Here is a 72,089-nt window from a genome sequence, read left to right as displayed (position 1 = left end):
GCTTAAAACCAAGATTTATCCCGCTGCACTCACATTAAAAGAAAAAATAAGATGAAAACAATAATGTAACAAAACAATTATATAGCAGGAAGCTTTGTAGGTTTTAGAGATTGTGAAAACTCAGAAAGTAAAACAGTGCTGTAATAACCAGTTATGGAAAAATAGGCCATTTACATTTGTGTATAATTAAATAGTAGGCTATGCAATTTCACTTTTTAAAGTAAACTGCCTTTTCCTTTTTTATAGGGCAACGTAGCCATAATTGCTGCATTAAAGCTTTAATGAAAGAAAAAAGCAGCAGATCAAGATGACATGTAACGTCTACATTTGTATCGTGGCGCTTTGCTTGTTTAGTAATGGGAAGCTACTGAGATTAAAATTGCAGAATTCTTCATAGTTTGTTCTAAAATTGCTATAGGAAGATCATTCAGGGTCTAAAAGATACACAATTTATTTTTCCACCTTCAATCTACAAGAATTTAATGGCTTTCATAACTAGTACATAGTTAGAGATATGTTTTATATTAAAGAGAGAGCTACTTCGGATCATAAAAATTATCAAAAGTGAATAGATCATCAGAATTTAAACCTTAAGGGACTTCCTTAGTACATTAGAATATTGTCCCGCATATTATATTACAGCTAGTGCTTAACTTGGTGCAGTATATGGAGTTTTCTTATTCAAAATATCAACAGGTTGGTTTGTAACATATTTCCTTTATATTTTGCAGTTTCTTTATCACCTCCATTAACATTAGGAACTAGTGCAAAAGGCAGTCAATTCACATAGAAGAAGGTAATGTTCTGGTAAGCTGTTAATTGGCATGTGAGCTGATTTATTTTATTTTACATATTTTTAAAGCAATACTCTCCTGTGAGCATCTTTCTCATAAGTTTGAAATATTCTTCAGATGTTATTCCCCATATAAGTTGGCTATGTTTTCTGTAAACCATCCCTGGCAAATAATGTAGGCAGAGATTGGAAACCTTTATTATATGTTACAGTACTGAGCACAGGGTATAAAAACATGCTAAAAACATACCAGGCAAAAGAGACAGCAGAATACCAAGGGTATTAGTGCCAATGGCAGGAGAGAGAAAAAGGAGTCTTAAGAGAGGGTTTTTTTTACAGTTACATAAAATCGACTTGATCTTATTCTTCCTTTTGTAAAGAGAAGAATGCAAAAGCAACTACTTGTAAAAGAGAACCTAAGAATGGACATTATAAAGGCCTAGAATTCTGGCTTTTTGGGTTTCACTTTAAGAAAGTGATTCAATTGCTCCAGGGTTTTGTTTTGGTGTTGGTTTCTCACAGGACTGATGAAAGGCATCTTTATCTATGTGCAGTTCTTCTGGTATGAAAAACTTTAAATACATAGCCTCCTGGAGTGACTGGCTTCCTCACAGCAATCAGAATATGGCATTGGCATCCGGGCTGGAAGCGTGGGTAAGCAGAGCTCCCAAAGGGCCGTGACACCCAGGAAACAGAGCAAGTGCCAGGCAGAGCAGCCTGGGTTGGGATGGGAATGTCACCATCTCACAAAGAGCATCTGCAGCGACTTTTTGTGAGAATACTACCTGAAAAGGAGGCAAGGGGAGGGGAAAGGAAAAAGAAGGGTTTTTAGAATACATGTGGGAGAAGGGATCCTCTTCTACCCCTAAGTCCTTCGGGTGAAAGAAGTGAGCATGTTACCTGTGCTTGGCTGCTTCCTTCATCCCGTGCAGACTCGATGTGAGAGGACTGGCCCCGTACCCTCCCCAACCAGTAATTCATGTCTCTTCATGGCTGGCAGTTGTTGCAGCACTTAAGATGGGCACATAAGGCATTTTGTTTTAGGCGAACTGAATTAAGATGTTTTCTTTAATCTACATCTTTACATGTGATTTGAACAAGCAGAGAAAATAGCAGAGAGAGCTTGAAACTGGCAGATTTTTTGGCGGTGGGGGGGCACTGGGTAGATGGGGGCAGGAGGTAAGCTTGCAAAGGAAGAAAAACTGCAGATTCCAACTAGCTTGAAACTGGCAGATTTTTTTGGGGAGAACTGGATAGTTGGGGTGCAGGAGGTAAGCTTGCAAAGGAAGGAAAACTAAACAAATAAAGCAAATTATTCAGAATTCGAAATGGTAGGGGCAGGAGAGGAAAATGGAAGGTATAATAATCCAGGACTGTCTTTTCTTTGACTACCTGAGACCTTGGACACAACTACCAATATATGTTGAAATTTGACTGACAGATCTGGTAAGACAGGCATCATAAAATGGATCATCTCTACATTCGTGGTGAGAAAAACTTTTTGAAAAGATAAAAAAATCTTTAAAGAACATCAAATGAAAGCAAGGGAACATAAAATAATTTTTTTGCCAATGTAAGAACTTGTAGAAGTTATGCATCTAATATATTTTTACATTTTTTGAAGGAAGAAAAATAATTTATCTTAAGTCTATTTTGTGATCGGCCTAAATTCTTTATTATTCCTAATGGTAGGGCATAGTTTTCCATATGGTAGTGAAATGCCCATGTGACTTTCTTGAAGAACAAATATAAATAAACTAGGTAGAGAATTTGGTGCTTTGCAGTTTTGTCTTTCATATACATGGTGAATATTATCTTTTTCTTGGATTCTTTAATACTATCTTGGTTTAATTCGCTCATTCTTAAAGGACCACTCAAAATCTCTGACGTTTTTCACATCTTTGAGAATTGTTCAGTATATGAGCCATGCACATAACTCAATCAACTTCCATTTGAACTTCTTTATGCTACCAGTATATATATTTTTTTCTGTCACGCTTTGGAGAAGTACACACTGCATGGAGTAGGTATTTGAGAAATATATCTGAATGAATTATTTTTAACTCAAGAGTAGAATGTTTTTGCTGCTTTTCAGGGTTTTAATGATGAACATATTAAATTGATAAGCATTTTTAAGACATATTTCCAAGTCAGTTTGAGGGTTTAGTACTTAAAAGGCAAAGTTATTTGGCTAGAATTTTCTTCTAGGAGAGGAGCATACTCTACGTGCATACAAAAAGTATAGTATGCCATCCTGATAGCATTTCTTGTGAATCGTGTGTTCATCCGAACAGTGAACATTTTCTCTGTTTCTGTGTCAGTTGTCACTAATCAGTTATACATCTGATGTGCAGATCCATCAGGGAATGGAATTTAAGTCATTTTGGCTTTAGCACATATGATATGCTTGTACAGGAGTTTACCAAAGCCCCTTTTGATACATTTTCAGAAGGGGGACGTGCATATGTTATGGTACCTCTACAGCAGCAGTGACTGAACTAGCTGACAAGTGACAGGAGGGTTTTTTCCCTCTTTGGTATTTCATGAAAGTGTGCACAAATCATAACAAGTTGCCTCTCTTTCAATAAGACAGGGAACATTTCCCTTAAAGCACACATGGCTATATGGTGTGTTTGTGTACATGAAAATTCATGCTTCTATCAATTTTAATTTTGCCATTTTTGTTGTTTTTAAATTTCAGGTTTGAAGTTTTTTGAAGAGGCTTAAATAATCGCTTTCAATTTTGTCTTGACTGATTTTTAAATAACTCTAACAAACTCTTAATGGAAAAGTAAAGTTCTTCACCACTGAGAAGAAAAGCTTGGTAAATAGTAAATACCTACTGTATGCCAGAGAGTCCTATGTTAGATGATACACAGCAGGCCATGACTTACAATAATCTGTCTGAATTTTGATTCATGCTTTAAAGCAGTATTAATAGCAGCAACAATAAAAATAAAAACCCTTGCTTTGCTGTTTCTTCATTGGGTGCAGGGTACTAAGCTCTGTGTTATAGGAAATTTTGTGATACCTATCACAGGAGCATCTCCAGTTTATTGCAATTAAAGCAGACTGGTGGAATGGAGAGGAAGTAGGTTTTGAAATCAGCAAGATCTGGGTTCAAATCCAGGCTTTAGCACTTATGAGCTGTGTTTTTGCCCTGGGTCTCAGGATCCTCTAAAATAAGGATCCTGTTGTGAGAGACCAATGCTTAAATCACCTACTATATTATTTGATACACAAGAGCTGCTTAATAAACTTTATTCTTTTGAGCTCACTGCTCCTTTCTGACCTCAGACTAGCAAGGGACTCCATATAATTCTAAGTAAGTGCCAATCTGTTTTTTAAGGTAAAGTAAGATCTTTAGCAGATAGGTTCCTGGATTCATAGAAGTTGACATCAGATAAGTGCCAGTAAAATGATCTGCTCCAAATAACTAATTAACTACTGTATTTGTTATACAGTCATGCACTGTATAATGAAGTATCAGTCAATAATGGATTGTATTTAAGAAGGTGGTCATGTAAGATTATAATAGAGCCAAAAAACCCCCACTGCCTGGTGATATCATATCTGTCATAACATCGTAGTGCTGTGTGTTACCTTTTCTGTCTTTAAATATGTTTAGATACACAAATACTTGCCACTGTGTTACATTTGTCTGCAGTGTTCAATATAGGAGTGTGCTGTACACGTTTGTAGCCCAGAAGCAATAGGCTAGACCATATAGCCTAGGTGTGTAGTAGGCTGTATTGTCTAGGTTTGTGTAAGTACAATTTATGATGTTCGCACAAAGACAATCGCCTAATGACATATTTCTCAGAACCTATCCTCATCATTATGGCATGTGTAATTATATGTGTATATATATTCATATATATACACACACTATACATATACACACACATACATATATATATATATATTCCTTTGTTTCTGGTCAACAAATGTAATTTGTTTTTTGAGACAGAGTTTTGCTCTTTTGCCTAGTCTGGAGTTCAGTTGCACAATCTCGGCTCACTGCAACCTCCACCTCCTAGGTTCAAGCAATTCTCCTGCCTCAGCCTCCTGAGTACCTGGAATTATAGGCGCCTGCCACCATACCCAGCTAAATTTTGTATTTTGAGTAGAGACAAGGTTTTTCCATGTTGGTCAGGCTTGTCTCGAACTCCTGATCTCATGATCCACCTGCCTTGGCCTCCCAAAGTGCTGGTATTACAGGCATGAGCATTGAGGCTGGCCACACAAATGTTTTCTTTAGAGTTACTGAACCTTTCTATAATTTTCTGAGACAGTTAGATGCACACAAACACCAAATGATATCTTTCAACTACCTGTGGATTTCTCCTTGAATGAAGGGACAATCTTTAAAAACATGGACTTTAGGGTACCAAAGGAGGAAAACAAAGAGAGAATTAACATGAGTTCATTCTCACGTAATTAATCTGTTACTAATTTCATGGTTGTGACTTCGGATGGAGTGTAGAAATGGCACGTGTCTGTGACAAGATCTTGCAGATACCACTGCATGACAAGGGGACATTAGAGGTTGAGCTATTATTTCTGAAGAAAAGCCTGCTTGTACCTGTGTCAGGACCACATAGCATGTGATAATGATTTCCTGTCCGATTAACACCAGAGCAGCATTACTGGGCCTACCAAAGGCGCTTGTGTAGACGGTACAGGAAGGTCCCTCCTGTGAAATCATTTGCGGTGTCTGTTCCCCCATTCGTATTTTTTTCTCTCTCTCCCTTCATACCTTCTCTGCTGCTCACCTCACTCTTCCCTCTGAGCACGATGAGTGTGAATCTGAGCTTTTGAGGTCCTGAGGAAGAGTGTTCTTCTTTTTTCTTTAGATATGAAGTGGCTTCTTTTTCTGTTTATGTCTTCATGTGAACATTCTGGATGGTAAGAATGACAGATTATTGGCTCAGTCACAATTTGCCTTACACATAACCTCACTGCCAATTTTATTAAAAAAAAAAAGATGTCTTCCTTCATGGAAGAAATAAGCATAACTTTGTTGTGGTTTAAAAAAAAACACCCCAAAAAACTGTTTCCTGAAACAAAATCTTTCATAAAAGAAGATACACCTGATTACTATTTGAGGCCCAGATACTGGACACAGGAGCCTTATTTAACCTACTTCTTACTCTATCCCCTCATGCTGTAACCATCATTTCAGATTATTTCAGGTTGAGCTCTAATCTAATGAAAGGTTAGAGCTCTTCTGAGGCTGGTAGTAGAGAGAGCTCTTTTGAGTCAAAGTAATATTAATAACCACCATCATCTTACTTGGTGCTTTTTAATTTCATCTTCCAGGCTGAGTTATGTTAGAGGATGTTACTGGAGGGATAATACTGCACACTTAATGTGTTCATAACATTATTTCAACCTCAAAAGATTTAATTAACACAAACTTGTTCCGCCTTTCTTTTCCCAATGATTCTGAAAGACAATAATTAATAATTTGCTAAGACCTCAGAGAAGAGCACAGTAGAAAAATAAAAAAAAAAATTAGGTGATTTGATCTGATTCTTGTGCCTATTTAATGTAAATCTATTGAGAAGATTTTTTTTTTAAATCACAAAGTACAGTTGAATAAAGAAGAAATGTCAATTAAATGTCTGTATTATTTTTAAAGTTTTAGGAGGAAAACCAAATAACTAGCTTATCCATGATAAATAGGAGATAGGCAGAATAATAGTTATTTTGTGGTATATGTGTCTTCTTCAGAGGTTAATTTGATTTAGATAGAAAGATGTTATTAACATTCTTTAATAGATTTTAGATTCTGTAGGGTAAATTTTACTTTATTGTGTACTTAATAAGACTTTTTCAATGGTGATAGTGTGTTAATCTAAAAGGCTGTAGTATTTTAAGTGTGACTGCTTCACAATATGATTTAGGGTTTTATTCTAATTCTCTTACATCCATGCAGAAACTTGAGCTAAAAATTTCATTTTCAAAGATTTGAAGATATTTTTTCTATTCTAAAAAGATAATCTTTTGAAGATAATAATAAAAAATATTAAAAAGTATTATTCTGATTTATATTGCATTAAATAGCGTATTTGATATTACAGACTTTGTAGAGTTTGTGTTTTTTGTGTGTGTGCAGTTTTAGGCCCTGCTTTGTCAGGACACTAGGAATAGTGTTAGAGGGTATTTAGGATGAAAGAGGCATTTAGCTTTAGAAGGCAGTCATTGTACATATCTTGCAAATTACCACACTTTTCATCTTGGGTGTGCATTGAGAAGTTAATATGCTTCTGTCACTCATACAAATAATGTTAAAACCATTTTGTCACTGGAGATTTTTATGGCTTATTTATAAAATGCAATGGGTTATTTCAGAGGACACACCATGCAGTATGGGCCAACATGCATTAGAAGGATACACAGAAGATCTATGAAAACATAGTATTCTGCTCAAGGCTATAAAGAGTGTCAGATATACAGTACTTAACTCTGGTGGGTGGTGTGTCTCTTTAAGACACTAAAGCCTTTAAGAGGTTTGAGGGTTATGATGTCATTAATTAGTAACTGTATGCTAATCAATACAATAGGTACATACTGTAATGGCTTATAAGCATGATAGCTTTTTAATGACTCATGTATAAATGTTAATTGATTTAAAACAAAGGGAAGCTTCTGTCTATTGGATCAATAGTTTATGGCTTACGACTACCTTTTAGTTTGAGATTACTAAAGAATGCTCCTTCACCCCTTCCATTCTCTGGATTGTCTTTCTATGTTTTTTTAATCAGGAATGCTTGTAAAGAAAATACGTTAAACCAATTATTGGTACTGGAATCCAATAACACTTGTAAAACCCCAAAGGCTTCTACAAGATGTCACACTGGGGCTTCATGGTAGATATGTACAATATGGAATATACAAGAGTCTGTGGAAAGTTCTGTGTTTAATTCTTTTATACTATTGCATTTGTATGCAAAAGGCGTGTCATATAAATATGAACCCCTTGATTTATTGTCAAGGTTTTTATGTTTGGATTTTTTATACTTAATGCACATAAAGAGATAAATAATGAATATGTTACCCACCAACATAAATGACCTAAAAGATAACAGCATGTTATTTAGTCTAACATCTAAATTAAGAATCAAATACATTTAGAACAGATTTAATACCAAAAAAAAAAAAGAATTGGCAGATGAAATTTTACCTAGGAGACTCCTAATGGCAAACACAGGACTTGCTTATAGCAGATACTATGAAGACTTAGGAGTTGATTATTGTAATACAGTTTCGTGCTTAATAGAAAAGGGGTATGCAGTTAAGTCTTTATCATTCCATACGGCAGTTCTCGCATCTCCTCCTTCAACTGCCATGCTAGCATTTTTTTTTTCTGTTTTATTGCTCCATTCTTGGAGGTCTGCTTTGGAATGGTGCCAGTTATCTTTTTTTCATTTAGGCAAATTTTACATGAAAATACTGATTTTATATTTCAAGAAACTGGTAGCTTTGGAATAGTATCCTCGTCAGCTTTTATATGAATGTGTATGAAGTTTAAAAAGCCAAATGGCATTATAAGAGGTCTTGTGAAAAACAGCAGTCCCTTGCCTAGCAGACCTTGGACTCTTCCACAATTCTCCCTCCTCAGGGAAGCACTTTTAGTGCTTCTAGTTGACTTTCTGTTTTCCTGATGTTGTTTCTTTTGTTATTTGAAATAACTTGTTTATACTACAGGCTGCTCATTTTTCAGTTTTAGATATTATCCACGGATTTCTTTATATAGAGGATAGAACTTTGACACCTTTCTACCTTCACCTTCTCAATAACCTTCTTAGAAAGTTTCTTTAATTGCAAGCTTCTTAGAGAGTTTAGTGTTTATATTTCTCTCTTTATTGTTAATCCTTACCCAGACTTTGTATAAATCTTCTCTTAGTATGTTAAAGCACTTCAGATAATCTGCCCAAGAATAGTAGGGAAAGTGAGACAAGAAATCTCTCTCTCTCTCTCTCTCTCTCTCTCTGTCTCTTTGTGTGTGTGTGTGTGTGTGTCTGGTTGGGGAGGCAGGGGTATAAATTTTACGAAACACACAGAAAAGAACTAGTGAAGGAGACTGAGAAGGAGCAGTCAAAGGTATTGGAGGAAGACAAGTAGAAAATGGAAGTCAAAGAAGAGAGAGTCAAGAAAGAGATGGTGAATAAATATCAAAAGCCATAGAGAAATCAACCAAGCTGAAGACTAAAAACATCCATTAGCCAAGACTGCCAGAGAATTGGGATCAGATGCTTCAATGTCATAAGAGACAATAGGGAATTTTTGGTTATTTGTTTGGGAAACTTGGCTCTTAGGTAAATGAGACACAAGGCAGTTTAAAAATAGCTAGATGTCAATGAAAGACTGCATTCAAAACAATTTTTTGAGATGAAACAGACTTTTGAATACTTCTAGATGAAGGTATAAATTAGAAAAACTGAAGGTGATGAGCAGCCTCTTCCAACCCTGCTTCTTTGAATAAGTGTATTGTAGTTTAATGACATTTTCTCTATTTATATTGTACCATGTAATGTTTAAGTGACTGTAAAACAGTTACCTTACCTTGTCTTCTCTCCTTCTCTCTCTCTCTTTCTCTCTCACCGCCCCCCCAGCACACACTGAAAGCTAGGAATTCAGAGGTTTTGAGGGGGATATGCCCACTTTACAGATTGAAGCCAGGATTCAAACATGGCTCCTACTCCTAGTTCAGAGCTCTCACTGCCATCCTGCAGCTGGCCTCTGAATCACTTTTTATCTCTCTTCTTTTGCCTCTTGGTTGATCTTTTCTGTTAAGAATTTCCTTTATTCTTACTTTTTTTTGGCAAGGCTTATCTGTCCGTCTGCCTGCTGCTTTTATTTCCTTCAAATCCACAGCTATATCATGTGTTGACTAACTTCATCACACCATAAAGCTGCTGTTACTATTAAATCATACACAGATCCAGACATTTTTCAATGGAAAGAGATTCCCTCCAGTTTAGTAACCTATTTTGAGGACGTATTTTTGTATGACTGTCACTAGAAACACCATTATCTTAAACAACATGTGGACTTAAAGCCCTACATCAGGTTAGATGACAAAACCATTTTATGTAATTGGTTTTTAACATGGGTACTGATGCTATGTTGTGCTAAGCTCAATCTGCAAATCTCACTAGGAATATATTTGCTTCTCATTTCACTTTTTAAAAATGACTTTGGTCAATCAGAGCACCAAAGCTCAATTTACAAACTAAGTAGTGGAAATCAGTGATGGTTTTCAGTCATATAATTATTAGTGAAAATATCTGGTGATGTGTAGGTTTCCAGGGTACAGGATGATACATTCTTTAACCACTCATTCACTCAGTCAGCCCACCAAAATTTCCAGAGAGTTTAATATGTGCCAAGAACTATGCCAAATGTATCTCTGCCTTCAAAGAGGGTCTCAGTCTTATAAGGGAAACAAAGGAAGCAGGAAGTTGGATTTTAGGAAAGCTTGGGAATTCACAAAAGGGCTTTGAGCAAGAGAGCCACATAATTCAACCAGTCTTTTAGAAACCCCAATCAGGAGGATGGATTAGAAGGAAGTAAGGGTGGGGTCATGAGACCAGAAAGCCAGGTGAGAAATTGCTCGAGCTGAAGCTAACATTATAAGGATGGGTGAATAGGAGGAAAGGTGAGAGCGACATTAAGAAAGAATCACCTAAGCTTGATGACAAATTTGGAAGAGAGAGAGAAGCCTTGTGAAATACGATGGCTTCTTAGTAATGTCTCTTGTGAATTCCCTGAATGAATATGCTGGGATATACACTATGGTAATCTGAACAGCTGTTTTGTATACATAAAAGTATACACATACACACACACACACACACACACACACACACGATTCATGAATTTCTGAATGACAATGACAGTGTCCAGTTCACTAAAATATCTTAAATCCAATATATATAAAATTCCCAAATTACTGTTGTGTTATTTAATGATTTTTTTTTTTTTTTTTTTGAGACGGAGTTTTGCTCTTGTTGCCAGGCTCTAGTGCAGTGGCACGATCTCGGCTCACTGCAACATTTGCCTCCTGGGTTCAAGCGATTCTCCTGCTTCAGCCTCCTGAGTAGCTGGGATTGCGGGCGTATGCCACCAAGCCCAGCTTATTTTTTGTATTTGTAGTAGAGGTGGGGATTCATCATGTTGGCCAGGCTGATCTCGAAATCCTGACTTCAGGTGATCCACCTGCCTAGGTCTCCCAAAGTGCAGGGATTACAGGCGTGAGCCACCTATCTAATGATATCTTTATTAGATAGCCCGGCCTACCTAATGATATCTTTAGCACTGCTGGGTACCTAGATTAAACAAATCCTAAGCCTACATCTGTATTAATGGCTGATGATTAACTGTATGCAAATGCTGATGTAATTCTGAAGTAAATTTTCTTGCTGTTCTGTGAAGAAACAATGCTTTGAATGCTCAGGGATGCTCTGCCCCATGTTTTGGAAATGCATGTAAAGATACATTTATATATATGTTGGGCATGTTCTTTCTTTTTCCAGGTATAATATTTGATCTTAGAAATTTGAAGTTTTTCATAAGTTATGACAATATGAATTTTTTAAACTCCTCAAAAATTGAAAAAACATCATTTTCTAAACTCTAAGCCATTGATCTTGGCATCCTGAACCAGAAAATTATATTTGGTTTCTGCATCTTTGAGAATAGAATGACTTTTTAAATTTCTTGAAGAAAAAAGTATTTCTTTTTTTGTGTTGCAAACTTAATAAATGCTCATTACAAGCAAGGGAGAATTGAATGAGAAATATATAAAACGGAAAATGAAAAGTGCCTTACAATCTACCATAATCTCAGCACTAGAAACAATAGTTAAAGTTTAAGGTGTATCTTCCAGATATAGAAATATTTATACATTTAATGGTACTAAATTATACATAGTCTTTTATAATCTGCCTTTCTTAACAGTGTGTCATGGATATCTTTCTAATTAAATATATAGAGAGCTATTTTTTCATTATGTTTTTGTTTTATGTACATATAATTTATTTAGCCAGTCCCTTACTATTTTTTCCCCTAAATTTTCAACTGACAAATAATGTTCCTATGAATATCCTTTTATATATCTTTGTATATTTTTCCATTTTTTCCCTTTGATAAATTTCTGAAACAGAATCATTTAGTTAAGATTGTACATATTTTAAATTTTAATTGGTATTTTCAAATTAACACCTAGAAGTTTTACTATCAGCCAAATTTCAGAGTAAATCTTTTCACATTCTGTTACTTACCTAATAAACTTTTGATTTTTTTCTCTATCAGAGAGGGAAAAATAACTTCTTGTGACTGTGTTAATCTGAAATTCTTTTGCTTTTAATATAATGCTATGTTTCTTATGTTTCTTAACCTTTTACATTTTCTCTTTCATAAATTACTTGTTAAAGTTTCTTCGCTAATTTTTAAATTATCTATTATTTGTTTATTGATTATAAAAAGCTCTTTGTATAGTAAAGTCAAACTTTTCCTTATGATTTATGATTTGGAGGTTTGCTAAGACCCCCTTTCCCAAGATGATAAGTAGAGTAATTTTTAATTAAAAACAAAAAACTAGGGATAAAAGGTCAAGCGAAAAATAAAAAATAATTAGGGATTTATGGACAAAAACATACACAATTAGAACAGGTTGTAGAATGGTCTCTAGAAAAGGAGAAACTTGTTCAATTTCAAAACAAAATAGAAATGAGAACTAGAATATAAATTGGATGAGGGGAGTGACCTTTGTCTCGTTCACTGCTGTGTCCGCCCATAGCAACACTTGGAACACAGAAGTTGCTCAATAACATTTTTGTAATTAATGAATGAATGCATACATCTAAGCTTATATAAAGGAATACATGAAAATTTGAATTATTAGAACTCTCAAACTCAGTATTAATCAGTATTACAGTTAAGATAGCAACATCACCATTACAGAGGCAACTCTCCTTATCACTGTGAAACTGGTAATTGAAGGTTTCAAATTCCTTTTGAGGCATTGATTGAATTGATTGAAGATTCCCAGTCTTCCTGTTTGTAAGGACATTAAATCTGTTCCTTTTATAAATTTAGTCTTAGAATAGTATAACTCCTAAGGAGATTTAGAGAATTGGAAAAGAATCAGCAGTATGCTATGGATTTATGGAAAAACTGGGCTGGTCATTAGAATATTTATTATTTAGCGATTTATTCTCAAATGAATGACAAAATTGTCTTCCTTTGAGATTCTTGAACAAGTTTCAATATCTGACAAAAATGCAAAGTGCACTGGAAAAAGTATAGAAGTTTATCTAAAGAATTAACTTATTTTTAGAAAAGGCAGGTGAAAGAATAACACTGTTTTAGTTTCAACCTATTGTTCAGTCATCCAAAGATTATTATACATATTTATGCCTAAATTCTGAGTTCCAACTTATGGAAAAATACAGTAACATTCATTTTTTCTGTTTTTCTGTTATTTTGTTTCTGACTTTTCTTCAATGACAGAAAATGGCTTTTTATAGGCTGTGTTCTCTAGCATGTTTTCCCTGAAAAAATATCTTTTTTTATTAGTATAATAGCTAATTTTAATTCTGTGTTAGAGAAACCCCTTTTTCTTTATATGGTTTTTATATAGTAATGTTTATTTTCTATACAAACTCACTAGGATGTTTTATCTGTTTTATATCCCATTGAATTCTCCCTGAAACTGCACTAGTTTACAATAATTTTATTACTTTATTAATTAAACGTTTTCCAACAAGCTAGCTATGGCATTTCTTATCATCAAGGGTTCCATTAGTTTTTAATGGTGTGAGACAAAATTACCATTTACCCACATGCAATTTAAGAAGCATCATTAACACAGGAAAAGCACCAGGTGGGATTTCTAATAGTTACTGTTTCTCATTTTTGTTTTTATTTAAAAGGAATCACTGGTTTTGAGTTTTTTTTGTTGCTATATTGCCAAATCTTCACTTGGATTTTATGATCGAGATAATTTAAAATAATGTTCTTCATTTCCTTAGGCACTATTCAACAATATTTTACTTATGTGCACACAGCTTCAGTCTAGCACTTTTTTTCTACACAGTCGGGTGAGTGTTGTCTGCACAGACAACAGAACAAAGAGGGATCTTCATGAACTCCATCAGATAGTTCGGCCAAAGGTTTGGCAGTGCCAGTGGTTTGGCCATGAACTATCTCTGTTTTCAGAGAAGCACGAACACCAGGACTAAAAAGATCCAGGGGTCCTAGAAACCCAAAGAAACTCTAGGACTCTTACAAAGTGGACACTCATTTATTTTTTCCTGCAGGTCATCATATGAACTCTTTTCAAGAGTTCACACGGTATAGGTTAGATAATGCTTATCCTTTTGCAGACTGGAAATTACTCATTTCTATAAAATGAATATAAGAGAATTAAGCAGGAATATTCAGGCTGTGAAGTTTGTAATAACACAGATACTCTAAGAAGATTGGAAAAATACTGATATCTTGTAATTCTCTGTATTGTAAGACATATAGAATATAACACAAACCCCTATAAACCCTCACTAAAAGGTCTATTAATTTAAGCCTTCATCAAAATTTGTATCAGACTTTAACAAAAAAACAAAACAAAACAAATCCAGATTTGCAAAAAAGGGTTATAAATCTATTTTGGGCAAATTATTTCAGCTTTTGCCTTTATTGGGCATTTACTGTTCTGCCATATAAAGGAATTTGAATAGGAAAGAAAAATCAGTTTCACAAAGTTAGGGTCTGGATAATACTTAAACTCTTGGGCATAAAATAGAAAAATTTAGTAAAACTGACTAGTACTTCAAGATTTTTTTCATGCAAGGGTAGGATATATTAAACAATATTTTACTTGTCTCAGGAAAGACAGATTAAAACATCTTTAATCATCTCCTAGAAAATATTCTATAAATTGTATTATATCTGAATAATCTGCTACAAAAAATGAAGGGAAACTGTTGACCTGATAATCTAGGCTGCATGTCTTTTCTTTCTTTCAAGTGGTTTGTAAATGAATGGATGGATATTTTGAATTTAGTACATTGCAGGGAAATGCTGTTTAATCTACTTTCAAATAGAGTGGTTTATTTTGAAATATTTTTATGTGAAAGTGTTAAATATTAACTCAGTTCAATAAATATTTATTGATCATTTATTATAGATTTCTTGTAAAATAAGTATTATATATTGGTTAGTACATCACATAACATAAAAAGTATTTGTTTTATTACAAAGAGAATTGCTGTAATAAGGGAGTTTTAAGCAAAAAGTGAAGAGGGAAAATATGAATATAATAAAATCTTCTAAAAGTGGACATTTTTATATATAAGAAGAAATAGTTTACCTTTTAGAGTAAGATATTTTATATAAAGCCAAATCTACACTTCCCTCTTATATCAATCTACACTTTTAGTTAATTTCCCTATAAGTGTCTGTAAACAGAAAATACTCAAGCTTATTTTTAACAGTATTGTATTTGTGGGTTTTTTTGTCTGCACAATAATCATATGGTAGACAGTTCTCCTGTTAATATTGTGCATCAATTCTATATTTGTGTTGTCTACAAAAGGAAAAAAATCAAAGTAACAAATGGGCTTCTGGGTTGCATTTTCTCTTCAGTATTTCTCTATCTTGAATTTGACCTGCATTAGTTATTAAATTTTAAATGTATCACTTTGTCCATCACTTTGAATGAGAAACGTTACTTGGACAAATTTCTTTCAGTATTGGTGTATAGGAAGAATCATTCTATTAATTCTTCTCTGAAACAATTATTACATAGTTTATTGGAGAAGTTGCATTTTATTTGGTTGGCACTGATGAACGCTAGATTTCCAGGGATCCAGTAAAACATTTTTGGTGCTGCTGGATTCCTGGGGTTTGTTCTATCTCCATTCAGTATGCTTTTATTGTGCTTGAAGCTGACAGAAAATTGCTATAGCCAATCACCAAAAAGTGCTTATTTTTTTATGATGTTTTATTTTCATTGCTCAACATTAACATAATGAAACTTTAGATTTTTCTATTAAAACAATGCAGTACATGTGAAGTGTCATGATGAATGACAATTTCTTTTGATATACATTTTGGTGCCTGTAAAATAAAGATTGACATTAGAGTTTCCTGGATTATACACTCTCCAATTTTATTTAGAGGCTTTATGAAAGCAAACACATACTACACATGCGTGTGCATGTGCACATGCACACACACAAACACATACACACACACACACACACATCCGTGTATGTTTAAATAGTATTCCTCTCCAAAAGAAAAGTAATAAAAATTACTTTTTAGTACATTGTTTTTCCTATCATTCAACTTCCATTGCCGGAAAAATATCTAGCCCTTATTCTTTTGAATTGATATCTTCTGTAGACTGGAATGCCTAGTAAACGTGATTTTATGTCTTTGTGGATTCTCAGGGGCAGTACACTTGGCATGAGAGAGATATTTTGGAAGCAATGAACCATTAATAAAATGACTTAATTTTATTTTGTATGTTTAGCATAAGGTTGGTGAACTATAAAAAATTTCTTGAGTTTACCTACGATGAGCTTTAACTGCTTTTGTTTTGAATCATTTTTAATAAGATGACACATAAATTAAGATATAATAATGGTTGTATGGTTAGGCAGGGAGAGGTGTGTCATGAAAGTTTAAAATTAAAATCCAAACTTTGTGGAATGAAACTTTGAGACAACTAAGTGGTAGATGCCAAAGAAAAGAAGCAGAAGAGTTAGAGGGATGAGGGCCTTGCACATTTGCTGTTATGTAGCACATCCCTTGTTTTCTGTGTGCATAGTTTGGGAACGTGATTATACACTTTCCAGAGCAGGGCACACACAAGAGAAGGAAAAAACAAAGTGGCTTAGATAGAAAGGCCTGAAATGAGACACCTCTTGTTTCCTGTCTTGTCTCCAGTGTCTCTAAGTGGCCTTTGGCAAGTCATCTCTCCTCCCAGATTTGGTTAACTTTTCTCATCTTCGAACAGAAAAACAGGGTTAGATTGTTGTGAGGTTCAAACTGGACAAAACAACAAGAATTCTTACTACAGGGCTGGGCAAACAGTGCTATTCAATGAATGGCTACTATTTCGTAAGGCATGTTTGTAACTCCAATTCCCAGGAAAGACGTAGAGATCAAATAGGTGACTCCTTTACGACATTTATTTATTTATTGAATTCAATTACATACCAGAAGTTTGATAATTAAATCTATTATTTTTGGAAATAACAGCTGACATTTATTATTTGCTATGAGCCTGGCATGGTGCTAAGCATGTGTGCCTTAATGCACTCGGTGCACATGTATACGCACACACACACAAAACACAACACACACACTCTTACATCTATAATCTCATTTTATTCTCTCCCAATATCCATTATGTAGGTAAAACTTTATCACCATGTTAAATATGAAGAAATGAAGGCCAGAGAGATTAAGTCTCTTGTCCAACATCTGATAAAAGTAGGATTCAAATCCAGCTAGTCCCAGAGTCCACATATTTAACATGAGGAAGAAAGTGCAGACTGAATGTTAAATAAACACAAATAATTCATTTCAGTGACGAGTCAACAAGAAGTTTACAGCACTGGGAAAGGTGAGTCAACAACAGAAGGAAAAAAATCCAGAGAAAATGGTACTTGGTGCATTGGAATGAAGGATAATCTGCAGAAGGTAAATGGTCAGGAGAGATTGTCATCATTTTTAATGTATTTGCAATGACCATGATTTATATTAAAATTTCTCTTCTCTGAGGCTCAGTTTTTTCAGCTGAAAATGAGCTTCTTGGACAACTGAACTCTAAGATGCCTTCTGTGGTTCTATCCTACATTTCTCCATGAGTTCTTATCAGCTACAAAGAACACTTTCCACTTTTCCATGTATGGTTCAGAGAAGATCCCAAATAATGTTTGATCATCTCTAGTCATATCTTAGAGCTTTCAGTTAATAACTGACTCCACTACCTCAGCACCCATTTTCTAAGATGTTAAGAGGAGTTTGGTGGTGGTGGAGAGAGGAAGAGACTAAGACACTTGAAGACCAAGGGGAGCCCTCATTAGCAGTGGAAGCGAATATCGACATATTTTGGCAGAATTCTTTCTCACATGCAAACTCTTCTGTGAATATCCAACAAGAAAATCCATGTAAATGGAATCTTGTCAGATTTACTATTTTAAGCCAGCAACCTACCTTTTCCCACTGAGAATTGAAGGATTGGCTAAAACAGAATATTTTAGCCCTATTTGAATGGTTAGCTTAAGTCTCTGCCTAGAAAAAATGTGGTAATCAAAATCTTGTCCATTGAAGCCACCTGTTTTTTAGCAGCCTCAGAAATTGGACATTTTATTTTGCCTGCACAAGTGGCGTTATACAAGGTGGAAACACAGTGACAGACCTTGTGAACGTGGAGCCTGGAATTTGGAGAAAGGGGCACTCGGTGTGTTCACCACAATCCGGTAAGGGAAGTGGTTAAATAGACCCAGAATCACACAACTCAACTTGGGCTCAAGGTCTGGGCCCAATCTTTAAGAGTATCTCTAAGCCAAAGTTTCCCAACATGGTGATAATTCCTGGCACGTGCTATGAGATAACACATGGTGTCACAGACTTTCCCGAAGAGTAAGATGATGTCACGGAAGTGCCTTGCAAACTGTAAATCACAGATGTTAAGTGGTTCTGTGGCTGGCTTCATTGTGAGAGGGCTTAGGTGAAGGCAGTTTTACACAACAGTAGCAGCATTGCCAAAATAAAATCTCATAAAAGCAGAATAAGTGTTCACAGAGATCTATGGGCATAAATAACACAACAACATGCATCAGAGTGTACTGGAATTTAAATACTAGAGAGGTTATAAGGGGTCAAAGAGGAAAGTTAGCAATAAAGTCAGCCAAGGTACAGTTCTGTATCTATTAATTTATATTAATATTTTAAAGGATTGGAACTGTGAGGAATGAACTAATTAATGGCATTGTGGGAAATAGAAATGTAGAAAACATAAGTACATTGGAAAGTGTTGAACATTTTAAATGGCTGAAATTCTAAATGCTTAGCTACATATTTATACAAATTGCCATGAACATTACTTTCGATTGTGGTAGAAATTACCTTAGAACATTTTAGTGTCTTTTTTGTACCTTGAATAACTATCTTAAGCACTCGAATAGAGGTCAGGTAATATATTAGCTTATCTCATTGGTGGACTTTACTGGTCAAGTATCTTATATATTGAGGAAAGAACTCCAAAGTGACTTTGTGGCAGGGTTTCTTGGTGCTATTGATGTTATGGACCATGTAACTTTTTGTGGTGGGGGGTATCCTGTGCCTTGTACAATGTTTAGCAGCATCCCTGGTCTCTACTCACTAGATACCAGTTGTACCTCTCAGTTGTGACAACCAAAAATATTTCTAGATATTGACAAATGTCCTCTGAAGGGAAAAAAAATCATCCCTGTTTGAGAGTTACTCCTGTACAGTGACAACCTTCAGCTTTCATGACCCAGAATTCCAAAATTTGTAGGTTATTAAAATGAGTCAGAGATATTATATTATGAAGAATAAATGTGTATACATTTAAGTGCTTTGTGTTGCTAACATTTTACATCTTTTACCAACTCTCTCTCCTTTTTTTGGTTTTGTCACGAAGGTGCACTATTCTCTCTACAGTTAGACAAGGTACTTCTGAGGGATTAGGTTGCTTGTCTTTTTGTCTTCTATCTCTGCAGCCTTTTACATTTTCATCTACCTTCTGCATTTCATTATGTGTTCTCAGGTGACTCCCGAAGTAGATAGAAATTGTGGATGCTCGTGAGATAGCCATGCTTGGCTGTCTCACTAGCACTTTGAAATGATTATGTCCCTCCCAAATTAATCCACATGTGCATCTGCGTCTACCTCTGACCTCCTCTGTTTTTTCTCCATCTATTGATTGACTGATTGATTAATTGATTGTTGTTGCTAGCTCACTGTCTTCTATATACCCAGGTACTTCTAAGGATCAGCTTCATTAACTTCTTTGCCTTCTCTGCTAATCAATTTCCAAGGCTTATTATTTCTAAGTCTAGAGCCTCTCCCCTAATTATCCATTTCAACCAACACTCTCTAAGAAACGCTACTCCCCACTTCAGCTTTTTCTGAGACAATTATTGTTATCATCTTCCACCTTCCCTTCCTGCCTCTGGTCTTTCTATATAAGATATATTTTATTCTGTTACATTAATATCCCTGAAGCATTCCCATCCCAACAAATTCTTTAGCCTTCTAGGGACTAACTCTAACATACTTCTTCAATCCTGTTTCTTACTACTGGAACTAAAAATAATTTCTCTGTATACTGCACTTCTTTAGGACTTAATCTCTTAATTTCTTCAAATACTGCCATTTGCTTTAAATCGTTTGTGTGTGTGTGTGTGTGTGTTTGATCATTTAGACTAACACTTGAAAAAGAAGCACACATCCTCTTTAATGTTCAAAGTATATACAGGAACCTGAGAGTCTAGAACTTAAGTAATCTAAAGTTACTTTAAAGATTATTTTAGAGAACTACAATATGCAGATGGTTATAAAATACTTTACGTGGAATTCATGCATCCCTGTTGTTGATACTGTTTATTTTGCTTCTTGGAATTTAACATACAGCAGGCCTTCTTTACCTCCTCATCTTATGGTGGGACATGAATATGTAAATGTAGTTTCCATATTTAAAAAATGTGCATAAGTCTTAATCTGCATTCCACTTCAATGGGTCTTAAAAATACTTGCTTAAGAGAGGCTTCCTGCACAAAGGTCAAATATGGTGATAACATAGAGAATGAGAGAGAGACATGATTATTTAGTGGCACTTATTGCCACAGGCATTGGTCCATTTATTGGAGGACAGTGAGCACATATTGAACTTGTTCGCTATCAAGAATGCTGAAGCAGTTCCATGGGAGAAGGTCTTGGCTTGAGCCCAGGTTGATAATAAATGTAGGCCATTACTAGTTGATGTCTGTTCGATGGTCTGTATGAAATGAGTTGGTGGTCTCAGTCCAGTTATTAGAAGACAGGTGTCTACATCTCAAAACATCATGACAATTGGTGCTAATTGGCATGTTTGTTGGAAGTCTCAGCAGAGAAGCAGAGGGATAAATAGGGGAAAAGGAGAAGCTGTTGTTACCTAAGATAAAGAAGTCTGTGGGGATATAAGCAGTAAATAATTACCTATTGCTCAAAGAACAGTATTTTCAAGAGATCTAGACATTTCCAACATTGAAAGGACTTTTTTCAGTTATTTGCCCATCATCTCTCGCTTATCTTCCTTGCATTTTTGAACTAAACATTTGGCCCCACTTTCTCCTTTCTTATCTTAGGGAACATGTTCTGGTATGCAGAACATCCGCTTGGATAGCCACCATATTCTTTCATCAGTTCAACCTCAGACTTCATGTTCCTGGTTTTCTCCCAGGATTTATGATTCCTCAGTTTTCATGCACATAGAGAGCTGAATATATTGGTTCAATTGCTACCTGTTAATGAATTTTTCTTCTTTTCTGTACTTTACTTGGTGACTAGAATACATGTCTCTTATACTCTGCTGTCTCTCCCACTGTTCTGAGGTCTCTGAGATAGGGCCCTTGCTTGATTCACTTTAGCATTCCTGTAGTACACACATCAGGTACTCAGTAAATGAATGAAAGAAAAAAATGAATAAATGAATGAATGCATTTTTAGCCTCTTGGAGACATATACCCACATCTAGAAGTGAAGTAAGAAGTAAATATGAAAGAGACAGAGTCTAAGAGACAGAGTGGCAGGAATTCATCATTCTATTCTTCTTGGTGCCTTTGACATTCTCCCACCCTCATTTTGAATGATTGCTTAGTGCTCTAATCTGTGCAAGCCATCTTATACAATTGCTTTGTAATCGGCATAATTCAGCTTTCTAGCTGAGGAGCCTGCTCCGATATGTGTCTATAAGGAGGATTCCGTGTTCTCTGTTAGAGTTTATAATTTCACCACTGCTATATCCAGTGTTTTTCATTTCATGTGAAATAATTTAATGAATGTGATTTTGATTATTTTAACCAATAAAATTATTTAACACAAAGGGGAAAATTTCATAAATATGAGAAACCATGACTACATTTTGGTACTGCAAGTAAATATATTAGAACAGTTTTGCTCATGTATATTAGAACTGGTTAAATGTTTCTGACTGTTTTGCTATTTTTAAAATATAATTTATCATTAAAATGTGAAATAGTACTATTTTTAAAACTATAAACCAAAAATGGCTGTCAAAATGTGTCAAAAAGAGAGTTTTGATTCTTATTTTGATTATTTAATTGAATAGATCACCAATATTTAGTATTAAATGTAGGACTATTAAGTGTAGCAAGTGGTGAATATAAATTAGTGTATGTTGATAAAATATGTGATGAAGCACAAAAACAATAAAATCTTTTAATTATGAAATTATTTTTTTAAATTTTTGACTAGTAAAATGCTTTCCCTTTTTCTGTATCTACATATGAACTTTGATTAGAGTATTTCCCTTTTTGTGAGAAAAAAAGTACCACATGAACACTTATTAGAAGCAACTTCACAAGTGCGACAATTTTAATATCAAGACGTTTCTTAAGTTCAACATTACTCATTTGTTTTGAACATCAGACTGCCAAATAAACAGCAAATCTTTACAAATCCTTTTAGTATTAGAACCAAATAACCCTGGTATTAGTTGTCAGGAGTATGCTGTGTCTTAGTGGGAATCACCATTGCAGGGGATTTATAAAAGGAAGGGCAAAACAAGATCCTCAGGTTTGTGACATAGGCTCATGCACATTGGAAATCAAGAGAAATCAATTCAGATATTGCAATCTTCAATAGCAAAACAAGAAAACACAGAGCTACCACTGCACTTATTCATTCTTTAATCTCATAGGTAGTTTAAAATATCTTGAATTTTTCAAGTATGAACTAAATGATACATATTAGGTGGGATTATTACCAAGATTACAGCTTAGGGCAGCATTCATGTGCATATTAGTGCTCTTAGGTAATTCAGACCAGTTTCAAGCAGTCAGTTTCTGTTAAGCACTTACCAAAAATTATTTTCGGTAAAGCAAATGACGTTTCAAACCCAACATAGAATTTCTATTAACAATAAGCAATTTCTGAGCTGATCACTGTGGATTCACTATCTGAGGCACGTCAGTATGTTATGCTTTCATGCCTCTTGTTATCATCACTGGAAAACTCTTTGGATTTATTTCCTTGATGCTCATTGCAACAGTCTCTAGACAGCATAGCTTATAGAGTGTTTTTAAATTTCATCATTTAATTCAGTGTATGGGCCCTCACCTTTAAAGTTTTTACATTCCCTTAAGACATATTTGTGCTCACCTTTCTTTTTGATAGAGTTGTAATTAGTTCTGGGGAGCAGTTGTTTCCAATTAACCAGGAGGAGAAAATCACAACTGAAGTTTTATAACAAATCCTTAGGCATTCTGATATCAGACCAGTGTATTATGAATTCCTGTGATAAAAATCTGTTACATGTATTTAAAAACAAATTTGCCCATTCTCATTTATTTATGATCATTACATTTTTGTACTTACTGGCATTTCCTGAGAAGATAAATATTTTGGTGTTTTTGAGCTTCCCAAAGGGATAGAATTTCTACTATGTACATACACACCATTTTTCTGTAGCTCATTTTATGTCACAAAAACAATAAAATGCAAAATACTCATTATAACACTGTGGCTTGCACTGAATGGTCACAACATTAATTTATTTTAAGGCAACACATTTTTAAATAAAGGAAATCCAAGACTTTTTTTTTTTTTTTTTACAAAAGACAAGATAACTATTTTAATGAAACAAGTACCTGATTCATCTCACAATCATGTTATTGTTTTGAATAGTGGTGGTCTCTGCCTCTGTTACTTTTTTCTTAAATAGGTGTATACAATTACAAAAGTTCTGGTTCCTAACATCTAGAATTAAAATACTTAATTTTTTTGTGTGATTCTCTTTCTCTATGTCAAATAGTTCATTGTAGATACCAGTAAATATATCTAAGTAGTAAAAATGTGCTAAAACTTACTGGTAATCATAAACTCTTTAAAGAGGAGAAAAATGAAAACTGCTATTTAATAGCTTTTGATAAGATACTGCAGCATATAAGGAGATAGCTTGTAGGTTATTTTTGTATACTCTAAAAACATACACACACACACACACACACGCACACACACACCCATACACACACACACAGATGTAGACAATATACATTTTTTGTGTAGCTCACATTGATACTAATGGAACTTACGTGAGCATACCCAGGTCTAAAAGGTGGGCTCTGAGGGCTTTAAAAAATTCTGCTGAAGTTAAGAAGGGAAGCTAATGTTTCCTTGATTTTAGAAGTCAGGTCTGACTTTTACAGTGCAAAAAGCCAGCATTATGTAATGAAAATATATCAGTAAATTTCATCAATAGGTATGTATTTTTCATGTTCAGACTTCAGGTAAAAACCGAACAACCGTTAGTTGAAGAAGATTGGTGAATACTGTAATTTTTGTAGGACATCATTAACTAGGTTAAATTATTCCTTTGCTATTTGGGAACTAGATAAGTTTCTGTAGAGCCCTTCATTAAGTGTGTGTGTGTTCTGGGGAAGGGGGTGAAAAATAGAGTAGCAGGAGTTGTAAATCAGCAGTTTGTGCAATATGCCTACAGGGTGAAAAAATTTATGTACAATATTACACTGTTGTTTTTCAGATATATATATTCCCTCCACATGCAGCAAAAAAGTTTTCTCGATGTCTAATCAAAGCAATGGGGTTTCTGCAGATTTGAAGAACTCAGAAAGTTAGTTTTTTTTATTCTCCTTCATTTAAGTATTATTTTTTAATTGCAGCATATTAAACATAAAATCTGGTACAATCTTTAAAAATAAATAGGACCTAACTATAAATGGGCCCTGTTGTGTTTTTATCTTTGACAAGCAAGTAATTGCTTCTCAAATTTATCAGTTTGTTTATGCAAAAACCATTTACCAAGCCTAGCTCAAAAGCATCAATTTCATCATTATCATCTTATTAATTTAGCCAAGCTATAACACAGCTGATTATTCCTGAGTAATATCCTCTGCAGCACATCATGTGTGGCAAAACCATCTGTACAGTACCTATTTAATAAATAAACCCTCGGCTAAATGTCTCTGTTTATTGAGAACTAATGTTTATAGAAAATATAATGGAACTCAATAAATAACTCAGCTTCATCAACCTGCATATGAATCAGTGCGAAGAACGCTGACATCATCACCTTTCAAGTACCAGAGAAAGCAAAATTACCCAAAAGAGCTATAGAGTCAATATTAAGGCATTAAAACTGCAATGAAGGCATATTAATGCTTAAAACTTCATTGTTGGCGGTGGAATTGGCACAATGGACATATTTTATAACTCTAGGAATACTTAGGCTTTATGGCTGCTTCTTTGTTGACTGCCTTGCACTTAATGTAGTTTTCCACTTTAAATAAAAAAAACCCTCAAGATCTTTAAAAAAAAAACCAAGAAAATTGCTGATTCTAAGCATTCATTTTTAAAATAATGCAAACTGCTGATTCCAATGTTCAGATTTAAGAAAAAAAAAAAAAAAGCCAACTTCTTTAACTCCATGCTTCCTGAATTCATATTAGTAGCAACTAGATATTCTGTGGCAAAGGCCTTTTAAAAAGTCACAAGTATTTTTTTAAGAGATTATTCTGAGTAACATCATTAGTACTGAGAATGTGAGAATGATTTAGACATTTTGCAAAGAAAAGCCAGCTTAGGTTTGAACCATTAGTAATATTCATGCCCAGTATACAAAAGTGCACAATTATTTAACACATACACATTGATTCTCATCACCACACTATTTTAAACATTTGCATTAATAACCTGAATTTTTAAGCTAGTATGAATCCAATGAAGCAAAGTTTTGAAATAATGAAAATGGATCCATTGCTTACAACGTGTTTCAAAAATCTATCTGTCCTCATTTTACTTTCCAGAAATAAAAGAGAAACAAAATTTGTTCTTATTCAAATCCAAAGAATGGACCTTACTGATGTTTGAAAGCAACTCTATTTTCGTGCATCAGTATGGCCCACTTTCACCTGGAAGGATACTTGGCATGTAGCTTAAACTCTTCCTTTCTTCCAGTGCCCACAGAGCTTCAAACTTTTACTGAGGCCCTGTCCTGATATAATTTAAATAGGAAAATAGCAGATGCTGACCTGTTGCTAGGGACATGTGGGCTCATTCTCCAGGCCTGTTTGCTACTTCTACTCATGCAGCTCTGAAATCCACCTGGTTCACTTTTTTCTAGATGAAAATGGATATGTTCACACTTTGAAGACATTTTTCTAAGGCCACAAGATCTTTGTAAAGTTACAATCAGGGAGAAGAGTTGTGGATATACCTTTCAAATGTCAATCTAAAGGCAGGGTGTTGTTTTTGTTGCTTTTCAAAACACTTATTACAATGTCCCATGAGAGAAGGGGGCAAAGCATGATAAACCAAGAGGGGATAGGTCCTGTGATCTGTAGACATCAGCCTTTTTGCCTAGATGCTGGATTCATTATGCTAGATGTACAGTTATGGGGTGTGTGTGTCTGTGTGTGTGTGTGTGTGTTTCAATTTATGCAATGAGCTCTGTGGTTTCTGCAGAGACTACCCATTCCCCAACCCTAGGAGGGGTTAAGGGGTAATCCTAACAGAAAATTTATATCTCCAAAATTAGGCAAATGCCTCAAACAAAATGAATACCACATCAAAATAGCAGAAAGATAGTGAAATGGTGCCAGTAATTGCCTTTTGGGGCAACTCAGCTTAAACAACTTAAAGCTTGCAAACGCTGCACCCACACTACCCAGAAGAATACTTTTTGTCCGAGGGTTTAAATTGCAAGCTAGGAAGCCAACAACTCTAAAACCCCTGCTTGGGAGCCAGAGCACACAGTGTGCCTTTGACATGCGTCTGTAAGGAAACCTGTGTTTGGCATGTCAGCAGTTTTGAATAGCTCGGGTTTGGTGACCAAAGTCAACAACCCACATATTTTGTCACAATCAGACCCAGATCAGCAAAAAGGCTATTGGATTGACTAAGTGGGTACATCTACTTAAGAGGACCTGTGGCTTAAAAGAGCAGAAAGAAAAGAATGCTAGCCAGTGCTCTCCATGCTGTCAAGTGGCCTATGCCCAGAGGACTCCTGAGATTAAGCAAAGTAAATTTTTATCTATTTGTTCTGAGTGTAATTCTGTGTCTAGCCTCCCGTTGTGTAATCCATAAAGTCATTTCATCCCATTTCAAGAAATCAATTTTAGATATTTCTGATGAGAGGTGATGTCAGACCTTACCATTTTGAGGCAAGAAATCAAAATACCAATTCCAGTCATCCACCCTGAGATAAGTAACAGGGAGGCAGGTGCATCTCTGCTGTATGTGGAAGATAGAGAGTATGTCTCCCATAAAATGTGAGTGATTTGGACATATTTGAATCCATTGACCTAACATAGCTCATAAATCCACCTTGGTCTAGTCCTCAGGATTCGTTAAGGGAGTGGTCATTTAGCTTATATCTGCTAAGAATTAATACTAGGGGCTACTGAATGTGACAGACCACATTTCAAAGTTATAATCACAAAGCTCTAGCTGCAAAGATGGGCCTTTCCTATAGGCTGGCCATATTCTTGGAGAAATCTAGGAATGAGTAAATCTGATGTATATCTGTGGAAAATTCCTGGCTTGATAAAGGAGAAAAATTATGAAGCAGGTGGCACATTTTTGACTTTCTTGCATTCTATAGTGGTAGCAACTTTATAAAGAATAGAAAAATCTATAGTTTCAAAGGCAACATTACAATACATACCAATAAGAAGATGGTAATATAATTGGTTGATTTAAGGCACAGTAAAATATATTTATCTGTTCATTCATCTAATCATGCAACAATATTTATCAGGTGCCTACATTGTGCTAGGCAATGGGATACTATAGTGAACATAAAGAGATACTGTCCTAGTTTCACAGATGGCACGATCTGGTGAGGAATTGAAAGGTTATAGAAATAAATGCAAAATTCAACTGTGAGAAAGAATATGAGGAACAGATGCAAGATGGAGGTGTTGAGAACATTTCCAGCAAAGAAAATAGCCCCTTAAAACAACCATGGTGGTAAAGGACTCCATGGTACATGCAGAGAACTGAAAGAATAGTGTTAATGAATAGGAAGAGAAATCTGGGTGCAACGTGAACCTGGAAAAGGTGGTAAGGTTTGATGTTAAGAATTTTGGTCTTTACAGCAATGTTATAGTTAATCCATATTATTCACTGGAGAACTTATTACTGAGTCCCGTGGCGGAAAATATTTGCCATTAGCTGGTACTAAAATACTATTCTCTTCAACTGATATTTTATTGAACACCTACCCCATGCAAGGAATGAACATTGTTAATATAGTGGTGATGCACATAGGCATGGTCCATGGTGTCATGAAACCTGCATTCTAAGATAACTTTTTTTTAAGCCACAGGGTCTCACTCTGTTGCCCAGGCTGGAGTGCAGTGATGTGATCATAGCTCACTGCACCCTCAAACTCCTGGGTTCAAGTGACCCTCCTGCTTGAGCCTCCTGAGTAGCTAGGACTATAGTCATGCACCACCACACCCTGCTAATTAACTTACTTTTTTGGGTAGAGATGGTGTCTCACTATGTTGCCCAGGCTGGGTTTGACCTCCTGGCCTTAAGTGATCCTCCCACCTCAGCCTCCCTAAGTGCTGGGATTACAGGCATGAGCTACTGTGCCCTGCCAGAAAAGATAAACTTCGAATACAGGTGTAACAAGTGTTAAAGAGAGAGTGCCGGGTTTATGACAGGGGAGTCATGTTGATGATGTGAGTTGGGGATGACACCCTGCAGAAGTGATTTAAGCTGATGTGTGAAAGATGTAAGATGTCCACTCTCAACAGTAAGAAAGTGGTAGGAGGTAAAGAGAAAGAATGAAGGGCTTCAAGCCTTAGTGACTATGGCTAAATAGTGAAAATCAGTATGATTTTGTTACATGCTGGAGGTGGCAGTTGCCTTTTTGACATTTTTCCTGTGAATCTGCAGGAATACATGAATTTTAAGGAGTGAGGACATCTTTGTGAAATATCTCATCACAACACACACAGTTAAACCTGGATCAGGTCCCTCAAGCACACTGCCAGTCAATGGCCACTCTTGCTTTTCAGCCGGGTTCTGTGGTAGGTATGAATACGAAGACCTGAGACCATGATCTTTTTTGACAAGCCATTTTTTTTTTGTTGAGACATTTATTTTTGTCCTGGGATCCCAACTAAATCCATGTGCATTCTGTCTCTGGGGTCAGGAGGATTTAAGTTGGGGATGTAATGAGGCAGATAATTATGACTACCTCTCATTTACTCCTTTCTTCTTATTTCTCTTTTGGGGATATTCATATGAAAATACGAATTTTTCTTCCACTATCCTCCTGAGGAAATAAGGAAATGGAATGAGTTGGAAATCTTGAGCTGAAGCAGAGAGAATTGTGGACTGTGCTGAGATGGTACTCTCTGGTTTATAGACTTTCCAAGTTTCCTAGTTCTCATCACTATTCTGACATGGAGTAAGTAGCTCTGATGCTTTCCATAACTTCTGTTCCTCCTGGGTTGCAGCTATTTTGTACCAGATCTCAGACTAAAAACAATAGCTGTAGAAGGAGGTATTGGAGTAACTGAAAATCAATCAAATACTGCAGAATCCTGAGCACTCTGCATCTGCATGGCTCAGTCACTAGTGTACACATCATAGGAGTGTGTCTTGTGGTCCACATCCTCCTTTGAAAGGGAGTAACTGCATTTCACATGTGTACCTGTTTATGGCCTAACATGTCCCACTGTCCTAGGCCTTTGTCTTAATCCATGACATCCATGGTTTCTGCTTTCTACTGGTTGAATGAAAAGAGATGGTTATATCAATGCATACAGTAAATCGATTGTGGCCCAGGTAATCAAGTCTTAAAAAAAATAATTTTAAGACAAAGACATATTTTATACAACCTTTTTTTTTTTTTTATTCAAGGCTTCTTAGTTGTTTAGTGAAAGCTACTTGCTACTTTTAAGAGTTTTCCATTTCATACAACTGTTCACACTGCTGAACTGAGTGACATGGGTGCCACTTTTCTTGTGGAAAGGAAAAATAAGATGTACAAATATTTTCTGACATTTTTGATAAAATGTACAACATAGTTTAGTCCAAGAAGGCATTTCCTACTTAATGCATTTTAAATTACTTGTGTTTATTTTTACCTCTTTCCTATAAATCTGTAGTCATTCTGACAAGCTTAAGTCATAGGCATCCTGGTGGTTACTGCTCATTAAAAGGGAAACACAAGTTTGAGTTGGGGGAGAGGGCTTAGGTGAGAAGAGCCATTCCTTATACAGTGATGGGCTTCACACAGTATGGTGATAAAAGCTCAATGGAACTACCCTGGGTCATTCCTTCATCATCTTTCTGTGTCATTTTTGTTTCTCCATTTGCTGATAAAGCATATTTTCTAATGCCAAAGATTGATTACTCCTGCTATACCTGAATTGAAAATATAAGGGATGTATCAGGTGCTATTGTTTCACCATCAGCTTAAGCCAGAATAAGATAAGTATTTAAAATCATTCATGTAAAGAAAGTCAAACTTTGTTAGCGTCTCTGTGATTTAGCATTCCAATGAAGAAAAGAGCTCTCAAGATATAGAATTGATATTGCTTTTTAATAGCATCTGAGTAATTTTCATTTGTTTGTCCTTCAAGTGTAAGAAAATATCAAGAACATGCCTTAATTGTAGGATAAATCTCACCTACTTTTTTTTTTTTGGTAATTTTGGCTCGCTTATTTGGAATGGAACTGAGTCTAGATGGTATAGTTATACTAATGTGAGCAGTTCGGTTTTTAAAAAAGTCATTAGAGAATGGTCACCACTTAGTTGGTCAGAATGTTCTCAGGGTGATATAGTAAGTGCTGACCGTAGTTAACTTAATTACCTGACAAACCATGAAACCGCTTGGCCATCTAGTTATGTAGACATAGTATTAAACTAAAGACCACTAATGCATACATCTGAGAACTACGTGAAAGCTTTTGTTGACTAAAGGAAAGTTTACAGCACAGTCAAGAGGTCACCAGTGAAATTATTACTTCATCCATTAAGTTATATGTTTTTATTAGGTAAATACTTTGTAAATATCTCTCTGGTTAGTGCTAAGGAAATCTCTAAGTTAATATTAACAAATTCACCAAGTTAATGATTTTCAACCATATTATACCCAATTATCCATTACAAAAATATTTCTATGATGCCCAATATGGTAATCTTAAATGAAATTAACAGATAATACTTGTGCACATCATTGAAAGATCTATGATGTTGTAACTGTAAAATATAGGAAATATAAAAGAGAAGTATATGATGAGATACTATGTATGTAATCTGTAAATTCTCTGACACTACTACTGGATGGAAATACATACTGTAAGTTTAAATTGCCACTTAGGTGTAGAATTATCCCTCCTGAGAACCATTCCAGGAGTCAAGGAGTTTCCAATGGTCCAGAAATATGTCTATTTTATTCTTGTTATACATCAGTTCTAAACATGGCATTTGGCATGAAGTAAGTGCTCAATAAACTGTTATACAATGAATGTTGAGTGAGCAAAAGAAACAAAACAAAATTTTCTTCTGCTAGAATTTATCTTCTGGTTAGAATGTCAGGTCAGTTCAGTAACACAAAGTGAGGGTTCCTCGGTGCTCATGCATCCCAAACTGGGTGCGTGGTGAATGCTGTGGAGAACTTGAGGATACAGGCATCCACCTTAAGCAGCTGTGAGCTGAGAAGGACTGCTGTGGTCTCAGGTCATCCCAGCAGCGAGCCAGATATGCACCTCAACTGCACTCTGCTCAGCGCACTTCTGTGCCACGTGCAGGGCCAGGTGCGGGGGACAGATGGGTTAATAAGGCCCTGTGCTCCTGAAACTGTCCCTTGAGGGTGCCAACCTAAGAATGTGTCAGAAGCCCTTCAGGGATGGTTAAATGCATATTCTCAGGCCCCACCTCAGAGATTCTTATCTGCATTTTAACAAATTTCAGAGATAAATTTTGATGTAAGTGGTTCATGGGCCTCACTTTAAGAGACATCAAATAAGGTGGACAATAAACCCAAAATGTGCTCTTTGTGAGAATTTTCAATATTTGGGAAATGAATGGCAACCATGGATGAATGTTGAGAATTCTTCTGAAAGGAAATTTCTTACATTCATTTAATACATCAGGTGAATGCAAAAGATGAGAGCGTATGTTTTTAAGACTTCATTTATAAGACGGATGCTGTTTGTATGACATGATTGTTTTAGGATTCATGTGTTAGTAAAAATGGTCTTGATTATAGGGGGTGCAATTGTATGTGTTTTCTTTTGTTAGTATTACAGATGGAAAGGTAAATGGAAATACATTGAGAAGTATAAAATGGTATTATAAGACAGCTTTTAAGGTTTCTGATGTCTTGTAACACCATCTTATACTGAGATGATTTCTAGGATAAATAATCTCCTTAGGTTAATATTTTATTTTTATGTACCTTGTACCTTTTATATACCGTGTCTAAAATTTTTAACTGTAATCAAACTGTATGTCTAAAATACATACACAAGTTTATTGTCCACCTCATCTTTTGGATTCATCTGATTTATAAAATGAATGTAAAAAATTTCCTTTCAAAAGAATTCTCAACATTCACCCATGGCTGCCATTAATTCCCAAAATACTGAAAATTCTCATAAAGAAAACATTTAAAGTTTTTAACTATAATCAAATTTTAAACTGTAATGAAAATCAGAGTATATCTCATGACACATGTTTTTTTAGTAGCATATATCTGACGATATTTTAAATATAGGTAGCTACCTTAGTTACAGACAGAGAAACTTACATACCAAAGACTAATACAGGTTTTTTGACTGTGTATGTTTGAATTCATTTTTAAAAAGATAATTGAGTGAAAGCAGAATAAAAGACTTTCCAAGTTTTATTATGTATATTTAATAGCTCAACATAAGGGGGTGAATGGACAGTTACTCTGTAGATGAAGAGCCGTAGCTATGGCTAATTCCATTAAATCTTCCTCTAGGCAAGGGAACCCACCCCCACTGATGCCTTCACATACCCCCATGCCTCATCTTCAGGAAAACAAATCAACCAGTCAACCAAAATAATACTAATTTTGAGTTACTGATTATTATCATTACTTACAACCATATTCGAATTAATCACAAATTCACAAAAAGCAATCAATTCATAAGTCAATTAGTAGCTTTGTCTACATGATGTTAAACAAGGGTTTTATTAATATTTCTGAACTGAATGTTTTCTTTTTTTAAAAAAGACTAATTTCAGTGCTATGAATACCTAGCTTTTAAAAAATAAAATAATTTATAGCGCCACAAAGATGATAGCTTTCTTCTTTTAAAATTAGTCATTCTCTTAGCACATATAAACAGAATGATTGAGAAAACAAATGTTCAGTTTGTTGTCTTAAGCTTACAAATGAAAAAAAGGTTGTCTTTTTATTATTTGGAGGTTACCTATTTATTCTCTATCTTAATAACCTTAGTCCTATAGGTTATTAAGATAAACAGAGAACTAGATGAATCTTTAGTGGGATACATATTTACAGAAAGTTTTCTAAAATATGCTTTCTATGGGGGAAATCTTTCTGCTTAGATGTGCTATTTTGTCGGTGTAAATTCAATTGGGTAGAGAGTATTCTTAACAACTCCTGGTTTGTCCATTTGTTCAATTTGATTTCCTTATTTTTTATTTTATATATGACCACTGAAAAACTACAAGACAAAAATTTGGTTTAATTTTCATTTAGACCTTTTCCAAGGAGACTCAGTAATACAAGCGAGCAAAGGTCACATTTTAAAAGAAACTTCCTCTTTCTTATGTATTCTCAGAGTGTTGCCAACATTTATAAAGATGACCCAGCCCATGTTATATTCAAATAGAAAAATGATTATAAACATCAACATGTGTGGATTACCATGGACTTCCTGATGTTCACAGGATGTGTAATACTGAAGAAATGAGATGCTGTTACACACAGACAGGCACACACGAAGGACTGACGCAGAGCAGAGTCGCGAGCAGTGGACAGTTGTGTATGGGACTGACTCAAACGAAACTGATAAAGTGAAGGTGTGTGAAGGCTATGCCTGGTAAGATCGACCCATAGTTACACCAGATACAATAATAGGACACAGGCAAAGGTCCCTTCTGCCTCGTGTTGCACTGAGAGTCCAAGAAAGTTTGGCAAGTAGACCCTGAAGTCCTGTCCAGATAATCCAAAATCATCGCCCATGGAGCTTAATTCTGAATTTCCGCCCCAGACGAAACTCCGATTAAATTCAATGAGTGTTTCTCATTTTAGAAAGTTGTGCATGTGCATGCCATATTCTTTTCTTAGATAAAAACATACCCACAGCTCCTTCCATACAAAACGAAACTAAACACATTTAGAACACATGTAAGCCATTTCTCTATGGAAAAGGCCATTTGTGGTTAACACAGAAAGTATTTATGGTTTCACTGTTAATTGTGGTTTCTTTCTATTAGCCAAAAAAGGTAGCATTTTTCATGTTAGAAACAGTATGAAAGCAATAGCCTTTCTAAAAAGTATCTGCATTTTTCTGGGGCGTGAGGAAGTAACTGAATTTATGATATCTTCTAAACACCAAAGGAGTATATGCGACATAAAATTGTGTTTTCAATTTGAATAAGAGTTTATTCAGAATTGTCTTAATTGTACTTTTGTACATTTCCACAAGACAAGACTGTGTAATCAACATTGTATAATATTTAAGCCTTGGGCACATTTGATTTTTTATTCATATTTGTTATCTAAGAATAATAACGTTTATCTATGAATCAATGCTATTCTTGTAAATTAATTCCTTTCTTTTGAAAATTATTAATTTTACAATGTGCACATTTATAAATGTTGATTCATTTACTTAAATATGTTGGCTGACTTGCCTAATTCCTTCCCTCTGTCTTCCTCTTTCTCCCCTTTTTCTTTCTTCTTTCTTTCTCTTCTTCCCTCTCCTCCCCTCCCTCCCCTTCTCCCTGCCTCCCTTCCTTCCTTCCATTCTTCCTTCTTTCCTCCTTTTTGGATTAAAAATTGAAGAATCATTATATTATTGAAATGTTTTATATTACTAAGAGCATAATTTTAATTTTATACTGGATTTTGGCAAGGATTCTATAATGAGAGTGAGTGCATTCAAAAGGTTAATTACATGTAAAAACAGTCAGATTCATTAATTTGAATGTACTGTACATTTTCGGGGCCTATATGTTAATATTTTTTAATAACATTTCCACAAGTGCTGCATTTTAACATCTGAATGCATTATGTATATATTATTAGCAGAGGAAAAGAAGAGACAATTGTGATTATTAGGTCAATAACCAGAACACTTAGGAAGATTAATATATCAAGCAGTTTTTTGTAAGTACACCAGCTTTTATTACCTACAGGAAAGAATATATTTTCTAATTTTATTATTATGCAATTTGAAAAATTTTAGAAGAAGCAATATATAAATATTTGATTATATCTTATTAAATTCCATAAGAAAAAGAAGTCATCAACACATGACCCTAATTGCCTCTTTCTGAGTGTGAAAAACATTCTTTATGAAAATGCTTGGAAGTATAATTTATCAATTTAATCACATACATTTATGTATCTCTCCTGAGTGTATGTGAAATTGAGTCTAAATGAACATTTTATGATGTTAAATGCAGTTTTCCAAAGATCTACATTTCTTCGAAGATATGTAAAAGCCTGTTAATTTGGATAGATACTATTCTGTCCATATCTAAGGATTTACGAAATTTGAGTTTTAACTTAAAGACATCAAACAGATTTGTACATTTAAATTGGACCAGTATTAATTTTCAAAAATATCTAATAAAAAATGTAAAGGTTTTGGTATATATTTTGTCTCCTTTCTCTTACAAAAGGAAAATTAAACTTGAATATGTTGCTATGTATGAAATTTATTAACTATGATTAGCTTATATACCACATAACTTTCTGCCTCAAATATTATTACAATATATTTTATATAGTGTGTAATATTGAATATTAGTGTAGTAATATATTTTGACATATATAGATTTATGTATTTTTATACTTATTGATAATCATAGAATATGTTTTTCAGGTCTTTTTGTGATTTTTAGTTTGAAAATCATTAGCATTTTAAGTCGTAACATTCATAGAAGACAAATACTTCTCTGTGGAGTCTTTACAAAAAGGAATAAAACCTCAAACTAGAATTCATTCAACTTCATTTTAATAAATATGTTACATTTTATTTTTGTTGCTAACATCTGATGTAAATCATTTCTGAATCCAGGTAGTTATTTTTGCACAGCAAAGTAAAATGTCTTTTTTACTATTTTCATTTATATTCAAATATTAACATGAAGTAACTAAAGAACAAAACAGACTTTACTAATACATTGTATTTTCTTTAGTTGCAGGCAATAGGTGGTGAGAGTCAAATAGACGAAAAGTCCAAACAAAGGTTTTTCATTTCTTGCTGTTTACAAATACGCAAAAACAAGAATTCATAGTGTCCATATATTTCCTAGTCTTTAGTGTCACATTTTGTTCAGCAAAGGTTTCTTACCTTTCTTTCAGTGATGCCTTATTGAGAATCCTGAAATACTGCCGCTCGGGTCTTTCCTCTTCATCTGCTTGCACTGTGCATATCAGACTGTAGGGGGCACTCCTCAGCTACCACAAAGACTTGTGATGCTAAGTCCTTTCTGTGGTCTGAGATGTATTTAATACCCATTATTTTATCAAGGCAGTTAGTTTAAAGAGAATTCATAGTTTATCTTTAAACCATATATAGCCATAATTGAGTTAAAAAAAAAAACCCTCAGGTATCAAGAAGGTAGGCATTTGGATTCCCGGGGATGTTAATAAAAATTTACAAAACTGCATTGTACTTTGATAAACTAGTACTTTCAGAGCTTCCTTCTTTCTATTCTTTTCTTGGAGCTCAGAGTGGATTTTATAATACCCAGACTTTTATTACTATACCTCGAGCACTGTTGTCTCTTTGCCTTGAGGGCTCCTGGAGAGCAGAATGTAGAATGATCATGATTTACGTGTGGGAAGAGGAACCACAGAGTTTTTACATAGAATTACATGCCCTACACTGGAGCTTATAAGCAGCTTATCTTTAATGAGAGTGAAATATTGGATTTAAGATTGTGTGTGGCCTTCTCTACTCCCTTTCCTCCCTTTCTCTTCCCATCTCCGACAGAATCTACTTGGGTGGCAATTCTAAGAACCCCTTCCATAATAATGACATAGTCCTCTCACATGGCTGTACCTTCCAGGTTCACATCAACTGTGGGTGCAGCTGCCTTGGCTTTTTATAGATTTCCATAGTTACCTCTCAAAGAGACCAGTAGCATTAACTGGTCTAACACATTGGAGGTTGACTTTCCACATTCAGCCTCTTGCCTCTGCCAGCGCTTCTGTGTCCTGCTGTTACTATGGCTGTATTCTTCTCACCCCCTCTGAGACCAGTCCCTTCTCCTGGTCGGAGAGCCCCTTAATTCCTCTGGAGCCTGACGCTGGTTGCCACTTCAGCATTGCTTTGTCCTTTTCCTTATCATCAAACGTTCCCTTTCTCTGCTGTAATCTCTCCTTTCTCTCTTCACCCCACTTCTCCTGCAGCCTCTCCATTTCTCAATCCATTTTATTTTGTATTTATTTTTTTTTTTTTCGAGACTGGCTCTCACTGTGTTGCCCGGGTTGGTCTTGAATTCCTGAGCTCAAGGGATTCTCCCACCTCAGTCTCCCAAGAAGCTGGGACTACAGGCGTGCCCCTACTGCACATGGCCATTTTTCAGTCCATTTTAGAACAGAACCTCTTAAAGGGTTGTTCGTAGCTGATGTCCTAAGCTTTCCACCCCTCCTTCTTTCCTCTCCTGCTCCGTTGTTCTCTTCCTAAAATCAAGGACCTCCACGATGCTAAACCTAATAGTCAGTCCTCAGCCCTCATCTTTTATTTATTTATTTTTATTGCTGCCTCCTAGGTGATGACTTGGTCCTTATCTTAGTTGACATAGAAGCAGAATTTCTTTTTTCTCATAGGGGTTCACTCCCTCCTCTTTAAACGATTTCTTTCACATGGCTTCAGGTTGCCCTCCTCCCTCACCACCAGCTCTTGCTCCACTCCTTTCTTTGTTAGTTGTGTCTCAAACTAACTAACTTTTTCACAACTGAAAAGTAATTTCAGATCCAATTAGGATCTGAAATCCTAAAATTGTCAATCCTAATTATTTATTTCCAGATAGGACTACTTCCCTGAATTCCTGGCATGTGTATTTAACTTCTTTTTTTACTGGACATTGCTATTCGGATGTCCAATAGGCTTCTCAAACTCCATCCCAACCTCACAAAACAAGCCACTTCTTAACAATCCTTCCCGTCTTAGAAAAGGATTTTTTTCAGGATAAAACCTCAGTTTTAAGACAGTAGTCCAAGCCACTGTCATCATTTCCTGTGTCCATTTCTCTCCACTCCAATACATCCTGACATCAAATCCGTAGAGGTTAAATATCAGTTCTTTTTGGTCCCTTTCTCAAAACCCGCCAGTGGCTCTCCAGCACAGAGTGACGGCCACAGTGCTGTTAATGACCCCTGGGCTCTACTGGATCTGACCTCTGAGATACCTCTTAGCTTCTTCCCTTACTCTTTTCCCTGGCTCACTTCATGCCAGCCACATGTCCCACTTTGCACTTGCTTGATAATCCAGGAAAATCCCTGCCTCCAAGGGATTTGTTATTTTCTCTTCCTAGAGTGCTCCTTTCCCTGATACCTTTATGACTCACTTCCTCACTTGCATAATATCTTTCCCCAAAGTCACCTATGTACTGGGTAGGAGTTCCCTGACCACTCTTAAAAATAGCAGCCCTTGGCCAGGTGCAGTATCTCATGCCTGTAATCCCAGCACTTTGGAAGGCTGAGGCAGGTGGATTGCCTGAGATCAGGAGTTTGAGATAAGCCTGGCTAACACAGTGAAACCCTGTCTCTACTAAAAATGCAAAAAATATCCAGGTGAAGTGGTGCATGCCTGTAGTCCTAGCTACCTGGGAGGCTGAGGCAGGAGAATCGCCTGAACCCAGGAGGTAGAGGTTGCAGTGAGTGGAGATTCTGCCACTGCACTCCAGCCTGGGCAACAGAGCAAGACTCTGTTTTTTTTTTTTAAAAAAAAAGGCCAGGTGCAGTGGCCCAGCCTGTAATCCCAGCACTTTGGGGGGCCGAGGCGGGCGGATCACAAGGTCAAGAGATCGAGACCATCCTGGCCAACATGGTGAAACCCTGTCTCTACTAAAAGAATACAAAAGTTAGCTGGGCGTGGTGGTGCGCACCTGTAGTCCCAGCTACTTGGGAGGCTGAGGCAGGAGAATTGCTTGAACCCGGGAGGCAGAGGCTGCAGTGAACAGAGATCGCCTCACTGCACTCCAGCCTGGTGCCTGGCGACAGATCAAGACTCCATCAAAAAAAAAAAAAAAAAAAAAAGAGTAGCCCTGTCTAGTGGACCCTGCATTTCATGCAACTTTCTGGCTTTATTCTTTTCCATGGCGGTTATCACCCTCTGACTTGCCGTATCTCTCACCTGTGTTCATCTCTTGTCGCCATCCATGGGTACACTCCGAAGGGCAGGGGTTTTGTCTGTTGTGTCTGCTTTTGCTTCCCCAGTGCCCAGAGAGATAACTGACGTGCAGTAGGCTCTTCGTAATAGTTGCTGAATGAACAAATCCATTTTAGCATATCTTCTGTGAAAGGATGTATGTCCAAATTTGGAACTCGGCCAGGATTTGAATTGTATTTTGTCTTTTCTGTTTTAAAGCTTGCTTTCTGGTTTAAACTAGTTCCTCAAAGTGATGCTACTTTATCTTGTGTTCACAACCTTTGTTTTCTTCAACTGACTTTGAACACATTGGTCTTTTTGCCTTTAATCAATATTGGATGCAATAATTTTTATTAAAAAATTTTATTACAGCATTCAGACAGATTGTTGAAGACGAAGTAATTTTTAGAGGCTTCGCCATCCCCTCCCCTACTTTTTAATGGGATTAGGAATTTTCGGAGTTTTAGGAAGGTCAAACTTCATGAGGAATTTTTAGTTAAGGATATCTTTGGGTGTTTTCAAGGACTTCACTTTTGGTAAGATGGTAAAGCTCTCCTGACTTAAACTTTTTTGAGGAAAAATTGTTCTGTAAAAGGGTCCTACCTTTGGGGTATTTGGTGGAAGCAGTTGGTCACAGGCCAACTACTTGTTTTTCTTGCTCTTCTCTACCTTCTCCCAATACCCCATAACCTCAAAGTTATTGTGACCATATGGGATCACCTTTAACTATTTCATCTGTAAGAGTAACATGTTTAATTCTGTGCATCAAATTACACAAACAAATTGTGCTACCCTACCTAAGTAAATGTAGAAGAAGCTGTGGAAAAAGAAATCAATATTTGTTTAGATCAAGCATTGTGCTAGGCCTTTTTCATGTATCAACTTATTTAATTCTTTCTTTTTCTTTTCTTTTCCTTTTTTTTTTTTTTTTTTTTGAGACAGGACATAACACTATGGTCCAGGCTGGCATACAGTGGCGTGATCACGGCTCACGGCAGCCTTGACATCCCTGGCTCAAGCAATTTTCCCCACCTCAGCCTTCTGGATAGCTGGGACTACAGATGCATGCCACCATGCCAGGCAAATTTTTTATATTTTTAGTAGAGATGGAGTCTTGCCATGTTGCCCAGGCTGGTCTTGAACTCCTGCCTCAGCCTCCCAAAGTGCTGGGATTACAGGTGTGAGCCACCGCGCTCAACCTTAACACAACACATTACACAAAGAAATTCAAATTTGGAGAAATTGTATAAGCTTCCCAAGATCTTACATCCAGAAAATTGGAATACTGGGGCTCAGAGATTTGTCGGTTTTTTAAACTTGTGTTTAAGAAGCTACTTAATTTACTATAAACTCTGAAATGCTTTTTAGGCAATTTTCAGAAAGTATTATGGGTGTATCCTAAATTTACAGAAAGTATTACTGGTGTATCCTAAATTTTTAAACTTTCTTACATAGCTCTGTGAGATAATGATGATTATTTATTGTACTAGATCCTTTTGTGATCTTTTACAGACATTAGCTTTAATTTTTACAATAACCCCAAAACAATGGTGTTATCATTGTTGCTATTTTACGGATAAGAAAACTGAGGCTTATAGAAGTTAAGTAATTTTCCTGATGTTAAAGATGCTGATACCTGGGCTTCTATGTAGAACGATACATCAGATTTTTACATCTTTTACCCCCTCACCTTACTCATACATCTACTCAAATATCATCATATCAGAAGGGCCCTCTCTAACCAAGCTGTCTAGAGAGTTCTATCTCAAGATAGTGACCTCTTAGTTTGCTTGTTTTCTTTAAAACTCATTACCACCTAGACATTATATATTTATTTATTTGTTCTCTGCCTTTTCCAGCTAAAATATAAGCTATGTAGGAAAGTTGTCCATTTTTGCTCTCTGCTGTATCAGCAATGCTAGGATACACAATAGTAGACACATGATAAATACCTGTCAAATGAACATGAACAAGCATGGCACTGAAAATGTAGGTGGTAAAATCAGATTCATGTGGGTGAGTTGAAAAAAGGAGATAAAGGATTCTTTGAACAAAAGAGAGTACAATAGAGAGGACTAGAATGGAATAAAACAGTCAGATAAGAAAGATGGAAGACATGGGAGAATTTAGGTCTGCTTGAAAACAAACCTTGTGAGCACTGAAAGGAAAGTCATCCTTTTACATAAGGCAATGGAATTTCTGGAAGAAAGTAATACATAGTTTTTTCATCTAAGAAGACTAATAAAACTCTCAGTATCTGTGGTTTAGAAAAGTGAGATTTCAAAGTAAAGGAGTATTTAGAGTGTGGATTGATACTTTGTGGAATAAAGAAAAAAAAGAGACTATTTTGGGGGCTATTTATAGGAAGAAGTTTTGGTTGTAGAGTTAATCTGAGGATATGTCAACTACTAAAGAGTTGATATTTCTAATATTTTATACCTAAAGAAAATGGGACATTTCACTTAGTTTTTAAGCAGTTACAGAAAACGAATAGTTCATGGAAAATAAAGGAGGTTTGCTATTGACATATTGTTTTGAGAATTTTAGTGAACTACTTTGTTTATAAATTTTCCTTATATCTGTGGGGTGGGGGATAGATTTGAATTAAACACATCATGATAGCACAAAGCAGCCTTTGACTGTCAAAAGCTGGTGCCATCTTTTCTCACTCTCCCCATTCTGGGCTTTTCTATGTTCTTTTCTTAATCTTTTTTTTTCGTTTTGTTCTCTCTTCAAAGCGGTAACAATAAAAAATAATTATAATAAAAATGATAATAACTGTTAACATTTGAGTACTTTGTGCCAGGCACTATTCTAAGCACTTCACATTATTCAATGAATTTAATTCTCTTGTTAACTCTAAGAGGTAGGTGCAATTATTACACCCATTTTACAGAGGAAATTAGGATGCAGAGACAGCAAGTCACTTGCTAAACATCACATAGCTAGTGAGCGGCCCAGTGAGAATGACAAGCCCCAGAATGATGGTACTTAGTGGTTGCCCGGGTCCATACTCTTAACCACTAAGCTGCCTGGTTTTTTTCCTGATAACATTATATTTACATTGAGCTTTTAACCTTTGTGAAATGCTGTTACGTACACCAATTTTCTATTTTCTTACCCCGCCGTGGCTTGCCACTGACATTACTCAGCTCCTGCACAACAACTAGATGACACTTGGCATGAAGGAGCTTTCCTGCCTTGGCTCTCTAGGCACAAGCCATCAAGAAGTCTTTGAATGATTAAATGATCATTATTATTTGATCATTTAGCAGAGAAACATCAATCAGAGCCCTTGGCAAAGGCAGCTTTCGGGAGAAGTGTTTTAATTTTTGTTGATAGAACTTAAGCTGATAGAAAGATGTATACATGAAGTCCAAGTATTAAAACCCAGGTCCTTTATGGTAGGGAGAGGTGCAGTAGGGGCTCCATGTGCCCTTTTTAAGGAGCTGAGAAATCCTGAATGTACTGGGTGCATTGTGGAAGAGTAGAAGAAATACAGCACTTAAAAATTAATAAAAGAGAAGAGAATAACTAAATCAAAGTTCTTAAAAAACGTCAGGGAATATATTTCAGAATATATTTCAGAGAATAGTGGAAAATTTGGAAATTTAAATGAATAAATGTGAAGAAGAAAATATATAATTAATCACAGCTAATCATCCACCCATCCATCCATCTATACATCCATCCATACAGTCACATTCTATACACTTGGCAACTGGAGATTAAAAAGGAAAACAATTAATCGATCAGGAAAGGCATTGCAGGCATCCTGTGAATCATTTACTTTAACAGAATTAAAAGGACATTTCTTTTATTGGAAATAAAGTTTTCAATATTGTTATAACTTAATATACAGGGACACTATCCCACATACATTACCTCATCGTCAGTCTTCTTGTTTAATATCAAACATGGGGCTCTTTCTATGCCTCATGTTCAATATTAAGAGAATGCACTGGCTGTGAGAACTGACGTGCACAAATTTAGGTCATGTTTGAGGGGGAGAATGATGACCCAACCTTTATAGATATATACTTATGACTGCTGAGACTATAATCTCTACTCCCTGAAAGTTGTATATATGGTTTGGTCTATGTTGGGAACTTGTCCATAGACAGGTAGATTTATTTTCCCTTAAGCCCTCCATAGTTGTGAAGAATCATTTAGGAATATGTAAAGACAATTGTGAAATTAATGCACTGTGAAAGGCATTTGATAATAGTGAAATTAAAATTAAAGTTACCTCTCCCTGGTGCTAAGAGCAACTTACCAACAGAACTTTGTATGTCTTACGGATCCATCGTGTGGTATTAACTGAATATTTGTTGAAAGTTTGGCTATAAAAATGAGATACTTTCCTGTGTAAGAACAAGCATTCACGCATTCCATGTCTTTTAGACTGGAAGCATGCATTTTGCAATCCTCAGCGTTACCTCTGCCTTTGTCATACCATTTTCTTTTGCACATATACACCATTCTTTGCCTGTTACGTAACAGATGTGTTTCTCAGCTCCTTTCTCGTGAAGTGGTAGAGTTAGGCCATATTTCTGAAGTTGAGCTTGAGTTTATCCTTACAGAGTTGTTTCTTCTTTTTTGACTATAGTTTTTTCCAGGACAGCATGACTTGGCAGGTATCTGGGAGTGTCCCAAGGTCTATAGCCTTCTGTATTGTGACAAGCCTACATTGTGTACGAAGAGGCACACCTGTAGCCCAAGGCCTCTGTGTTGTTGATCTTCATTTCATTTGCATTAATTGTTCGGATGAAGGGGGGAGTATTTTTATTTTGTTTTTTGTTTTTGCCCTCATATGCCTAAGACTACAGACTTTTGGTTTTCTATGCATTACAGAACAATAATAGAGGCTTGCGCTATATGACACCATGACAGCATGACTTCAAAATGACATTTTTCTTCCATTTAGGAAAAATGTCAATTGCCTTTTGTGGCTCTTCTTCTGAATCCCATTGTGTGAAAGAATAGTGACTCTGTTATAAGGCCATTAAGGATAAAGAAAAGAAAAGCTCCTGAAGTAGATTGCCTTATTTAATATGATATAACACTGAAATTTAGGTAGGAGAAGAAAACAAATGTAAAATGGTACCTAGAATAACATGGGGCAGGAGAGAGAGAAAACTCTTTCCCAACAGGAGGCAATTAAGTGTTTGCTGTATACTATGGGTCCCACTGAACTTTTGACACTTTTCCAAAGGGGAAGGCGGAAGGAGGAATATAAATGGCTACCGAAGCTAGTGGGTGGCTTTGGAATGGGCATCTCATGTGGTCTCAATTTAGCAACACTGTAATAAACCAATGAATAGCTATGACATTTTTGGAGGGTTGGAGAAGTGCAACATAGAAATACAAAACACTTTGGAAGCAAAATCACCATTCATCCCAGACATGGAGAGGTGCTAGTCTGACAGAGCCTGTATCTTCCAGTGATACCCAGACTGTAGGCTGAAGATGGGTTTGCCATGGTTAAAATCAGTACTCCAAGACTTGCATGTTTAAAATGGAAAAAAGACTGGTGGTTGGAAACCTCATTTTTCTTTGTTACTGTTTTTGAAACATCAGGACATCAGCTTGTCTCTTGGGACTGTGCCCAGGAGGTCTAATTTTGCTGAAGGATCCAGTAAAGTCTTTGGAGTTAGTTTAGTATTCTAAATTAGTTATATTTTGATTTTACTTGGATTTGTGGAAAAACTAAAAAAGTCAACATCTAAGAGAGGCAATTCCAGGTTCTTCCTACCTCCCCTGAAATTGTATTTTGGTTGTTATGTTGAACACACAAAAGTAAAAAATATCTCTCTGAAAATGTTCATGCAGCACAAGCAGTTCTTCTTTGAGAACTAACTCATATTCCCTTGGGCTGAATGGCGTAATTTCATTCCTAGAAGTATAATAGGAATTTCCTTCTCCTGTTCAGCGATTAGAATGTTGAGATAAATCCTTTCCTTATTGTCTCCATGGAGTGTAGGTACCTGGAATACACTACAGATGTTTTTTTGGTATCACCAGTGGAATCAAAGAAAATGGGGAATGAAAGAGAGGAAACAGAATTAGAGATTCAAGCTACAACCACAATCGGTGAAGACTGAAACTCATGAATCAGAGAAAGTCAAGAGATGGTCTGGATCCAGGAAATAGAAACTGGAAGTCAAAGTAGAGAAGTGAGTCAGAATCAAAATGGCAATGAACATGAACTAGAAATGGAGATAAATGAAGGTTTATAAAAGCGAGCGAACAGAAATAGATATGCTTTACTAGGTAGATGTGAATGGACTTTGACTTACCTTATTATCTTTCTGACAGAAAAAGGACCAATGACTTCTGGCTGTGGTTTCAGGAGACAGAGGCCCAAAGACCATGCAGTCTGCAGCTACACACCATTACCCCAGAGGCAGAGGTTCTAGAATGCTGCAGAGCTTTGATTTTGGAAAGGATGACTATGTTGTGAATCCTTATACTTTCTGTAAATTACATCACCATTCCTTGATCCATGCCATTCGGAAATATGTATTGCAAATTTAATTTGGTTAATTCACAAGTCTATTTTTTACCTGTTCAATTTAATATCGTTCAGATTTGCCAACAAGTGATATGCCAGTTTCCTGCCAGACTACTCAAGGCAAAATGTGAATCATCAGTGGCTAAATGGCTTTTCTTGACATTGAATAAACTTCCAATTTCCTATTTAGCAATGATGCATGTATATAACTGACCTTAATAGGAAAATAAGGTCTTTCTACACTTTATCTAACTCAGGTCTTCACATAATTCTGCTCCATTGTGGACATTTGTGTGTGTCAGTATTGCTTGCTTTATATGGATGTACATATGCATACTATGATATGAACACATGTAAATTTACATATAAAATGCCTACAAATATGTGGAATAAAATGACAAAACTTTTAGCTTGCTGTTTTGCTTTATATTAATTTATGTGTCCAAGGCATAAGCAGTTTTCAAGCAGAGTTTACTTAATTATTTTGACAGTTCTTTTAAGTGGGTAATAGTATTCTCATTTTCCAGTAGAAGAAACAGATTTTAAGAGAGTAAATAATGTTTTGTAAACTCTGATTCAAACTAAGTCTGGTCATGCCAAAGCTCATGCTCACTTCCACTGTCTCACATTGCTGACTTCATTTTTTATTCTCGTTGAAAACATGGATTACTTGCTTTACTATTGGAACCTATAGACCCTGAATCTAATTATTAAATTTATTTCCATAATACATTCACTATATTTCTAATATCCAGGACTGATTAGAGTGGAGAAAATTCTGAAGGTAAACTTTTCATGCCAGGTTTATCTTCCAAAAGAATTTTCAAAATATATAGACAATACATACTAGAAATATATGCCTTTGGATCCTAAAACTGCTGAATGTTTTTCTTGATAACCACATCAAAGGTAGTTGTTGAGGTTTAGAAAGACAAAAATATTCCTTGGAAAAACAAAAGAAAATTAGCAAGAATTGGTACAAACACAAACACCACAAGAAAACCTTTATAACTATATGCCCTTAAGTATATGTTAATAAATTTAGCAACAAAAATATATAGTGCTTCATGATGTGACTCATTAACAATGAATTTAAGTAGATGGTGGTAGAATATGATGCACTCACATTGGTTACAGTAAATGTGCGAGTGTAGCCTTTCTTTTAGACCAAGTATTAGGGAAGAAAATTGCATACTTGATGTCTGGTGGTTTCTAGAATGCTGTTTTTGTTTACGGGTTGGGCAGATGCCAGTGGTTTCAACAAAATAAGAATAGAAATCATACATTATTATGGAGTTATTTTAAAACAACAGATGCAAGGGAGGTCAGAGAATGTTTTTGTGACCGTTCGACATAAAAATGGAACCAGACTCTGAAATTTTTAGGGGCTTAATTTTATATAAATTAAGTGTTTATAAATACTTAATTTTATATAAATGTTTCCTTTGATGCATATATTATGGAGAAATATCAGATTATTGGAATTTTTGATCTGAAGGTTAATTGAAAACCGAATAGATTTTTTTTCCTAGATGTAAAACCTAGGAGGTTGTTGATTTCAGTGAAGCTAGCATAATGTTAAAATCTGTACATCTTTTCTTACTTTTTTGAACTTTTTTTCCCCTTAGTGCTAATCTCACTAAATCTGTAGATGACATTTCAATTTTATAGAAGCAGCTCCTTAACTCATTTTAACTATGACTGGGTGAGACCTTCTGAGTATTTGGTGATATGTGCACATTTCATCATCACAAGCACTGAGATAAAGTAGTTGTACCCTGTGAAAAAGGATTAGTCACAAAAATTATTTCCAACATGGTATACATTGAAAAGGACAACTTTATGGGAAAAATTTATGAAACGTAAGTGGTTAAGAGCTGTTCATAAACTGATGACTCTGGCCACCAGCAGGTCTCTCATGGAATGGTGGGATACCTTGTATGTATCTTATGGTCCAAACAATGGGTTACTGACCTGGTGGTGTCTTGAGAAGCCATTGCCCAAGTTTTTAATTCATTTCTCAATTAATCTACTTACTGTAATGGTTGCCTTCCAGTGATGATAAAGGTTAAAATATAGCATGTAATTTTTATCTTTTGGAAGGATTTCCAAATGTGTGTAGTTATTGCAATTTATCTTTTTCTCTCATTTGTAACACCGTTTCTGAACCATTATGTTGTCTTCCTCAACTCCTTTAACAAATACAACATTTAAAATTTGATTTGTCATAGTTTGATTGCTCAATATTACTTCTAACTGTTCTATGTATTTCCTGGTTGGGTCATCCTGGTGAATGGGATGATTTTTCCCCCTCTGAAATCTGCTGTGTCTCCTTGACTTATCTGTGGATAAGTCAGCAAATGGCAGTGCTGTCCTATCTAATTGGTTAAGGCCAAGCCAGGGTGTTCGTGCCTTAATTCATTCCAGCCCACTCCCCCAAACTACCAGAGTGATTGTCCTTAAAACAGAAACCCAATCAAACCATTGATTTCATTAAAAGTCTTCAATAGGCTTTAGAATAAAATATAAATTCTTTTCCATAGGGTATAAAATCTTCATCACCTGGCTTGTAACACTGGGCTCATCTCTAGCAGTCTGAAGAACTGGCATTGACTGCTCTGAGCTACCATAGGACCAAAGCTATCCTCTTTGTGCCACAGGGACCTGCATTGATGCAACTGCTTAGCAGTCTCCACCAAGGTGAAAACAGAACTCTTCTCTCTCTGGAGTTACTCTCAGTGAGAGGTATGTGCAGGTGGTTTTCTTGGGCCCTGGCATGCTATAGAGCTTATGAAGTTCCTTCGTTTAATCACAGAATTCTCCCTTTCCCTTGTGCACACATGCCACCCCATTTGCTGAGTCTAGATGGGCTCAAGTACTCACCACGATGCCTTACCTGCAGCCTTTCCTTTCCTCTGACATGCACCTTCACTAGTGAACATGTACCCTTCCAGACTCTTGTCCATATAATACATTCTCTCAGAGATGCTACAATCCTTGCTCAGGATTTTGACTTCCCCTTGGACAAGCAGATAAATCTAAACACCAATTAAGAGACAGTACAAGTTGCTTTTTCTACTTGGAAGCTCTTCAACTACCATATGAATCAGTGGATGCAAAACAGGGTATTTGGAGAAAGGAGTGCACCTACCACCACATGCTGCTGCATAATTCCCTTACATCACGCAACACATTGCTTTAAACTTGTCTCCTCTCTTTCTTCCCCAATGAGCTGTAAACTCTTTGAGGGCAAGAGAATTATATCAGATTCATTTTTTTGTATTTCTGAGCATGATAATAATTGTATTTGGAGGTAATGAATATTGACAGAAATATTGAACTGCATCAATATGTTAATGACCAGAGCAGGGTGGATTACAGGGGTGGATTCAAGGTAGAGGGAGAGTTCTCTACCTCTGGGAATGATTCTTCAAGGCATTTGCTAGTTCTTTTTTTTTTTTTTTTTTTCAGAACAAAGTGAAAAAATAATTTCTGTGGTGCAGATCCATTCTTGGAGGTCAGAGTGTGCACAAAAGTTTGTTATATTTGTTCCCATTCTATATAGGACCTGCTCAGTGGCAATAAATGTTGGCGTTCTTGGAAACACTGTTTGCCTGAGAATTCTTCTGTCTGTCTTTGTTGCTTTGGCCATATTATGTTAAGGAGATGACTGGATTTACCAACATGGGCATGACTGGATTTACTAAATCTCTCATCAGGTAAGAAATCTATATTTGGTGTATATTTGATCATGAAAGATTAATAATGTGTTATGGCAGCAAATGTAGATTAATGATCCTTTTTAAAAAGATTAGTTATGTTGATGTCAGAGATGAGCATATATGTGATGAGATGGCATGTATATATGCCATGCCTTTGTCTTTATGCAAGAATGAGTTTGTTAATAATCTTACCAGAAATACAAGTGCAGTACAATTAAAAATCAGTTGACAGAAACATAAATAATGGCATAATTAAAAATAAACACTAAGTTTACATTTTTAAAACGTATAGGTCACATTACATGTAGAAAAACATGAACAAATAGATATGATTAATTCATTGGTTATAATCATTTCCAGTCAATTAGCTTACAAATTCCAGATTCTTTTTTGTTTCACAGCATAATATGATGTGAATAAATACCTGCTTTTCAGAATGCACTGCGGATATTGGCCTAAAGATGTAAGCATCTCTCTATAATTTGTGTGCTGTATTTTGCTACCCATATAATTTTACTTTGATAAATAACACATGATACAGTTGGCCTTACTGGCTGACCACCCCAAAGAAGATGTCTAAAAGACTCTATAATATTTGCAGAGGAGTTGGGTCAGTAACCACAAGACAATGACTATTCCAAAGCAAATAAACAAGCAGAAGGCGAGTGGTGGTTATAGTCTGTGAAGAATAGGCAAGTCAATCTACAGATGATAGAAAGTAGAGAATAAGGAGTAGGAAGGCCCATTCAGCTCTAGAATAAGTCTTCAGAAGGGAGGGAGTGCTCCGCCTACTGTGCCTGCCTTCTTTCTTAACAGAAATCTTTCTTTCATTTAAGGTTTAAATGAAAGGTTAAAGCAGGAGGATCTCTTGAGGCCAGGAGTTTAAGAACAGCCTGGGCAACATAGCAAGACCCCCATTTCTACTAAAGAAAAAAAAAGGCCTGGCACCGTGGCTCACGCCTGTACTCCTAGCACTTTGGGAAGCCGGGGCGGGTGGATCGTAAGGTTAGGAATTCAAGACCAACCTGGCCAACATCGTGAAACCTCCATCTCTACTAAAAATACAAAAATTAGCTGGGTGTGGTGGCAGACACCTGTAGTCCCAGCTGTTCAGGCTGAGGCAGGGGAATCGCTTGAGCCCAGGAGGTGGAGGTTGCAGTGAGCCAAAATTGTGCCATTGTACTCCAGCTTGGATGACAGAGCAAGACTCTGATTCCAAAAAAAAAGAAAAAAGAAAAAGAAAAAGTAGCTGGGCATGGTGGTACAAGCCTGCAGTCCCAGCTACTACTTGGGAGGCTGAGGCAGAAAGATCAAATCAGCTCAGGAGTTCAAGGCTACCATGAGCTATGATCATGCCACTGCATTCCAGCATAGGTGACAGAGAGAGCCCCTGTCTCAAAAAAAAAAAAAAAAATTAAAGACAGATGACAGATTTAAAGTCAGAATGTGAAAAAGAACAAGAAGTTGGATAGCTTTCCACTCAAATCCTTGTTTTCCCAGTTTCTAGCTCTTTGGCCTTCGGTCTGTTCTCTCTATGCCTCAATTTGCTTATCTGCAAAATGAGATGATACCTAAATTTCAGAGTTGAAGGGTAAAATCAGGTAACATAGGTGAAAGTACCCAGCACAGAACCTGTCATTGAATAGGCAGTCTACCAGTGTTAGTTTTCTTGCCTCCCCCCGTTCACCCATGCATCTTTCTACCCACTGTACTTTTATTGAGTGATAACTTGGCCAGGCCCTTGGAAACTACAGGAATATAGTTTCCAACTAGCTCTTATAGTTCTTATTGTTGTAAATACTAAGCTCCTAAGAGACACTTTATATTTTTTAGCCAAACAAATGTGTGCAGCATTCCAAACAGGAGCACAAACTCTTACAACCTAAAGCTTTGCATATGGCAACTGCTTCATTTTCATCGTCCTCCTCACTCTTCCCTTTGACTTCTCCTAACTTTGTATTGAGAACTCTTTCCTAAGCTCACCTCTTCTATTGGTCTTTTTAGACTAACTCCACTTAAATCAGTGAGTGCAGTCATTTTGACAATATGGTCAGGATAGTTTATTCCATAAGGAGCAATAGCCCACACTCTTGTTCATTAACCTTCCAGAGAACCTACTTACACGTCATCACTTCCTATATGATCTCCAAAGAAATTAAAGGAGGATTTAACAATCAACCATGAATACTTAAGGTTTGCTGTGTTTCAAACATGTGGTCTGATACAAGCTGCTGAAAATTTGATGGGCTTCAACATAAGAAATGTGGTTTTCTAACATTTAAAAGGTCATAAAAAGGAGATGAGGTAGGAAAAATAAGAGGAGCTTATGTAAATCCATGGAGTTGGTCAATAGAAGCACAGCTGGAGTAGCAATGAAAACAGTGATGAGGCATACAAACACAAGGCCAGTTCTGTCCTTGGAGACACATGCATAGCCATCAAAAGGCAGAATTTCCCTAGTAAGCAAATGTGACAACAGGCAAAACAAGCATGAAACTGACAGCTGATTAAGGAATCTATTGGATAAAGCTCTTTGAAATATTCAGATAACTGAATTATTCTCTAAATAAACCTATAAGAGATTTGAGACAAAAAATTAGGCAGTAGGAAGGAAAGAAAAGGAAAGTCAACATATTTTAGCAATAAAGGAGTAGTTAAAATATTTTCTAAATTGCTGCTGTTTATATTTACATTACACATATTTTGACTAATAAGAAGCAGGTTTAATCTAGTATTATTGCAGTTGAACATTTTATTATCTGGTAGCATCATTTAAAAAGCATGTAACAGTGAGTTACATTAGATTATATTATCTGGTAGCATCAATTTAAAAGCATATATAGTGAGTTATATTAGAATACATAGTATATGAAATTTAGTTCTACAAAATCTATTTGATTTTTTCAAATTGGTGAGAATATGTAGCAACAGCAATGTGTTTTGGGGGGCTGAGGTAGGATTATCATTCTTAGATTGGAATTTTTTTTTTAAAGATGGAGTCTTGCTCTATTGCCCAGACTAGAGTGCAGTGGCACAATGTCAACTCACTGCAACCTCTGACTCCTGGGTTCAAGTGATTCTTCTGTCTCAGCCTCCCAAATAGCTGGGATTACAGGCGTGCACCACCATGCCCAACTAGTTTTTCTTTTTTTTTTTCAGGGGTGGTGTTTTGCCATGTTGGCCAGGCTGGTCTTGAACTCCTGGACTCAAGGGATCCACCTGCCTCAGCCTTGCAAAGTGCTGGGATTACAGGGGTGAGCCACTGCACCAGGCCTGGATTCGACTTTTAATATAGCAGGCCTCACATTTGCTTGACTTTGAAAGGATGTTTAAGAGAGATACATAGCAGCCAGGGCCTCATTTATTCGCTTATGTTTCCTTATTTCTTGGAAGTTGTTGATTGATTTAAGACCTGAAGTTGGTCCATGAGAGCCAATTCTGTCATGTTAATAGCTGGGACATGATTTACCTTCTGACCCTTTGTCTTCCCTAGAGCCCAACATGTCTTCGTTTCCTAGACTTTTTGTGATTCAAACCAGACAACGTTTGACTCAGAAAATTGCTTAATTAACACAGAAATACTGGTCAAATTGACCAATGCTGCTTTTCTGAGTGTTTTCAACATATTGAATTCATCTTATATGTGTTTGTTGCAGTTTGAGCTTGGGGCAAACACAGTTCTCCATTATTCACTTCCATAACCTTACTTAGGTAAAACCCCTTTGGCATCATCTTTCATTTCTTTTTCTGAAGGAAGGTTGAGGTCATGTGTGGTCTCTGGTTAAAGCTACTTACAGGACCCTAACTTTTTTTTTGTGACAAGGTCTTTCTCTGTTGACCAGGATGCAGTGCAGTGGCCCAATCATAGCTCACTATAGCCTCAAACTACTAGGCTGAAGCAATCCTTCTGCCTCAGTCTCTCTAGTAGCTGGGATTACAGGTGCACACCATCACAGCCAGCTAATTTTTCTTATTTTTGTGGAGATGGGTGTCTCACTATGTTTCCCAGGCTGTTTTCAAACTCCTGGCCTCAATCAATCCTCCTGCCTCGGTCTCCCAAAGTGTTGGCATTATAGGCATGAGCCACTGTGCCTGACCAACCTTAATGTTTATACTTTCCTCCTGGATACTGTCTTGTTGCTAAGGTCAGAATGTTATCTACATAGCTCTTCTATTACTTCTTACCTGTTTCTAATTTTTGGTTGTATGACCTCATTATCTGTCTTTCTTGTTTGTGGTTGCTACTTTATCAGCAAGTTCACTCCTTTAAATTCATGTCTATGTTACACAAGTCTACCCTATTAGTTAAGATCACTTGGTTCAATGGTAAACAAGACATACCTGTTGCTCTCAAGGAATTTACAATCTAATAAGGGAGAACGAAAGGTAGGTAGAGTGTTATATATGTGATAAGGTTCCACAGCTATTGTAAACACAGGGTTGGAACACATGCACGGGTGCAAGAATGAGCACAAATTGATGCCATTACTAGCTGTGAGAAGATGAACTAAGTCAAACAGATTCTTCCTCCCCACCAGGAATTTAACCAGGAATACTGAATTAGTCAATTAGAAGCAGGCATTTAATCAGAAGGGTCATAAAAAAGATAAGCATTCAGGATCATCAGGAGCTAGCAGATAATATAGGAAAACAAAGGATACCAGCCAATGTATGGAGAAATACAGAATGAGGAGATTCAAAAGCACCATAAGGGACCACTGCAGCTCCTCCTAAAAGAAGGACTGGAACGGCTGTTGGGATGGAGGGCACGTGGGGAAGGAAGAGTCTCACTGAGGCTTTCCAATTCATGTATCTTGGAGACTTTTATATTTTTCAATATATGTTTTATCCAGTGAAAAATCAGCTGAATGTAACGGTGTGCACAACTGTAATCCCAGCTACTAGAGAGACTGAGGTGGAAGGATTGCTTGAGCCTAGTAGTTTGAGGCTACAGGGAGCTATGATTGGATGAGAGGATGAGATAGGTGGTAATAGGATGTAGCAATTATCAGCATTATGTCCAGAATGATATGCCTATGTTGTGTCACCTTTGGAAAGCTAACTGACCATTCTAATTCTCAAGTTCTCTATATTCTATAGGAAACAATAATCGTCCTCAACTGTTAAGGTTATTTTAAGGATTAGATGAGATAATCCATGTAAAATTCTTAGCATAATTTCTTGTGTATACATTCTGAAAAATGTTAGCAATTTTTTTTTTGCTTCAGTATACTAAAAGGCATAGTAAACTGGTGTTTCTTTCAAACTGTGGGATGTAATCATGAGTACGTAATACAATACATTTAGGGAAGAATAACCAACAATCTAAGCAAAGATATAGAAAAGGGAATGTAAGAAACACTTTCTATAGTAAAGGAATGATTTGCAAAAACTTTTTTCAGGTGCACATGTCTGCGTGTTTATATATAACCAAGCACATAATAATTTGGAGACCACTGTATTATATGAGTGACAGATGGATAATAGATTAGATCATGATATATGCAGTTAGCTGGCTTTCCAATTCTAGCTCTGAGAGGGGGACATTAGTCTATACATTAGTGAGACCTAGGTCATGTGCAGGGTTTCTCCCAACTTTCATGTCTACACGTGTGTATGTGAACGCAGTTATCTATAACTCTGCGCCCCTTGCTGTAAGTTTCCTCGGATCCTAGTGATTGCACTTTCTTCTACTTGAAGAATTTTGATATTTCTGCTGGGATTCCTCCTGGGACAAATCTTTATGATATCTTTTAGATAAAGAAATAATAGTAGATATACTGAAGAGTGTCTATTCCTGTTCCTTTGATAATATGTGCATACAATAATATGATGGACATCAATAGTTTCCCTAAAATTTCAAACCAAGCACAACATTATTGTTTTATCACAGCAAAATATAGGCAAGTGCAGATGTAAGTGATTTAGATAAAAGATTAACCAAGTACCTGTAGTCAAATAAAATACGTGTTGATAAAAACAGAGATCCTGAGATAAGGTAAGCTGAAGATAAGAGGAAATGTGTAAATTGTTTTGTTTTCTTTTTTTTTTTAAAGAGAAAGAGAGAGAGAGAATAGGAAGGAGGAAAAAGGAAGAGAAAGAGAGAGAGAGAGAATGGGGAGGAGGGAGAAGGAAAAGAAAGAGGGAGAGAGAATGGAAATATTGCTTTCTTGCCCAGGATAGAATGCAATTTAGTAATGGGTATTGAAAACCTCTTTTATACTGATAATTATACTTAATGATGTAGTCAGGAAGGAATAAGGGAAGAAGATAACAAACAAACAGCCAACCAATATTTAATTTAAACCTATGAAATGCTATGCGATTACTGAGGAGTGATTTACTTCCAATTATATAGTCACCTTTGGAATAGGTGTGAGGTGGTAATGTATGTTTTGTGTATTTGAAGTGGAGAGTTCTATAAATGTTTATTAAGTTTACTTGTTCCGGGTCTGAGTTCAAGTTCTGAATATCCTTGTTAATTTTCTATCTCGTTGATCTATAGAATCGTTAGCTCTTCTTGTTGCATTAATCCTTTTGCCGTTATGTAATGTCATTCCTCACCTCTTTTGATCTTTGTTGCTTTAAAGTCTACTTTATCAGAGGTGAGAATTGCATCTCCTGCTTTTTGTTTGTTAGTTTATTTTTACTCTCTGTTTGATTGGTAAATCTTCCTCCTTCTCTCTGAGTCTTTGTGTATTGTTGCATGTAAGATGGGCCCGGATGCAGCATACCGATGGGTTTTGGCTTTTTATCCAATTGAAATATATATAAGTTTAATACCGGCGTTTGATGCTAGCTGGCTGTTTTGCCCATTAGTTGATGTAAATTTTTTATTGTGTTAAAGTTCTTTGCTTTTTGATATATTTTTGGAAAGGCTGATATTGGTTGTTCCTTTATATGTATAGTGCTTCTTTCAGAAGCTCTTGTAAAGCAGGCCTGGTGGTGGTGAACTCTCTAAGTACTTGTTTGTTCGCAAAAGATTTAATTTTTCCTTCGCTCATAAAGCTTAGTTTGGCTGGATAGGAAATTCTGGGTTGAAAGTTCTTTTCTTTAAGGATGTTAAATATTGGTCCCCACTCTTTTCTGGCTTGTAGGGTTTCTGCTGAGAGATCTGCTGTAAGTCTGATAGGTTTCCCTTTATGGGTAACCTGACCTTTCTCTCTGGCTGCCCTTAGTATTTTCTCCTTCATTTCAACCCTAATAAATCTGGCGATTATGTGCCTTGGGGTTGGTCTTCTTGAAGAATATCTTTGTGGTGTTCTCTGTATTACCTGGAGTTGAATATTACCCTGCCTTGCCAGGTTGGGAAAATTTTCCTGAATGATATCCTGAAGAGTATTTTCCAACTTGGATTCATTCTCTTCATCACATTCAGGTACACCTATCAAACGTAAATTAGGTCTTTTCACATAGTCCCATATTTCCTGGAGACTTTGCTCATTCCTTTTCATCCTTTTTTCTGCATTCTTGTCTTCTCGTTTCATTTCACTGAGCTGGTCCTCGACTTCTGATATCCTTCCTTCTGCTTGATCAATTCGACTGTTTAAACTTGTGCATGCTTCGCGAAGTTCTCGTGTTGTGTTTTTCAGCTCCATCAATTCACTTATATTCTTCTCTAAATTGTCCATTCTCGTTAACATTTCGTCAAACCTTTTTTCAAGGTTCTTAGTTTCTTTGCATTGGGTTAGAACAAGTTCTTTTAATTCACAGAAGTTTCTTATCACCCACGTTTTGAAACCTGCTTCTGTTATTGGAACACACGTGTAATCTATTAAGCCTTGTTCCGTTACTGATGAGGAATTGCAATCCCCTGTAGAGGGAGAGGCATTCTGATTTTGAGTATTCTCTACCTTTTTACGCTGGTTTCTTCCCTTCATTATATATTTGTCCGTCTGTCGTCTTTATAATTACTGACTTTCTAACTGGGTCTCTGACGTCCAACTTGTTGATTCCCAGAGCCGAAATCTGAGCAATCCACTGAGCCGGCCAAAACAGCAGTGTTAAGATTGATGGTGCTTTTCTGCCCGGGAATCTCCGGACTCTGCACCAAGAACTGGCGTGCTAAGGCACCAGCAAAACCGCCACGCCGGCCACAAGAGTCGCCCTGGCGACCCGTGGAGCTTCTCCACTGGGAATCTCCTGATCCGTGAGCAACTAATATTCGTCTGAAAGTGTGGCGTCCTCTCGTTCTTTGCGCTTTCACTGGGAGGTACGTGCCCGAGCTGCTAATCATCGGCCATCTTGGATCTCTCTCCTTTCAATTGTTTTGTTTTCAAGACTGGGTCTCACTCTGTCACCCAGGTTGGGGTGCAGTGGTGCAATCTTGGCTCACTGCAACCTCTGCTTTCCAGGCTCAAGCGATCCTCCCACCTCAGCCTCCCAAATGGCTGGGGCCACAGGTGCACATCACCATGCCTGCCTAATTTTTGTATTTTTGGGGTAGAGATGGGGTTTTGCCATGTTGACCAGGCTGGTCTCAAACTCCTGAGCTCAGGCGATCCACCAGCCTCAGCCTCCCAAAGTGCTGGGATTATAGGAGTGAGCTACTAAACCTGGCGGAAATGTGTAAATTGTACAGAACACATACTTTAATTTAAAGAGAGCTTGAGAATGTATACCATAAAGGATAAATAAAATTTCTTAAAATAAAAGTAATAATAATGCAGGAAGAAGTTTAATGATAGTTCAGAATCATTGGCAATGAACAACCTTAGCAAAATTTAGGAATGAAGGAGTTTGGAGTATGGGATAAGGAAAAGTCTTGTAGAAGTCTCATTAGATTGGGTTGGAGTTGTGAGAAAGCATCTTGATTGTTGGAAGAAAAACCCCTTTGCTGGAGATGTAAAGTCAGATGTCTTTAGCGTGTGAATGCTAATTGAGCCAAGAGGAGGTGGCTGCACTCTTCCAGGTAGAACACACCTACTTTCTTATTTTTCCTTCTACTGTACAAGCAGTTCTTTGGATATTTTCTGTTTTCTAACTAAATTCACTGTCTTCTCAATTTCACCTAATCATAGCACATTGAAAAACATTTTACATTGAAAATTTCCCAAATTTATACATTCAGCTCTGACCACTCCCCTGAATTCCAGATTCTCAGCACCCCACACGTCTGTTTCACTCAAAGACTTTTCTAACGCAATTACTGGTAAATCCATTATTCTGCCTGCTAAGGCTGAACATCTTAGAGTCTTTCCGGACTTCCTTCTATTCCGGCCCACTTCTAATCTGATGTAAACTTTGTTGATCTATCTTTAGAATATGTATAAAATCCAACCACTTACCATACATTTATATACTCTTATCTGGGTTACCATTGCCTCTTAACTGGTCTCCCATTTTGTGTCTTTATCATATCAACAGTGTATCCTCAGCAGAGCAGTCAGAGCAATCCTTTAAACAATTAGATCATGTATTTACACAAAAAAACCTCCAATGGTTGTCCACATCGACAGGAGTGAAACTAAAACTCTTCACAGTCACTCTACTTCCCTACACGCTATGCTCTTTTTAACACACTAGAATGAATCTCCTATTACCCTGTCATTTGCTCTCCAACATCCTCTTCCTAGAAATTTCTTCCTGTAGATACTTTGATGGCTCAAATATTCCCACATCTCTTCAAGTTCTTTTAGAAATGCCATCTTCTTAGTAGCGGACTTTGACCACATTACTTAAAACTGTATTTCTGTGTTTCCTGTCCTTCTTTTTTCTTTATTGTTTTCAACAGAGTTCTTACCATTTAACATACTGTGCATTTTATTATTTTTTTCTCTATATTCTTCCACTAGAATATAAGCCCCAGGGATTTTTGCTGGTTTTATTCCTTACTATTTTCCTAGTGCAATGCCTGGCACATAGAAAGAACTCACTAAATAATCCTGGAATTAGTGTCTGAGTCAGTAGACAAAAGAGCTCTAGGGAATAATATATGCAAACAGATGGCATGTAAAGGATTAATAGCACATAGAGAGAGAGTTCTTATAAATTCATGAAAAGAAGACAACACAATAGAAAAAATGAGCAAAGAATATTATTCTAATGACCAGTTGTCAGTCTAGTGACCATTCTGTCTTTTTCTTTCTCTTACTATTAGAGCACTAATTGCATTTAGGGTCGTGTGGATCCAGCTAAGGTTCTGTACCTTCTCCTGCAACTGGAGTGTCCTTGTCATGTGGTCTTGGCCAAGGAGGCGTGGAGGAGCACTGGTTGCTATGTGAGCTTCTGGAAAAGTGCTTCTTGCTTTTTGCATTTTACTTTCTTCTCTGATTACCTGGAGCTCTGTAACTACCTTATGAATGTGGAGAGGGATTCATGCCCCAAGGAGGGAGGAGGAGGAAAGCTCAAAGCAGCCCAGGTCCCGGGTCATTTAGGGGAGCCACTGCAGCAGGGCTGGGCTGCTCAGCCCTGCACTTGTTTTGTATGAAAGGAAAATAACTCCTTGGTCTGTCAGTCTTGTTTGGACTTTCCTTTAAAGGCAGCTCAATTTAATCCCTAACCGATACAAACGTAAATCAATGGTTTATTAAAGGACATGCCTAAATGAGAAATAAATATTTGACAAGATGATTCACCACTTTAGTATTAAGACAAAAAGGAATTAAAGGAAGAGAACGTAATGATTTATATCTATCACACTGGCAAAAATTTAAAATAACACAAAATTAAGAATACCAGCTATAAAACCAGACAGCCTGGGTAAATAAAGGATGCAATATGTAAGAATACACATACAAGGAGAATCAGTTTATATCAGTGTGTGAGGGAGCAAGAAACAAATAAGTCCTTCAAAAACTGGACAAGTGAATGCCTATCACTAGAGAAGTGTCGAATAATTTGTGTTACATTTTCATGATGAGATATTATGCAGCTGTTAAAATAATCAATTTGATGCATCTCTGTTAACTTTGAGAAATATCTGCTAACTACTGATATTTGAAGGATAAAAAAGGTTCAGAAAACCCATATAATGTGTGTGTGGATATATATACATATATATCTCTTTGAAAGCAATTATATTAGTAAGAAGACCTACAAGAAGGATTCAGGCTGGATATGGTGGCTCATGCCTGTAATCCCAGCCTTTTGGGAGGCTGAGGCGGGTGGATCACCTAAGGTCAGGAGTTCCAGACCAGCCTCTACTAAAAATACAAAAAATTAGCCAGGCATGGTATCACACACCTGTAATCCCAGCTACTCAGGAGGCTGAGGCAGGGGAATCTCTTGAACCCGGGAGGGTAAGGTTGCAGTTAGCCGAGATTGCGCCACTGCACTCCAGCCTGGTGATCAACAAAGCGAGCCTTCATCTCAAAGAAGAAGAAGAAGAGGAAGAACAAGAAGAGGAAGAAGAAGAAGAAGAAGAGGGAGAAGAAGGTGAGGAGGAGGAGGAAGAGGAAGAGGAAGAAGAAAAAGGGGAAGGGGAAGAGGAGAAGAAGAAGGAGAAAAAGAAGAAAAAGGAGGAGGAGGGATTTAGACCAGGTTAACATTGGCTACAAGAGGTACAAGTGGGGTATAGTGTCATTTTAGAGGCACAGGAGGGGGGAAAAACCTACAATTAAACAAAGTGATAACAAGGAAATGTGAAAATTATAGTTATTTATGGGTTCAGACATATGAACTGAAGCATGAAAAGTTTCCAAGATGTTAATAGCGGTTATCTCAGGGACGTGGGTTGTAGGTTGTTTTTGCCTTCTTCCTTATACTTTAATTTGTTATTTGCTCTTTAAAAATTAATGTATATTTTATAATTCCAAAATAGTTTTATTGTTGTAAAAAATTTTTAAAAGAAAGGTAGTTAAGAAAGATTAAGTAGTTTTATTTCTTTGAAATGCTTAGCTATAAAGAGAAATAAAAGTGGTGTGGAAGTCACAGGTGAGGAAGTTTGGTTGAAATGGTAATTACCAGATCAGTCTGAATGCTCAGGGTAGTGATTTGGTAGAACGGGGGAATTTGAAGATTCAGGTGACAGGGGATAACTGAAGACAGGAAATCCTGGAAAAGGTGAGAAGATGCGAGAGGACGGGATCCAGAACCAATGTGGAAGGCCTGGGTTTGGCAAGAGGTAAGACATTTCAATTGTAAGGGGGCTGGGAGCATAAGGGAAAACGAAAGAGGAGGAGCGGGTGGCAGGTGGAAGAGAGAACAATATGGTGGTTTGGAAAGAGGTGGAAATTCCCAGCTGATGATGTCAATTTTCTCATGAAGTTTGAGGAGTAAGGAACAGGGAGGGGTCTGGAAGGGAATTTGATGAGAAACGCAAATAGTCCTGGGGCATAAAGGGAGAAGGAGCTCACTAGAGAAATGTGGGGAAATTTCCCAGCAGAGAGCAACCACTGTGTAGCATCTGCGTCCTGTTTCCCGGCCAGCTGCCTTTGTGTTCTGGCTCTCCTGGACCAAGAAAAGGTATTGGGATCTGATCCAAGGAGTGGGATGAGTGGCTCCAAATTGGATGTGAGCAAAAATAGGAATTCCTCCACTGTGCAGAAATGTGGATGCCACATTTCCTATACAACACTGTTAAGCACCAACCTGTTACCGTGTGAGCTGCTGCAGAAATGCCCAGTAAAAAAAAGCAAGACGTGGCTACTGTTACAGGGGCAAAAAACAACCATAATAGGTAAATATTTATTGAGAACCTTTTATATATGCAGAGTTGTAGGAAAGAAAAGTGTAAGACCTAGCATCTGCTCATCAAGAATCACGTGAGACAATTAGGAAGTAATCAGTGGGGGAGGTGAGGCCTGAGCCTGATTTCAGACGGGGAATCTGGAACCCTGGTTATTATAGTTCCAGATCCACCTCAAGCTGTGTAGTCTTAGGAAAGGTGTTCAGAGCTTTGGAGCTCCCGTTTGTTTTCTGCTGGGATGATTAAACTCAGTTATGGGCGTATACTCTAACATTGATTTTCTACTAGCTGTGAATGCTGTAGTTGGTAGATTTTGCATGGCTGAGGGCTTCTTCAGATATTGGCTTTAGTGTCACCTCCTCAATAACTGTCCTGTTTAAGTAAATGCTCCTGATATTTTTTTCTAGCACTATCTCCTGTTCATTTCCTTTGTAACATTTATCATGATAGGTGATTACTTTCTTATTTGCTTCTTGATTTTTGGCTATTTATCTGAAGCCAGGGGACTATATCCTTTTTTCAAAATTTACCAATTACATACCAGTGACCAGCACAATGCTTGACACATTGAAGTGACTTGACAAGTGACACGTAATAGTTGGATATAGATGCAACAGATAATCATAGAAGCAAGAGCCCTGCAGAGCTATAGGAAGCATCCAAGGATTATGAGCTTTTCCTGGAAGGATGAGAGAGAGGAGGGATGGTGTTCCATGTGTAGAGGAGGGCATGGGCTGTGATATGAGAGAGAATGGACATGTGGTGTGCAGGGATGAGGCGCAGACCTGCTGGATTGGACTATGAGGTTGTAAAAGATTGACTAGGAGGGGCCACAGCAAATGGAGTTGGGGCTTTAAAGGAGAGAAGCTTGGACACCCTTGTTGGTTCTTAAGAGATGGATGCAGCAGGACTCATAAGATGAAACTGGCATTAATCAAGAGGACAAACCAGAAAACCTCCTTGTGACAAGATTGTTCTTTTACCTGGCTGATAGGGGACAAACAAAACTAGGGGGGGATATGGGATACTTGGGATCTCTTTAACATATACTTAATCCAGGCTGGGCATGATGACTAATGCCTGTAATCCCAGCACTTTGGGAGGCCGAGGTGGGCGGATCTCCTGAGGTCAGTAGTTGGAGACCAGCCTGACCAACATGGAGAAAACCTGTCTCTACTAAAAATACAAAATTAACTGGGCATGGTGGTGCATGTCTGTAATCCCAGCTACTCAGGAGCCTGAGGCAGGAGAATCGCTTGAACCAGGGAGGCAGAGGTTGTGGTGAGTAGAAATCGTGCCACTGTACTCCAGCCTGGGCGACAGGAGCAAAACTCCATCTCAAAAAAAAAAAAAAAAAAAAAAATACACTTAATCCACAGAGATGTTTTTCCCCACAGAAACCTCAAATCTATCTCTTTGAACTCCAAACACAGCATCTTTGCTTTTAAGTGATCTTAAAGCTCTGTATAGGTTATCTGTGCTAATGGTGTTATCTATGACACTGGTATTAAAATGTTCAGACTGTATGTGCCTTCCCTCATCATCTCGTGGACTCCAGTAGTCAGCAGGGCTGTCCTCTTACATAAAGGCAAGACTAGGAGACTGGAAGGAATAAGGCAAGCCATGGCTTCCTTTTCTCTTCTTCAATTAAGAACACATTTTCAAGCAATATATCAATGTGTAATCTTTGATTTTATAGGCATTGTTGTGGTTATTCATGAGATGTGTTTTATGCAAAGTAGGATGGAAAGTAGAGGCTGCCTCCATGTCCCTTTGGCCCTCAGTTTTCGGCTTGCTGTTCCAAACACCTGCCTCAATGGCTCTGTTTACACAGATTTATAATCCAAATAAGGGTATCCGCAGAGAAAAGGGGGGCACTGCTGATAAAAAAAAAAGTTGGGATAATAGTCATAAACCAAGACTGCACTGGGCAACTTGAGGCAAATAATCGTCCTTCTGGTATTATACTTTTTCCATGTACTCTATGGGAATCATATCTATTTCATTAATTTCTTATTGCTGCTCTAACGAATTGCCATCAACTTAGTGACTTAAAACAACCTCACTTTATTCCCCTACAGTTATGGAGGTCAGAAATCTGAAATGAGTCTTAGTGGGCTAAATGAAGATGTGGCAGGGCTGGTTCCTTCTGGAAGTTTCAGAGGAGAATCTATTTCCTTGTTATTTCCATTTCTAGAAGCCACCTGCACTCCCTGGTTCACAGCACCCCATCACATCACTGTGCCTTCTCCTGCTTCTGTTGTCACCTTGCTTCTTCCTCCTTTGATCTCCTTGTCTCTCTCTCTTAATGACTCTTGTGATTACCTTTAGAACTTGCCCAGATAATCCAGGATAATCTAGGATGACCCCTCTATCTCAGGATTCTTAATTTAATCATACCTACAAAGTCCCTTTTGCCATATAAAGTAACATCCCCAGGTTCTGAGGATTTTGGGGCTATTATTTAGCCCATCACATGTATTATTATAGGTAACATCTCACAGAAAGCTATGACCTATTCCCCTTTCCAAGTGACCTTTCCCAGTGCTGATTTCTAGTAGTGTCCCACAATTGTGGCTTCTTGTGTTGCATTGGGGTTAATTATGCATCTGCTTTATTCTCCCAAGAAGCATAATGTAAAGTACAGGGATACATTTAATGTGGACTCTGTCCTCCAGAGACATGTATATGAGTCAGAGAGGTTTACTGAATGTTCATTTCCCTTAATGTTTCTCAGGTAAAGAGAAACTCACTTTTTAGCTGGTCATGTTTTATGGTTTTACCTTGCTCACATTATAAAGTCCAAAGTCTTTTTATTGACCTACAAGTTTCCACATGATCTGACCTCTCTGTCTCTGGTGTCGCCCTGCATCACTCCCCTACTCTTATATCCAAGGAATAAGGGACTTGTTTTATCTCCTCAGATGGTTCCAAGATCTTTTTCTTTCTCTTATCTGTGTTTCTGCCTTCTGTTCCACTGTGGGTATATGTGTATAGGTGGATCTGTGAAAACACACACACACACACACACACACACACTGAATGTACACAAATCTATCCTGATCCTTCAGTTATATTGGGTCCACTTCTATACACTGATTTTGCAATCTGTACACCTCCTTTAACATCTCTTTGTACAATTGTAATTAATTTGTTATCATTTATGTGTCCTTATTCCTTCACTTCCCTGCTAAACTGAAAACTTGCCTAGGGAACCTGTCTGTGTTGTTCACCTTGACCTCTAGCACAATTCTTGACATAGGGAAGAAGGGACTCAGTAACTATTTCCTGATTAATGTACTGACATTAAGACTCTCACTTTATAGATAATTATCTCAATATCTGCTTATTCAGTTGACTGCAAGAGAATTTATATTTTTCTTTTTTATTAAAAGAGCCTAGAAAAGTTTTGTTACTTTTAAGATACTGAAAACCTTTTGCCTTATGTATTAACAAGAAACCTGCCTCCACTCAGAGTAGTCCTGTTGTCCCATCTTCGAATCCAAGAGGAAAAGAGTAATGGCATAAGCCTAGGGTAGGAGTAATTTTAAGAAATCTAACCATGGTCCAGACTTATTCTGGAATATAAGATAATCATAAAGTTTGCATATTTGTTCTATGTGCTTTGATGATTTTCAGCCACATAAACTCAAAGACAGATTTGAGTTCATGAAGGTACCTAACTGCTCTCTTTGAACCACTGGGAAAGGGTCATCCCAGGTGTGTACCAGGCTCATTCTATACCTGTAATGAATTACATCTTTAAAGAAAGCCAGATATTTTTCTGCATAGTAATTGTCTACCTTGTTCTGCTATTGACCAGTTTTTCTTTTGTCTGTTCACATTGTACCATACTCAAAGTGTTTCCTATTTTATTACACAAATTTTATTCTTTCTTAGTGTTAAATATGTGTGCTTTTGCTATAGTTGCCAAAACCAGGCATGTGCTAGTATCATATCTCTCTTTCTAGTAGATAGTTCTTTAAATGTAGAAAACTATTCATGCTCGGCTCTGCAGAGACTCTAACAAGGGTCTATTCTGCTTTCTGAACCTTTCTGGGTTGTAACAATATGCACCATATGGCCTCAACAAACACTCCTTTGCAATGCCTAATTTTTTTGCAGCCAGCTTTCCCTCTTGAATGTATGTACTTGATGTGATTTTGCATATGCTTCTTTTATATAATGATCCAGATTCTTTGCTCTTCTGTTGTATTATTTCACCATTGCTTCAAGGTCTTTAGCTTAAGCAAAGGATGACAGTGTCATCTACATATTTGAGGGGTCTCCTGTCCTTGAGTCCTTCTCTTTATCTATAGAAACCTTGAAAGTTTTCTCAAGGCAGGAGGTGAAGAGTCTTAGTGAGATACCATCTATTAATTCTACACTACAAACTAACCTTTATCACCCAATTTTCGAGTTAAATGTATCATTTGTGGAGATATGTTTGGGGCACTTACCATGTGGATCTTCTGTTGCTTCTTTTGTTCTTTCAACAAAGCATCAGTTTCCATTAAGTCAAAATTCTTTTCAAGTCCCACAAAAGCCATACAAAACAACTTGTTTATTATCTATTGTTCAGCCTGCTCTGCAGTTTGAAAGCAAATAAAAAATAATACCCACTTTAACTACCCATACATGTTGGGTTATATCAGTTGTTACATGCTTGTTTATTGTCTATAAAAAAGGTGTATCTCTAATTGAACTTCTGGGCCACAGATAATATTAATCAAATGATTAATTAAGAAGCAGCAATCTTGAAGGAATAAATGTCAGCTAGGGAAACGGCCACACTTTCAAATTGATTCAGCCAACACTGTCATCCCATTTAAAGTGCAAGAAGAGAAAATAAAAAATAATAAATGGAAGCTATGTAAACGTCAGGATCACAATACATACCCACAAAATGCAAATAAAACCCATGTCCAGGTGGACTCTGTACACAGTCTCACACGTTTGTTAATTTCTCTCTGGGTCAGAGGATATGTGCAGAGATGCCTTTGCTATATCTTTTTGTTCCTTCCTGCCTTCCAAAGTCTTTCTCTCTTTCTTTTTTCCTGCCTTCTTTCTTCTTAAAATGGGTTTTTTATAAAACGGGATTCTATGATGAAAATCTGTACGTGGGTAGTTCAAAATGGAATATGAGAGAGGTTGAGTGCTATAGAATGCTTTACTTGGTATCTACCTCTGCGGAGCACATACTCCCAAACTGCAGCTTCAAATAGCAAATATTTATGACCTCACAGTTTCTAAGGGTCTGAAATCTGGGTGCAGCTTAGCTGGGAGCTTCTGAATCAGTTCTCTCATGAGATTGTAGTCACACTGTCAGTTGGAGCTGGGTCCTCATATGAGGCCCACTGGGTCAGGGAGCAGAATTCACTTTCACATGTCCTCACCTGGTTATTGGTAGGTTTTGGTTTTTTACCATGTGGGCCTCTCCATGGGGCTGTCTCATGATATGGCAATTGCTGTCCCCTGGGGCAAGGGTTCCAAGAAACAGTATGAGAGGGAACCCAAAATAGAAGCCCCAAATCTCAGAAATGACACTCTCACACTTGCCATATTCTATTCATTAAAAGTGACTCAGTTTGACCACATTTAAGGAGATGGTTGCAGGAGGGCATGAATATCAGGAGGTGGGGATTAGATAAGAGTCGTTTTAGAGGCTGCTACCAAATGCCCCAATGCTTCTGCCTCCTCCTCTCTTCTTCCCCTTCAAATGGAATGTAAATTTATATATTTTCTGCAGTTAAATGCAGAAGCAATTACTTGCTCTTGTTTTGACATATTTATTAATATGGTGATTTTCATGGGGAAATGCCTTTTTCTTCCTAATTCCTACCCTGCTTCACTCTCTTCTTATTGAAATACTAACTATCCATCAATTTGGCTTATCTAATATACTTCTGTTATTTATTGATCTGTGTATTCCTAGTGTCTTGCGACACCCAACTGACACTCAATAATATTTGTTAAATAAACAAAATACACCAACTCCCTCAAGAGTCATTACCAACAACCTCTTCTAGTCACGAGCTCTCCTTCCTACAAATCTCCTTGCATTTTGATAGGCACTATGGTTAAATGCCCACTCTCTCGAGACAGAATTCCTATCTTCCTTTCCTAATAGTGTCCTTTGGGAAGCTACTGAAATTTTCCGTGCCTCAGTCTTCACCTGTAAGTGGTGTTATGATTATTCTGAGAGGTAGAATAACACATATAAAGCTTAGCATATTTCCACATGGCTGACACTTATTGATTACTTACTCTATTATCTCTCATTATTTGAGTATTTCTCATTATTACTCAATTATTTTCAGTGTACTTCTCTTATGAAGTCTTGCATTATTGTTGTTTATACATTATTTTATCCAAACAAACATAATATGTCAGAACCATTACAATGGACTTACTCATCCATCTCCCTTTTCTACACTGCAAAACTGAAACATGTCTGATTTGTCTTGGTCTTCCCAGTGCAGGATTTACACACAATTACTTTTTAACATACATTTTTGGACTCCCAACAAAGTATGAGTAGAAATGGTGGCTTACCATTTTTTTTTTTTTTTGGTAAAAACCTTAAGACTGTAGTAGTGCAATGCCTTTTGTAAAAATGCTTGACATATTTTTTGAAGTTTATGGAATTAAGTTGAAATCTTGTCCCTTTACTTCTTCCTAACCCTAATTTTCCTTCCTTGCATGCATAGTAAATCCAGACCTCCCATATATTATTTTATGCTTCCATGAATACTTTTAAGACCAAGGTAGGGTATGCCTAAATAAATGAAACTAATTCCTGATGTATATCTTTGGTTTCAATTCCTTATTTGCCTTGGAATATTTCCTTTTCCCCCATAATCGCAAGAACACATAATTAGAATTATTTTTTGCTTTTTTATTAACCCCAAATGCTTAATTATAATTATTTTCAGCATAGAGCATAATGGTTGAGTATTAGTGAGTATGGTAATAAACTATGGAAATGCTGCTCCAAACAGATACAAGCAAGGATAAGAATGTATGGTGTATTAATATTTTCCATGAGAGGTTTCTCTGAATCTATTTTTTTCATGTAAAAATTATGTTGAAACTATTCTTGGAGAAAGAGAGTCTCCAGGGGCTAGTATATAATGTTAAGCTTGATTATGCATATAATAAGCTAAAACTTTAGAGAATTCAAAAACATAACCAGGATAAAACAAGAAAACATTCAACTATTTTCAATGTTTTAAAATGAAAAGAGAAAATGGCGGCTAAATAAAAACTAAACTATTCATTTTATTATAAGTACAAGCTACAGAGCCTGGTTATATGCTGCATTTAGAAATTGTTTAGAAGTTGAATTCATTAAAATATTTCATGGTGCAAAGTTAGTATTGCTTCAAAAGGGAGTTCCAATGAAAATTCAAACAAGAGACATGCCTAGGTGTTCAAGAATGTGGGACCAAGATTTAAAATAACTTATTTTACTAAAATGTAAAGTATAAATTTCTCATTTGGAGTCAGTTTCTACCAGCTGTCTTGTAAGTATTTATGATTATAGCATAAAGAAAGCTAGAAATGAATAAAGTCGCATGATTCACTTTCTATATCTCAAAGATTATAGACTTCCACTTGAGGTTTGTATTAGAGACACATTTTACTTTTGATCATTGTGAACATGTGCAGACTTACAATTACAATTTTGAAAAATGTTGGTGATATATGAAAGTGGGAAAAATGGTACAATGATGCCTGCTTTTTTAGCGCTAAGAAAATCATATCCTCAACTGTTCTAATTTATACAAAGAGAGTCTGAAGTCTCCCATCAGAGTCATTCCAAAACTATTTTGAGTCAGTATAGTGAGTATTGTTCGAATGTTCCAATATCCTTGAGCCAATTGACATGACTGCATCCCGAAGCTAAAGAAAAGGACATGTACAGCATTACGAAGAAACATGACTATAGGAAATTGATGCTAAAGAAAACTTACAATAAATTAATTACCAATTTAGAAACATAAGAGAAAAAATATTTTAGTGAAGCTTCTATAGTTTGGTCCTAAGCTATAACATCAACTGAGGAAAGTGAGTTTACAGTCATTTACTCAGCAATTTAAAAACTGCAGCTTCTTCATTCTCCCTGTCCAAGGTTTCACTGTGGTACCATAATATGCTTTTCCTATCAAATCTTACTCACTGTATGCCCTGTTTCCTTAAGGATCATCACAGCATTAGGTGAGAAATTATGAAAAGGAATAAATTAATTCCACCATGTTAGCACCTTCAGGGAATTAAAATATTTGTCCATTAAAAAGATGCTTTAGAAATTATGTTTATGCTGGAAATTTCTTACCCTGTAACAGGATCGAAAGAGTCTTTCTTTGCTTTTCTGGAAATTGAGCCTGAGCTACTGAAGACTTCCCTGTCTTATAGCACTATTGGGGGAGAGGGTCAGAAATGATAAAATATTTGTTTTTAGAAAAATACAGTATTTTGAACGCTTACAAGAGAATTTTAAGTTTTCTGTTGTTTTTGTGAGTTAGGTTGTTAGTGGCATGAATAAAACACTATTCCTTTTATTCAGTAGTTTTGACTTTATGTAATTTAGTAGAATCACTATTAGATAATGCAACATTATGTATTGGACTATCTGAAGTAGAATGATATATGAAATATAATCAAAATTATGCTTGCAAAATATAATATGGGCTCTAAACTTGCTTCATTCTGCATTGCTTCTAGTTTGAATTTAATTTTTCAGTGTAATAATCCAACATTTGGATTGTCCTAAGTATGCACAGTAAGAAAGGATGATGTTTTTGAAGAGAAATAGTTTTCATCAAGTCCTCAGGCTTATATTAGGAATGTTAAGAAACAGAAAATATATTGTGAGCTGCAAATTGACAGTCTAATTAATAGGGTCTTAACTGCCAGCTGATGTTAAATTCTAGGCACTAGAATTTTTCTTTGCTTCTTTCTGGCTTTTGGTTAAAAGCTGGAACCAAGATGGTGTAGAAACACTAGTTTTTCCTGATCTCTTGTTTCAGTTATTGTAGAAATAGCAAAATATTTTAAAAGTCATAACATTTCATGTATTAGACATTTTAAGTATCAGATATAGATCAAACTATTTGTGGGGGAATGATTTGCACTCATCTAAAATTTCACCCCAGCAAGCCCAGAGGGGTGATGCCCAACATTCCTCTGCGTGCAGTTGCTGCTTAAGTGACACTTCTGAAGTAACACTTCGGGGAGCCGATGGCTGCTCGCAGCTGTTCCTTTTCATTTTTACTGGCTCCCAGATGCCATTGCAAAAAGAAATAACCTCAGTTCAGATTAATTTATGTTTTGATCAGAATCTCAGTTTGGCCCCTGAGATGCAAGAATTTCCAAGTTATTGGTTGAAGCTGGGCCTCACAGAGTCTTCCACTTCTGTTTGGAGGACAGGGAGGTAACGGGAAAGTGCATGGAGTTTGTAGCCACGGACTTGGATCACTAACTGTAAACTGGTTAACCACTTGGACCTTCACTGTTTTTATCTGTAAAATGGAAATTTGAGATAATATGCACCTCATAGGGTTGCAG

At 36.6% G+C, this 72,089-nt stretch overlaps 2 long non-coding RNA genes across 2 annotated transcripts; both read left to right on the top strand.

Annotated features, from left to right (window-relative positions):
- The first annotated feature begins 34,045 nt into the window (after positions 1-34,045).
- LOC105731480 (uncharacterized) lies at positions 34,046-46,323 on the top strand. The gene is made up of 3 exons (XR_001110746.2): positions 34,046-34,124; positions 45,639-45,831; positions 45,974-46,323. It is a non-coding gene; the product is annotated as an uncharacterized LOC105731480 (long non-coding RNA).
- A 3,425-nt stretch (positions 46,324-49,748) lies between these two features.
- Positions 49,749-58,109, top strand: LOC135273615 (uncharacterized). Its single transcript, XR_010341359.1, has 4 exons — positions 49,749-49,888; positions 50,293-50,354; positions 53,051-53,145; positions 57,851-58,109. It is a non-coding gene; the product is annotated as an uncharacterized LOC135273615 (long non-coding RNA).
- The last annotated feature ends 13,980 nt before the right edge of the window (positions 58,110-72,089 follow it).

This window comes from Aotus nancymaae, unplaced genomic scaffold (genome assembly GCF_030222135.1).
Source record: "Aotus nancymaae isolate 86718 unplaced genomic scaffold, 86718_ANA_hifiasm-v0.15.2.pri h1tg000008l, whole genome shotgun sequence".
NCBI classification, from domain to species: domain Eukaryota; kingdom Metazoa; phylum Chordata; class Mammalia; order Primates; family Aotidae; genus Aotus; species Aotus nancymaae.
Note: the sequence above shows the minus strand (reverse complement) of the source record. Positions and strands in the feature narration are given on the sequence as shown.